Genomic DNA, 72,089 nt, shown 5'->3' on the forward strand with positions numbered 1-72,089 from the left:
CGACTGGTAGATCAGCTTTAGTTGCCCAGACAACAACTTTTCACTGGTGACTTTTATATCAGTTCAACTGCTACAAACAACATCCTGTACTAGCTGTTCCGGACAGCACAACCATTTTTCATCAGTTTTAGCTGTTACCGAACGCACAGCAACTTGCCATCAACAGCTCGTAGATCCGTTTTAGCAGTTGTAGACAATACCGCAACGTTTCATCAACAGCTCGTAGATCCGTTTTAGCAGTTGTAGACAATACCGCAACGTTTCATCAACAGCTCGTAGATCCGTTTTAGCCGTTGCTGACAATACCGCAACGTTTCATCAATAACGAGTAGATCCGTTAAGCTGTTATAGAAAATAACGCAACGTTTCATCAACAACAAATAGATCCTTTTAAAGCTTGTATAGACAGCACAGCACCTTACTGAGAAACTGGCGAGGTAACTTTCAGATGTCTTGGAAAGTTTTAAGGAATGGGATTGTGCACCTTTTAGCCACAGCAGCGATCATAGGAATTGTTCCAGCTAATCGACCGTGGACTGATGATACATGTATAGCAGAGTTTTGTTCTTCTATGCTACATGTTTCTACAATCATTGAAACGTTACGGTGGAGGAATGTTTTTATTTTCTATGATGTTGATGACGACATAGCGGTGACAGATATGGTAGGTACGTTAGGGACACATCATGGGGATTTACTTCTAACAGTTTATGACGTAACAGAGATGAACCAAACGTCAATTTACCAATTGTTTATACGTTTATATCCTATGGATAATACTGAATTTCACGCCATTGTAGTTTTACAAAACAAAACAACACAATTTTTAACAACCGTTGATAATGTGGACAGTGTTTCTAACAAGACCACGAACTACCAAACTAACTCGGAATGGATTTTATTAACTAAAGCTGACCCTAAAGATAACAAGATGAACTTGAAATTACAACTTAAACATGTTATTGTGTTGTATGATTATCAATCCATGGTTTATCCCTTTGTTTTAATCCATGGATTGCAGTCGGACATTAAATGTCTCGACCTGTATGGACAAGGGAATGTACCGCAATGCACAGAAACTCAACTTTATCCTAATCATCGTTTCAAATTGAATGGTAAACATCTTGTAATAAGCACAATTAAATCTGGGTATTTTGACCCTAAGTTAATGGAAGATCTTGCAAACGTCATTGCCAAAGCTCTTAATTTTACCTTCACGTTTGTTCAGCCTGACGACCTACTATATGACGGAATCTCGGAGGGTATAAGAAAGGGATTGGTGGGACAACTGGTTCGAGCGGAGGTAGATTTTGTTCTATCAGACTTGACAATTACTAAAGAAAGATTTGAAGTAATTGACTACATACTCCCGGCCTTCTTCAGTCAGAGTATTGGTGTGGTGTACCGAAAAGACGTAGAAATCGAAAGCAATTGGCTTAAAGTCTTCGGGCCCCTTCATCGGGATGTCTATATCAGCATCCTTGGGACATGTCTGTTTGTTGGGATATTGCTGTTCATGCTCCAGAAGCTGGAGACCCGATCAAATAGTTCAACCAGTCTCAGATTCGAGCTTTCGCAGTTTTCTAATATACTAATACTATTAATCAGCTTTGTGACCGTGCGGGGTAACGGTATTTGGCCAAATGCTGGATCAACAAGAATATTGGTAGCTTTCTTCTGGATGTTCTGTGTTGTGATAACTGGTGTTTACGTTGGAAATCTGACGGCAAAACTTTCAGAAACGAAGGTAAATAAACCATTTAATAGTCTCAAGGAACTTGTTGATCTGCCTGACTGGAAGTGGGGTTTGGTCGGTGAGCGGTTAGATCTAACATATTTTGAGGATTCAAATTCTGGGGTATTTAAAAATATTTGGAACGGAATAGTTGCATTTAACAAAACGGACCCGACTGTGTTAAACCCCAATCATGAATTTCACATTAACCGTCTGATGAACCCAGCTGAAAAGTATGCATTCATCACTGTGGAACCTAATTATTATGTATTCAATAGAAACGACTGTCTCTTAGAATCAGTAGATGGTGTTCTCTCGGCCTTACAGATAGCTATTGGGGTGCCCAAAAATTCATTTTTAAAGTCTGATTTGGAAAAGGTCATGTGGAAATTATCAGATAACGGGTTCTTGAATAGGTTAGAAGTTGCACTTAAAAAGGATAAGCGTCCTAGGTGTAAAACTGTTGATAATAAACGTCCGATGTCATTTGAAGACCTGAAGGGAGCCTTATTGATCGTGGGTTTTGGAACGTTTTTCACATTGATCGCCTTTATAATCGAATGTACGATTAAACATACATTATGCAAGAGCTAAATCTGCCTATTGCAGGTCTTTGTTTAGGCCATAATCAACTCTTGATGTCATCGCTAGCCTGCGATATTTACTGAATTTGAATCCGATCTGCTGCTCAACGCTCATTGATGACTAAATCCAAAAATTGATAATCGAGACTATTTTTTGTATCGCACCGAGCTCAACGCTCATTGATGATTAAAACGATTTTTATCGTAACGATTTAGTAATTATGATCGAGGCTAGGCCTACAATTCAAAAAGTAATATCTCGGTTCAGAGTGTATCAATTTGACTGAAATGTTCAGCGTATTCCCTTTACATTATCTAGTTTGTAACTATTATGGTGAGAACTGACAGCTGTTTATCTGATCTCCCATAATGCCCCTTTAGATGTCAACAAATGAAAGGGAAATCAATTCAACGTCATTATTAACTGGGATAATGAAGTCAGGCTATAGGAGAGAGAGAAATGGTGTTTAACGTCCACTCGACAGAAACTAGGTCATTTCGGGACTAACATGGTTCAATTTTATTTCAATAAATCGCTAGCGCCTAGGGGTCTTTAGCAGTGGGGGACCCGGAGAAAACCCACGGGGTTGATTAGGCAACCCTACTTCTTGTCACATACATCCGGGGATTCGAAACCACGCCAGTTGACTCAATGACAGGCCTTATGATAATACAACGAGCACAGTTAAATGACGTCAGCGACATTAATTGTGTTATATACGTGTATAGTAAGTAATCTACATTCAATCTGTTCATGTTCCGTGCAATACACCAACAGTCGTTTTCGCCTGCTTAGTCAATTTCAGGGTAAGCTGAGCGATAAGCAATGTGATAAACATTGTCTGCTTACGGTAAGCAGAAATAAGCAAACTAATTGGTTGATGCTTTGGGGCAAGAAAACTTTGGTTATAATTAAGTGAGTGTGATGAAACTATAGATTCATTATATCATTACCTTGACTAAGTTCGATGATGAGAATTTTCTGCTTAGGCTAAGGAGCAATAAGCAGTTTGATTGGTCAAGACTTTGGAACATAACAACTCTGCTTTTAATTGAGGTAGAATGTTTAGACTTGATGTAGATGTTCATTAGGTGAATTTCTTGACTGAGTTCAATGATTAACATTTCGAGCTAAAGCTAAGCAGACCTAGGAAATTTCATTGGTCGATGCTTTGGGACAAGATAACTTTGATTCTATCTGATAGAGAGTGATGAAACTTGTGTATAGTTGATAATCAGTTTGATTGCTTGAGACTTTTGAAAAAAATAAATGTGCGATTAATTAAATTGTGTCATCTATTTATTTTAGGATTTTGTCGGGGGGGGGGGGGGGGGGGTTGCATCAGCCTCACTGTTGGCTTGTTGTTATTGTTTGAAATACACGCGAGTGGAAAATTACTAATTAGCCGACATCATTCGGCACCTATAAGAGAGAGTGGGGCTAGAATAATTTTAGACATTATGTAGATTGTTTAGGGTAGACACCAGGCTGATTCTAAGAGAGGTTCAAGGGACATCTGGGTTGAGAGATAGAGAGAATGGATGTATTATAATCTATGTTTGTATTCTATGTATCGGAGCTTAATATACTATTTAAGATGCAGTATATTCAATTACAATGTGAAACTGTCATTAATGTGGAATGCCAGAGTGGCATTTAAAGATACGTCCTAACCAGTTAAAGAATTATAAATGTGACCGGAGACAATACTAGACAATCACGGGCTGTTCCAAAATATGTAGTACGAAAAGGTGCATGGGACATATGCCGGATGTGGCGACCGGTTTAGCACGACCGCTCTACACGTCTGACAGACGACCCATGGTCCTACATATTAGATTTGGTTTCCGTGACCAGAATCGACCTTCGGTGGAATCAAGATGAAAGCATATCTGATTTGGTGACCTTGCCAAGGATTCGACCTTCATGGGAATCTACATTCGGATTACATTTTGTTATGTTCCACATTTCCAAACGCCCCTAAAGCTTGTCATGTCTAAAATAAGAATTAACGGTGGTGACGAAGGACAGTGCTACCCAATCTTGTACCAATCCTGTACCACATGGTTGTGTTAAGATACCGAGATCACTCCATGAAAACCTTGACGTGTACGTAACAGACTGGAGGTCGGGTGTTCGATTGGCCGAGAAAGTTCATCCAGATTTTCCGGCGTGTTTCCCTCTTGTCAGTGATGCAGGACGGAGGGCCTGACAAGGACAGCTGTCTAGTCGTTCGGATGAGACGAAAAACCGAGGTCCCGTGTATACATTGGAATGCACGTAAAAGATCCCCTGGCAGTTGGAATTCGATATAAGAGTAGGCCGTAGCGCCGCTGCCCCGGGCAAAATTTCCCTCATAGCACACTGTATGGCGTATGCCCGTCTTCATTAGCCCAGGTTATGAGCAGAACAGTAGGACGTTAAACCCCATTTCATTTCATTTCATTACGTAACAGACAGTATACGCGGTGCCATGCGCGAACACCGTTGTAATCACAAATAGTTTTTAATAACAAGGATCGAGCCACAATGTGACGAAAGGCTTGAGAACTAGGTCAATTTTCATCCACAAGGAACTTAGCAGCGCTGTCACAAAATGCTTGAGAACCAGGTTCAAATTTCAACCACAAGGAAGCGAACCAACTCCAACAGAAGGCTTGAGAACCAAGTCTGTTTTTAACAAGGAGGCGGACCAACTCCAACAGAAGGCTTGAGAACCAAGTCTGTTTTTAACAAGGAGGCGGAGACCAACTCCAACAGAAGGCTTGAGATCCAGGCGACTATAAAACACAAGAAAAATAAAATGGATGAAAATATTTTATTACTGTGACTCAAAATGGGCGAGATGGAGATTATGCTTTAACTATACATGATGACATCACACATGATTATATTAATAACAATATATTACCAGTTAATATATACACTATATACATCATATTATACAACAACAGGTGCTCGTTATATTAGTTTTACACACTTGATATCGCCCTGTCGGACGATAAACAACAGGTGCCCGTTATATTAAACACTTGATATCGCCCAGTCGAACGATAAACAACAGGTGCCCGTTACATTAAACACTTGATATCGCCCAGTCGAACGATAAACAACAGATGCCCGTTATATTACACACTAATATCGCCAAGTCGGACGCTTAATAGAGAATCTCCTACGAGTCTTTTTTGGTATCAAAAAATATCAACACAACTCGATAAAGTAAAACAAAAACGAGACTCTGTCGATTTATTTTTTACTTTATCGACGAGTGTTGAAACCACACCAGTTGACTCAATGACAGACCTTATGATCTAGCGCGCGCACAGAAGTTAAATAACGTCAGCGACATTAATTGTGATTTTTATTCTTACACAATGTAGGGAAAAGGGCAATTAACTGACGGAGAACAAGTTATTTGTATCGCACGTGTAGTCCACAAGAATTTTATCATCGCACCTTGCCTTCACCATTGAACATATTTACAAAATCATTCCATCATTAAAATACAGATCTATATTTCGTTTCGTTTTCTTTTATACTTTCGATGTCCTACACTACATGAAGATCTGACTAGTTGTGGTTGGAGGTCGCGTCATTGGTGATACGAGCGGCATTTTACCCTATGACGTCAGACATTTCATTAACCAATCAGCGTTGATGTTTCTAGTAGGATACACAGAACTCGCTGCAACAGACCGTTTCATTGGCTAATCCCTCACATCAAGCAGAACGCGGGTTATATAACAACTCTTCTAGATCCTAGTGTAGTAAAGACAAGTAAAACGAAACGAAATAGGATCTGTGTTTTAATCTGATTGTTTCATATATTTTGATTCGAATCAAGAAATTAGCGTTTTAATTACAGAGCTAAAGCAATGATAATTCTATATTTTCTACAAACATTATAATACAAATATATATTACTATAAATACAGGGTTTACATGGCTCGTACAGTATTCACGTGTTTGTCACGTTCGATTAATTCCAAACAGGATCAACTGATGACAGGTTTTAATGGTTATATTGAATTGTGTAATAAAAAGAAATTCAATAACAACGTACATATTGTAATCGTTATAACGATATCAATTTACAGCAACTTTGATGGTGCTGTTTACTTTGTTTTTGGTGTAGTATTTCATGATGAAACTGACAATTAATAATAATTGAGTTACGATATTTATAGATGAAACCAGGAGTTAGTAAGCTCGTATAATACAAATACGTTACCATGGATACTAAAATACCATCAAATACAAAGTAAAATGGAGTAACCACGGGTAAGTAAGCTAGTAATATAAAATACAGTATTAACCATGAATACTATATACAATCACATTATAAATCCTTAATACAAACATGACAGATTAGTGTACAACTACCTGTTTATTACCAAGGGACGTAACTGTCACCTTCCGGATGCAAACTAGTAGCAGTATCTGCCTCGCACATGACACCCATCACGAAGCTATGTTATATAGAAACATTACGACGATTTATAAACATCGGGTGATTGACCACCCCTTAAACATGAATTCTTTAAAGAGCTAAATTTGTCTATTGAATGTCTTTTTCTCAGCTTCAAATGTTATATAAACTATAATTTAGACATTTATTCACATGACAAGCCCATAATCAGCTCTCTAGATCATAGGATGACCTTGATATTGAATGAATTAGACACCGTCGCCATTTTATACTTTAACGTTAACCATATCAAGGGTACGGGACAATCGGGACGTCAAAACTCAAATACTCATAACTTTGCTCGGAATAAAGTAAATTGACCGAAATGTTCAATACATACCATTATCTATGTTTGAATTATTATAAGGAGAATTACGGGCTCTTTATCTAAATCTTACTGTATTTATATCATTTCCTGTTCTCTATCTATTTTCGAACTATTAGAACTAGAATGGCCAATCTTTATCTAAATTTTATATAATGTATCATTAATTATATTAATTTAGAAATCTAAACAGTTTAATCCGCGGTATTCTTGAACAATGTGAATATTAGACCCCTATATAACACGAATGGTCAGCTCTTTATCTAAATTTTACAAAATATTTCATTAATTATATTAATTTAGAAATCTAAACTGTTTAATCCGGGGTACTTAATATAAATGTTATATAAATTATTAATTATACATTGGTTAACTTAAACATCAATGCACATATCTTCTCAATATCTTCGCTCAGAATAAAGTAGTTTGAATAAAATATTCAATTTTACACTACCTATTTTTGAACTGTTTTAGCAAGAATGGCGAACTCTTTATCTAAATGTTACATAGTTGATTTTGAGCTTTCTAGAAGGTTATTTCCCTGACTTAACGAAATACAGATATTTTTTAAGATGTAAATTGTTACGATGCTAGTGATGACATGAAAATAAACCCAGGATTAAAACTGTTAACATCAATGGCCATCCTGTCGACACATCTGAAAAAAAACACAACAAATAAAATTTTACACATTTTATAGAATTTCATAAATAACAATTCATGGTGTTACAACATTCAGTTGGAGAAATAAAACAGGTTGGGGGTCCTATCATTAAATTTAAACGTCAGAAAGTTAGATCGATGATGTTCCATTAAAGTCAGAAAGTCATCTCAGTGATTTTCCATTAAAGTCAGAAAGTCATCTCAGTGATGTTCGATTAAAGTCAGAAAGTCATCTCAGTGATGTTCGATTAAAGCCAGAAAGTCATTGATGTTACATGAAAGTGTAAAAGTGGGTTTAATTTAAAGTGACAATGTCAAATGGGTCTCGGTTATAGTCCAATCAATATATACAATTCATGATCTCAATGACAGACCTTATCAACTAATCGGGCCACTCGACCAACCAACCCCCATTGGGTAGAAGGGTGCTCAATATGATCACCCTTGAAATCACCCTTCTCCCCTAGAAGACATTGTCATCCAGTTGTCAATTATACCAGACAGAAACAAGCTGATTAAAATAAAACACAGATCCTATTTCGTTTCGTTTTTTATTGTTCAAAATTTCGTTTTATGTCTTTACTACAATAGGATCTGGAAGAGTTGTTATATTACCGGCGTTCTGGTTGAAATGAGGGATAGGCCAATGAAACAGTCTGTTACAGCGACTGTGGGTAAACCACTAGAAACGTCTACGCTGATTCATTAATCAATGTCTGACGTCATAGGATCATAAGCCGCTCGCACGACCCCTGACACGATCTTCGAGTACAAGTTGTCAGATCTTCATATAGTGTTGGCCATCGAAAGTATAAAAAACGAAACGAAATATAGATCTTTATTTTAATCAGATTGAGCGAGAAACAATAAAATGGGATGAAAAACCCCACCCAACTATAACGTACTTGTTCCACCTGCTTGTACTTGTTGTTTTCTACCTCGACGGTTTTGTCCAGAGAGGATACGTTCACATCTACCTTGCATCAGGTCCATGAAACCACGTCTATTGCTGGTAGCTTCGTCAAAATACTTCCTTAAAGATGGACATCTGTGATAACCTGCATGATCCAGACAGCGGAGACCCGTTTGATATTCCCTGAAAAGAGAGAGAAATGGGGTTTAACGTTCACTAGATACAAACTAGGCAATTTCGGGATTAACAAATGGTTCAATTTTATTTTAGCAATTCACTTGCACGTAGAGGTCTTTAGCAGTGCGAGGCAACCGGAGGACCCGGAGAAAACCCACGAGGTTGGACAGGCAACCCTACTCCTTGTCACGTACGACCGAGGAATCGAAACCAGGCCAGTTGACTCAATGACAGACCTTATGAAACAGCGCGCACGTGCTAACCATTCGGGGATCCAACCCCTCGATATTCCCTCGAATAGATTCACCCCACCCCGCCCCCTAAAAAAGATACACAGGGTTTAATATGTATATAAACATGATCGGTAATTAGACGAACCTAGTCTTAATCGGATCGATGTCACTTAAATAAATAAGCTGATTCATTTCATTATATTTGTTCAACTAATTTAACAAGCCAAAAATCGATGTTAATGTGTAACTTTAATTTATAATATTTTATTATGTCATATTGATCAAGCACGAATGGAAACTTCATTTAGGGCTGGTATAGTCGTTCGGAGGGGACACAAACGGAGGTGCCGTGAACACAATGACGTACACGTAAAAGAATCCTTTGCAGTTAAAAATTCGAAATAAAGAGTAGGCCGTTGGGCACTGCATTTGCAGGACAGTAGGGCGTTATGTCCCATTTTATTAGATTTGATACCGGGTTGTCTTTCTAGATTCCTTTCCGGCGTGGTTCCCCCTTGTCAGTGATGTAGGACGGAGGGCCTGGTGAGGACAGCTGTCTAGTCGTTCGGATGGAACGAAAAACCGAGGTCTCGTGTACACATTGGCGTGCACATAAAAAATCCCTTGACAGCTGGAATTCGATATAAGAGTAGACCGTAGTGCCGCTGTCTGGGCAAAATTTCCCTCATAGCACACTGTATGGCGTATGCCCGTCTTCATTAGCCCAGTTCGGAGCAGAATAGTAGGACGTTAAACCCCATTTCATTTCACTTTCTAGATCCTCTCAAAATATGAGTGTTCAACCAATGACATTAATTCCATGATTAAGTTTTAGACAATTCTTTATAAATTATTTCATACTATGCCAAAGATAAACTATAACACATACTTATGGAAAAACAGCTACTTATTTATTTGGGCGACGTTTCGAAGAGTATTTTCTCAACTTTATCAAGCTAATACTCTTCGAAAAGTCGCCCACATAAGTAAGTAGCTGTTTATAGTATATAGTTATTGCTCTATCCAGTTACTAAATGACAAAGTTATTATAAAACCAACATACTTGCATTGTTTGGTAGAAATAGGTGGATTATTTAAACTAGCTGGCCATGACAGGGCTAAAACACGAACACAGTGTTTGATTCTAGCTTCACCCATCTCACCACACTCCTCTCGACTTCCTGAAATATAAAAATAATTAACGTTCATGTATATAATAGCGGGTTTCACAATCCTGTTAAAATCATGCGATGTTTTCAAGTAACATTACTTTATGCAGATTGATCTATACGGAGTACTCTCCCTTGAAACATTTTCGTGTTACCTTTGTAAATACTGAACGCAAGTGCGAAATGCTAATTGCAGGCCGATTTGGGAGTATTTTGGGGAATATTAACCCTAACCCCTTTGAAAAGAATGAACTTGGATCCAATGTTACCCCTCTTAAACATGCATTATGCAAGAGCTAAATCTGCCTATTGAAATGTTTTCTAAAGTATTAATTAGACATTAATTAACTGATCCAGGACTTAACCAACTCTCGATGGCATCAGATTTCTCCGATATTAAATAGATTAGAATGGTTCAGCGATACTTTGATTTAATCAAATATGGAGGACCGAGACTTAGCTTCGATCAACCAGTACGGTGGTTGATATTATTGCACACGTCTGTCAAACCTTCAAAGGCTAATATCTTCGCTTGCAATAGAGTAATTTGAATGAAATTTTCAAATTATTCATTTTACATCATCTACTTTCGAACTATCATAGCAAGAATGGCTAGTTCCATATCTAAATCTTACATAATGTATCTTTAAATGGGTTTGGTAAAGGGTTAGTATTCCGCCAAAATACCTATTTATACAAAGCGGTCATTTTGGAGTCCGGAAATTCCCAAATCGCCCCAACCGGCCTACAATTAGCATTTTCCAACGGAATTGAACACTTTTTGGACTGCTATTCATGTGCCAGATTCGCCGTTTTTACCTTAAACATACATTACGCAAGAGTTAAATCTGCCTATTACAGGTCTTTCTTTAGGCCTGAAATGTTATATAAACTATTAATTAGACATTAGCCTGCGATATTTACTGGATTTTTGTTATCGTACCGACTTTAGTAATGAGGATCGAGGCTATACCTAAAATTCAAAAACAAATATCTCGGTTCATGGTGGATCAATTTGACTGAAATTTTCATCAAATTCCCTTTAGATTATCTAGTTTTTCACTATTATAGTGAGAATGGTCAGCTCTTTATCTAATCTCCAATAATGTATCTTTAAATGTACTATGCAAGCGATGTCTATATCTCTCGAATAACTTTCAAATATTTTAAAACACGGAAATAAAATGAGGGGAAACAACTCTTTTTTAAACCGCGTGCAGCTAACTTCGAATAAAGCTGTATTAACTGGCAGAATAGTAATTGTTTTAAAGGTGTATTGTCTGAAGGCGGGGGGGGGGGGTATTTATTAAAAGTAAAGTTAAAGTTGTATTACCTGGTGGAGGAGTAAATGTTTGATTACACTGTTGTTCATATAAACCAAATATATGTTGTGGGTATAAAACTTCCATTAAAGCCTCGAACATAGGACACGTGACAGGAGCACTAGAAGATCGTAGACATTCTTTAAATTTGTTGTATGCACTGAAAAAAACCAAAAACATTTATAAACATAAGAAGCTCACACTACGTTTTTATTTATCGGATTTTTCACTTTTTTATTTATGGTTACGACTGCACTAACCATGGTGATAAAGACGGGCATACGCTATGGAGTTTACTATGGGTGACATTTTGCACAGAGAGTAGCAAATGCCAACTGTCACAGTTATCTTGCATGCAAAGAAATGGGTTTTAACGTTCTGCTCCGACTGGGCTAATGAAGGCAGGAATAGCTTGCATGCACAACAGCGCGTAGCTGGGATCTCAGTTTTTAGTATAATCCGACAAGCTAGACGCGGTTCCTTGTCAGGCATCTCTTCCTACAACACTGACATGGAGAAACACGCGGGAAAACCCGGTATCGTAGCCAGATCCTGCTGGTTAGTGAACTAGTTTCTTAATCACAATGGCTCAGTGTTACTATTGATTTTTTTCATTCTAGGTCAGATGAATTGGAAACATAAAATCTTAGAGATGTTATCAGATCTATAGGTAATTTCGAAACTAACACATGGTTGAATTTCATTTCAATAATTAGGTTGCGTTTAAAACTTTAACAGCGGAAGGCAACTGAAGAAAAACACACGAGGTTCAGTAGGCGATCCTACACTTTGTAACGGACAACCCCGGTATCGAAACAACCCAAATTAATTATAATACGATGTGGTTCAGAATAGTAGGACGTTAAACCCCATTCCATTTCATAAAATGACGTGGCACAGACCGCTTGACCACCCGAACTCCTATATCTTACCTGCAAGCAGCATCTAGATCTTCTGGTAAATTCATGACATGTACCTTACAACTCTCTAACACACCCATAGCTTCATCAAAATTATTACAACCTAAAACATAGAAACATATACATGACTTCATTAGCCTTTCATTAGAAAAATTCGATGCTAAACCCCATTTCATTTCTCAAAAACGTATTTTGGATACAGTCATACTATGGATCAGGAATCGAGTATGACGTCATGGCAGCCATTTTGGAATTATGACTTCATACCAAATATAGAAGTCTGTAGCAATCGATGCGCAATTGTCCAAGAAACAAACCTTTGGCAACAAAATAAGTCGCGCTTTGGGCCCAGTTCTTGGACCAATTTTTACTGTGGATCCCTTGGTTTGTACTGGACGAAACCTCGTCATCCATGATGATTCCATGACGTATAATGAGGTTTTTTTTTTATTAAATACTAAGATGGACGTACCTGCTGTACAGATAGTATTAGCTGTTGAATCAACTCCCTGGGGTAGAAGATCATAAAATAACTTAGAAAACATCGGACATTCCTTTGTCACCGCATCAGCACATCGTAAACTGTCATTTAGTGATCTGGATTTGAATAATGAAAAAATAAATACAATCATCTAATGGGAAAAAAATAGATTTCATGCCCTAGGACTTCAAACGAGCATGGTGTCATGTCCTAGGACTTAAAACGCCCATGGTGCCATACGCCACAGGAATTCCAGCGACCATGATAAATATCAAACATTTGGTCCAAAATGCAATCCATTTAAAAACTAGAAGTTATTCTCTGACCGCTGTTATTCTGCTGGCCCCTATTATTATGTTGGCTTCTGTTATTATTTTGGCCCCTACTACTCTGTTGACCCCTGTTATTCTGTTGTCCCTTGTTACTCTTTCACCCCTTGTTATTCTCCTGTCCCGGTGTTATTATATTGTCCCCTGTTATTCTGTTGTCCACGTATTATTATATTGTCCCCTGTTATTATGATGTCCCTTTGTTATTCTGTTGTCCCCTGTTATTCTGTTGTCCCCGTATTATTCTGTTGTCCCCTTGTTATTCTGTTGTCCCCGTATTATTCTGTTGTCCCCTTGTTATTCTGTTTTCCCCTGTTATTCTGTTGTCCCCATGTTATTCTGGTGTCCCCGTGTTATTATATTGTCCCCTGTTATTATGATGTCCCCTTGTTATTCTGTTGTCCCTGTTATTCTGTTTTCCCCTTATATTCTGTTGTCTCCTTGTTATTCTTTTGTCCCCTTGTTATTATGTTGTCCCCGTGTTATTATATTGTCCCCTGTTATTATGATGTCCCCTTGTTATTCTGATGTCCCTTTGTCCCTTTTATTCTGTTGTCCCCTGTTATTCATTTGACCTCTTGCTATTCATTTGACATCTTGTTATTCTAACGTCCCCGATTTTTCGGTTGTCCCTTGTTATTCTGGTGCCCCCTTGTTATTCTGCTTGTTGAAGACGTGTTCAAGAAAAGCGCGTTAATATATCATTGAAGCTAAATGTCTGGATTAAAAATACACTTTCAAATTCTGTCTGTATCATGGTTTGTAATTGGTAGCCTGGTATGGAGTCGACCAATCACAATCTGTAAATTACAGACTAAGTTACAGTGGAGAGAACAACGAACAAATACAGCGGAATAAACTGTTGATAAAATGTTATTCTGTCCCTTATTATTCTGGTGTCCCCTGTTATGCTATCGTCCCCTTATTGTTCTGGTGTCCCCTTGCTATTCTTCTGTCCGCTTGTTATTATTTCGTCCCTTTGTTATGCTATCGTCCCCTTATTATTCTGGTGTCACCTGTTATTCTGGTGTCACCTGTTATTCTAGTGTCCCCTTGTTATTTTGGTGTCCCTTGTTATTCTATTGTCATCTGTTATTCTGATGTGCCGGTTTAAGGCCAGTCACAATCTGTAAATGACAGACTAGGTTACAGTGGAGAGAACAACGAACAAATACAGCGGAATAAGCTGTTGATAAAATTCCCCGCTAAAGTGTCCAAAAGCTAAAATGAAAAATTGTGAAAGCCGGCGTTATAAGATAAATATCACCGTGTCACCCCAACCTTTATCATCGATTTTATTGTAACCCCTCGTGCTTGCCTTCTGATGAAGGGAAACCTTCGAGAAATAGAATTGTTTGTCAAGTCGATTGATTTCATAAACATTGTATGATATAAGATTGATCGGGGTTATCCAGTTGGTTTTGCAACCCAACCAAAGTAAGCAATATAGAACAAATTCTCAACACGTTTTAAAATGTATTTTTTATTTGTATCGTTGGATCCCATTGGGCTAGGCTCTATAAGTTTTGACCAATCAGCGTGGTGTTTAAAAACGCGAAATAGTCATGCCTAGCTTCACGACAGAATATTCGGTTGCGCGTGTCTGCATTTGGCAAATGGATTAAAGCCAACTGTCGTACTGAGACACTGGCTACCTGAAAAGTTTGATTCGTGTTTTTCTTTTTGAAAAACGATAATATTTATGTTTTGTCAAGATAAATATTTTTATATCTTTAGAGTGAACCTTCAGTTAACCTATTTATCTTTTTATGAGAAATGAAATACAGACAGGACATCCTCACAGTGGGTAGCAACCCTTTGCGATTGTCTACGTCACTTCCTGATTTGATTTAAACAACGCATTAAATTTTGAAAATAATTATTATAAAAAATGTTCGGTTGTGTGTGATTTTATAACAAAAATAATTTGGCTTAGTGAACTTTTATTTTAAACATACATTATGCAAGAGCTAAATCTGATTATTGCAAGTCTTTATTTAGGCTTCAGATGTCATAGAAATTATAAATTAGATCTTTATTTACACAACAAGCACAAAATCAACTCTTAGACCCACGGATGGCTTGGATTCAGCTTGGATTTAAGCAGGATTTCGTTGACTGATTTAAATTTAAATGGCGTCGTGAGCGGAGATTAACCGTTATGTTGACGTCATACTCCCGGATCGAGGCTAAATGATAGAGTGTACGAACCGGGGCCGCTGTTGAGCGATGCCTTAACAAATGACATCTAAACTATTTAAAGTGCAATAAACTAAACACAGATAATGACAAATTATACAATTCCCGGAGACCGTGTGATGACTAATACAGACGGGCAGGTCTTCTGTCTTAATAAAATCAATAAAAAAAATTATTTCCCCAATAGGCACGACGCCACTGGTGTATACCTATAGATTTATCATAATTGTATTATAATATTATGTCCTATATTCATTTGATTTAATGCATGCCCAAAATACAAGAAAGAATGAAAATTTACCCGCTCACTCATTTTGTCCAATTGTTATAAAAATCCAAAAAGGTAAAACACAAATTCGGATATGATGACAGCAGACAAAAGACAGCAGAGATTATGTAGGCGGAGTTAACGCCTGTCAATCAAACGATCGGCCATACTAAGAATCGGTGAAGATGGAATTCAATCCCATTTCTAGTCAAAAATTACACTGGTGATAACTATATTCAGAATTAAGTAATTTGACTGAAATTTTCAATATATTCTTCTTTCATCATCTATTTTTGAACTGTTATAGCAAGAATGGCTAACTCCTTATAAAAATCTCCCATAATGTGTCTTTAAGTCAACGGAATAACCTGACAATCCCTTGAGATGTTTCTACAGGTTAATTATTAACTCTAAAATATGTATACCTTTTTTCTAAAAAAAAAAACTTTCATACGTACCCACAAAATATGTTGAATTCATTTTCATACAAGGAATCAAACCTAATCATACTGGTACACTGGGTAATATTTATAGTTCGTTCTAAAAACTGGGGACAGGCTGAAAATAAATATATCTTATAGTTCATTATTGATTTTTTAATCGTTATCGATTGATCGATCGTTCGTTCGTCCACCAAAACCGGGGGTGATAACTAGGAAATTTGCCAGACAAGCCAGTCATGTATATATTACCTATCACAGTGCACAACAATGGCGTATTGATGGGATCCCACTTAACAGTGCGCACTGTATCATAAGGTCTGTCATTGAGTCAGTTGGTGTGGTTTCGATTCCCTGACTGTACGTGGCAAGGAGTAGGGTCGCCTGTCCTCCGGTTTCCTCCCAATGCTAAAATGCCCTACGCGCAAGTGCATTATTGAAATGAAATTGAAATGACGTGGTTTGTGTCAAGAGGAACGTTAAACTCTCTCTCTCTCTCGCTCTCGCTCTCTCTCTCTCTCTCTCTCTCACCCTCTCAGTATAACACATCCCCTGATTATTCTGTTTCTTGTAAATTGGATTTTTTGTTGGTTGGAGGACTCCCATAGCGCCCCCTGTGGTTGTGGTTGGAGAGAAGTACATTTAATGGTGGTCTGCTTCCGTATAACCTGCGTGTTAAGACTGGGAAATGATGTGACTATAAAAATGAAATGAATGGGGTTTAACATCCTACTGTTTGCTCCGACTGGGCTAATGAAGACAGGCATACACCATACAGTGTACTATGAGGGAAATTTTGTCCGAAAGTGCACTTATTCCCAATTCCAACTGTCAGGGGATCTTTTACGTGCACGCCAATGTGTACACGGGACCTTGGTTTTTCGTCCCATCCGAACGGCGAGACTGACAACGTGGACCCAAACGTGAAATCCGGATGAACTACTAGGTCGACACTGGGATCGAGCATGGGCCCTGCAGGTTAGCGAGCTAACATCTTACTCACTGACCCACCGTGACTCCCCGCCCCGGGACAAGAATTGACTTTAAGACTTGGGCGACTGATATTTATTTATATCCAATCTGATTAAAATACAGATCTATATTTCGTTCCGTTTTTTTATACTTTCAATGGCCTAAACTACATAAAGATCTGACAAGTTGTAGTGGGAGGTCACGTAAAGGGTCATACGAGCGGCGTGTGACCCTATGACGTCAGACATTTGATTAACATATCAGCGTTGATGTTTCTACAGGAATACCCACAGTTCCGTGCATCACACGCCAAGAACTCGCTGCAACAGACCGTTTCCTTGGCTTATGCCTCACACCATTAAGAACACGTCAATGATAACAACTCTTCCAGATCCAAGTGTAGTGAAGACAAGTAAAACGAAATTTGGAACTATAAAAAACGAAACGAAATGCGATCTGTGTTTTAATGGGATTGATTTATATATAACTTACATCCATCACATAATTTATAAATATCCTGCATGACTTGTTCCCATTTCTTCATAGTATCTGTTGGTTGTTGATCCACACTAACTTGACATCCTACTGTAGCATCAATATAACACTGGGTTAAATTATTACCCTTGATGGTATTCCTGCAAACAAATATACAATATTTATATTAATACACAGGCTTTGTACTTTATACTTTCCATACTGGGTTCAGCTACGCTCGTCCGTTTCTACTGGCTTTATACTTTCCATACTTGGTTTAGCTAACTTGATATTCTTTGTTTAGCTACTTCTATACTTTCCATACTTGGTTTAGCTACTTCTATACTTTCCATACTTGGTTTAGCTACTTCTATACTTTCCATACTTGGTTTAGCTAACTTAATACTCTTGGTTTAGCTACTTCTATACTTTCCATACTTGTTTTAGCTACTTCTATACTTTCCATACTTGGTTTAGCTAACTTGATACTCTTGGTTTAGCTACTTCTATACTTTCCATACTTGGTTTAGCTACTTCTATACTTTCCATACTTGGTTTAGCTACTTCTATACTTTCCATACTTGGTTTAGCTACTTTCATACTTGGTTTAGCTACTTTCATACTTGGTTTATACTTTCCATACTTGTTTTAGCTACTTTCATACTTGGTTTATACTTTCCATATTTGTTTTAGCTACTTTCATACTTGGTTTATACTTTCCATATTTGTTTTAGCTACTTTTATACTTGGTTTATACATGTACTTGTTTTATACTATTTTTATACTTGATTTATACTTCCCATGCTTGTTCAAGCTTCTTTTATACTTGATTTAGCTACTCTTATATTTGTTTAGCTACTATTACACTTGATTTTTTCTTGGTTTAGCTACTTCAGTCTTTGTGCGCGTTAAACCACTCAACAACGCCTTCCTCAACCTTTTTAATGTGCTTTATGTAAGATTTAGATAAAGAGCTGGCAGTTCTCGCTATATTAGGTTAAAAACTAGAAATTAAAACGGAATATTTGAGAATTTCAGTCAAATTATTTCAATCTGAGCGAACGACGTTCGGGCTGTTTGGAGAATAGCGCAGTCTCGATTGCCATTGCAACCGTTGTTACGATAGTAAACAAAGTCTCGATTATCCATATTTTAATAACATCATTAACCGCCAATTGTGTTTAAATCCGTTATAAAACTAGAGCATCCGATGGAATCGATAGTTATCTATTAGCTTATCGTGTAAATATATGTTGAATTTATATTATAAGGTTTGAAGCCGGGGGGGGGGGGCGAATGGTTAGCACGTGTGCGCTGTATCATAAGGTCTGTATCATAAGGTTGTGGTTTCGATTCTCCGGTTGTACTTCACAAGGAGTAGGGTCGCCTGTCCAACCCCGTACTTTTTCCCCGGGTCCTCCGGTTTCCTCCCACTACTAAAGAACCCTACGTGCAAGCGAATTATTGAAATAAAATTGAACCATATGTTAGTCCCGAAATAACCTAGTTTGTGTCGAGTGGACGCTAACCCAATTCTCTCTCTCTATCTCTCTCTCTCTCTCTCTCTCTCTCTCTCTCCTCCCACTGCTAAGACCCCTACGTGCAAGCGAATTATTGAAATAAAATTGAACCATATGTTAGCCCCGAAATAACCTAGTTTGTGTCGAGTGGACGCTAACCCAATTCTCTCTCTCTATCTCTCTCTCTCTCTCTCTCTCTCTCTCCTCCCACTGCTAAGACCCCTACGTGCAAGCGAATTATTGAAATAAAATTGAACCATATGTTAGTCCCGAAATAACCTAGTTTGTGTCGAGTGGACGTTAACCCTCTCTCTCTCTCTCTCTCTCTCTCTCTCTGTCTCTCTCTCTTTCTCTCTCTCTCTTTCTCTCTCTCTCCCTCTCTCCCTCACTCTCTCTCTCTCCCCCAGCTCTCTCTCTCTCTCTCTCTCTCTCTCTCTCTCTCTCGCTTAAAGCCACAAAAAAGACCAGCAATAAGAAGATTTAAATCTTAAATAATGCATCTTCAAATTGTATTATCTAATTAAGAAAAACAAGTTCGTGACAGTTGGTGATTTTTTTTTCTGTTTGTTTGCTTGAGAATATAACTTTGAAATATAAATAACAATATTTTATTTTCTACACAAGAAAGATATTCAAGCTACTTGGTATCTCTTTCATTATGAATTATAACATTTTTCTTTACTTGTGCATATAAAACTAACTCCGATAACGTGTTGGGATAACATCCAAGCGATTTAAATTTACTTGCAACTGCTTATCACTTGCAAAATTTAGAAATTAAGTTGCCTTGAAGTATATTTTGGTAAAAATAAAAGTTTTAAAGAGCTTTGTTAAAAGCTTAACATGTTTTGGTGGATTAATATGGTGTGTGTCCTTTCGTCAAAAAGCCAATGACTCAAAGCATACAAGAACGATAGAGAAATGGGGTTTCGCGTCCAATCGACACAAACTATGTGTTTTTGGGACTAACATCCAATCAAATTGTACAAATGTTTTAAAGATAATTCTGATAATGTTAAATAAATTGAGATATTAGCCAATGAATTCTAGGCTAGTCTCGGTCGTCATTACTAACGTTTGTATGATAACAAACAAAGTCTCGATTATCCATTTGTACGTTAAATTATCCATCACAAAATGTATTCAAATCCACTAAAATCCTACCCATCAGATGGCATCGAGAGTTGATTATGGTCCTGTCGTGTTAATAAATGTCTAATTAATAGTTTATGTAACATTTAAGGCCTAAAGAAAGACCTGCAATAGGCAGATTTGGCTCTTGTATAATGCATGCTTAAAGGGACAATCTCGATTATATTTTGGACAATAAAACTGCTTTATTTTGTGTTAAAAGCCCTACCTTAGGGCCGAGCAAATGACTCAATATAGTGATATGTTTTCAAACAACTTAAACCCGTCAGTCTTCATCTGGAAATGGAGACTGGTGTCCCAACTCTGTTATGCGGTGTCTGAATAAAAACAGACTTTTACTTTATAAAAATTAAGTGGTGAAATTTACCTTTCGTGATCAAGTACAGCACGTGGACCATGCAATGTATAGACCTCTAAAGGGACGGCAATAGATTATTACATCACCCAACGAAAAAATTGACCCGAAATCTTAAAAAGGGTTACGTGTCCGGATAAGCAGTTTTTAAATACGGGTTGTTCCGTTTAATAGAAACAGGGAACCATTGACCCATTCCTAATCCTTCGATCGGACGATAAACCGAGATCCAGTCGTGTAATCATTCTCGCAATCTGATTAAAATATAGAAATCTATATTCCGTTTCGTTTTTTGTTGGGTTTTTTTTTTGGGGGGGGGGGTAAAACGGTTTATTAAACATTAAATGATTTACTTACAAACATAGATCTTCCATTGAACCTTGACCTTCTCCTCCTGTAGTAGTTCCAACAACACGATTTAACACTAATTCCATTTGACCAACACACCAATCAGCATGCGTCATATTACACGCCTGGGATGTCACTAAATGTACTGCAAGAAATAAGAAAATGCGTATCCATAAACTAGCCATATTGTCTACCGACTGTTCAAATTGATATGCGACCTCTTCCCCAGTCTTGGTAAACTAGAATAGAACTTGGAAGTCGCATTAGCCGAGAATAACCAACGCGATCACTCCGCTATCTCATGGACGCTACCTTCATGTATACCTACGTGAGTGTATGCCGAGTTCTTTCGAAATAGGATTATGTATTTTTACCCTGTTAAACAATGGCAGTTTGAAACATTAGTCACATGACTGGAATATGTGGAGCTTTTTAACATAGCCACAGTTTCGGCTTATCTTAAGCTAACGCTAATTTACATAGGGTTTAAGTAATTTGTTTTAAATTCCCTTACAAGTACATCAGGTATAAACTGGGTCTATAACTTCAAAATGTGATATTGATGCTGTTAAGTCCAGATTATCATGTGGTGGTTACATCAGGTTTTGTTTTTGTTGCGAAAGGCGGTGTAAGGTTTAACAATAAGTACATTGTCACTATGGGGTTAAATTTGTTTAAAAATAGGATTTAAAACATGAAACGATTGATCATATTATGTTTATATTTTATTCTCTCTCAGCTCACGTAAACTTCAAACCATTGGAAGAAAACCAGACAAGGGAAGTTATTGCGTCGGGTTATTTTGTTTGTCTGGCGAAGTCCACGCGTCGATTAGTCGATTAACTATTCAATATACGTCTAAAAGTACAATTACTAATTTATTTGGGGGATGTTTGTGCACGAGGGGGCGGGGTAATCTCCCACAAGTATGTGTTATAGTTTATTGCTCTAAAACATTACTGATTAATATTTCTAGGATTATGGAACTTGAACTTGACTGCACTGCTGTATGGCTCCTATAATTTATTTAGGTCTGTTTAGTGGTCTTTCTTCCAGTAGGCTTCGGATTCTGAAATCCGGCTAAACATTTCTCCAGCTTGCTATACGTAGAAGCGGGTTCCCTAGACGAGACAGAGAATGTATTCTTTCTAGAACATCCCATACCAGTTCTCCCTAGAGGAGTTCACATAGTATGTTTAATCTTTCTAGAACACCTCATACCACTCAATTGATGAGTTCACATAGTATGTTTACTCTTTCTAGAACACCTCATACCATTTCTCCCTAGATGAGTTCACATAGTATGTTTACTCTTTCTAGAACACCTCATACCATTTCTCCCTAGATGAGTTCACATAGTATGTTTACTCTTTCTAGAACACCTGATACCATTTCTCTCTAGAGGAGTGCACATAGTATGTTTACTCTTTCTAGAAGACCTGATATCATTTCTACCTAGAAGAGCTCACACTCCTTTTCATTTGTGAAAGAGAGAGAGAGAGAGAGAGAGAGAGAGATATTAGTTTCCGTGAAGAGACAGGAAGAGATATATCTCCTCGCTTTTTGTTTTTGTAAAGATACAGGCGGATCAACTCAAGAAAAAACCCAATCTAACCAACAGTTCATGTCAACACGAAGGTGTGAATTCAATCTGAAAATGTCAACTTTACGACTTTGATTTTAGTCAGAGAATGTTACACTAGTCATTTCACTGCAATTGGTTTTGTTTAAGTTATTTACTTGATGTCAAGTAACACGACCATACAAATTAACTAAATATACAGAAAACAGATAACCTTATTACGTCACTCACATCTTTCTCTAACTTTGGTGTTTTGTCAGCTTAAATATACTATGACTCGGTTGTGATAAAAAAAAACAACAACATTAAATCAATCCACGCGGAAGCTGACAAGATTGATTTTTGATCCCAAATCAAACTTTACTTTATTATGTCTTATAGTTAATTATAGATTTTTTAATCCCTATCGTTCGTTCATCCATAACATCCATTTACACCGCGAGTGATAACTAGGAAATTTGCCAGACAAGCCAGTCATTTATATATAACGGCGTATTGATGGGATCCCACTTAATAACAGGGGGGGGGGGGGGGGTAATGGCCGAATGGTTAGCAAGTGCCCGCTGTATCACAAGGTCTATCATTCAGTCAACTAGCTTGGTTTCAATTCTCCAGTTGTACGTGACAAGGATTAAGGTCGCCTGTCCAACCTCGTGGGTTTTCTCCGGGTCCTCCGATTTCATCCCACTGCTAAAGACCCATACGCGCAAGCGAAAAAATGAAATAAAATTAAACCATATAGTCCCGATACTCTCTCTCTCCCTCCCCCTCTCTCTCTCTCTCTCTCTCTCCCTCTCTCTCTCTCTCTCTCTCCCTCTCCCTCCCCCTCTCTCTTGTTTACGTAAGAAAACCCGATGTAAACTTAAATTACGTGCTTTGGATTTTTACACGCCGGAAATGACGTTTTCAATGGAATGTTATATGTTGTGAATTATTAAACAATGAACGGTACCTTATCTCCGACATTTCTCAATTAAAACAAGAGAATCTGTTGTGTTATATAATATTTGTTTTCTATTCTCTCGTGTCGTTATGACCTTTAGAACATGTTTTATTGACCTGGCGTATTTACCTGGGGATTATTGTAGTGCTGTGTTTAAAGGACGCAGGTATTCTCAGGTATTTGTACGAGATTACCTGCAATTAAAGTCCAGGTTGGACAACATAGATGAACTAAATCTTCCGCACCCGACACATCTTTGATTTCTCCTGTCTTCCAGAATAAAGACATTTTATTTGGTCCATTGAACCAGAAAAAAGCGAACGAATAAAAAAAATCCAGGATTTTTAGAAACAAAACCGTGGTTTTGTTTGATCTCAGACCAGTAAAGAATATTTGAAATCGCACGACTTGAATCGTCAAAATTACAACCGACAAATGTTACATGAAAATATTTGAATGATGCTTTTAGATGTCGGGGTCGGATGATATGGCTGAGTCTAGAACAATAGCAAATAGTACCCTGAACATTTCACCCTAGCTGGCGTTTCTTATTTCTACACTTAACAAACGAAATGATAAGAACTGGGGGTTTTAGCGCCCTATTTTTAAGAATTCTCCAGCTAAGACTCAAGTCAAACTTAATTCAAATGAGCGCGATTGGATGGTCGTGAAACTTAGGATGCTAAGGTCCGCCATTGTCAGTGGCGTGGTTTCAATCCCCAACTTGTTGGGGTTTTCTCCAGGTCCTCCCACTGCTAAAGTCCCTGAAATAAAATTTCGCTTCGTGTATTATTTTTCTGAAGTTGAAAATGTAATGAAATGAAAAGAAATGAAATGAAATGGTGTTTAACGTCCCACTGTTCTGCTCCTATACTATGGCACTCCTATACGAAATCACAAAGAACAAATCATGTGAACGTGTCCTGGAGGGCTAGCTGTCATGTTTTAAAGTCGTACATTGTAAGTTTTATTGATTATTTTAAAGAAGTAAGTTTTATTGATTATTTTAAAGTTTGACGAAGGATTGGGTTGTTGATTTAGTTTCTATATCATAGTTATGTTTAACCAGTGTTGTTATAGTCGTGTTTAACCAGTGTTGTTGATCTTGTTTCTATATTATAGTCGTGTTTGACCAGTATTGTTATAGTCGTGGTAAACCAGTGAATATTTATTTGAGTTGTGTCTTAGTGTTGATATACCAGTAACCTATCAATAATATTCCATAGCGACCACCAGAAGCATTACATAACGACCACCAATAACATTTCATAGCGACCACAAATAACATTTCATAACGATCAATGTCATTTCATAGCGACCACCAATTTAATAACGACCACCAAAAACATTTAATAACGACCACCAAAAACATTTAATAGCGTCAAAAACATTTCATAACTACCAATACCATTTCATAACGACTAATACTATTTCATATAAACCAATATCAATTCATAACATTACATAACGACCACCAACATTTTATAACGACCACCAACATTTCATAACGACTACCAATATTTCATTACGACCACCAACAATTCATAACGACCAATATCATTTCATAACGACCAATAACATTTCATATAAACCCATAACATTTCATAACGACCAATAACAATTTATTACGACCAATAACATTTCATATAAACCAATAACAATTCATTACGACCAATAACAATCCATAACGACCAATAACAATTCATATAAACCAATAACAATTCATTACGACCTATAACAATCCATAACGACCACCAATAACATTTCATATAAACCAATAACAATTCATCACGACCAATAACAATCCATAACGACCACCAATAACAGTTCATAACGACCAATAACAATTTATATAAACCAATAACAATTCATTACGACCTATAACAATCCATAACGACCACCAATAACAGTTCATAACGACCAATAACAATTTATATAAACCAATAACAATTCATTACGACCTATAACAATCCATAACGACCACCAATAACAATTCATAACGACCAATAACAATTCATAACGACCACCAATATCAATTCAGAACGACCAATTTGGCCGTACTAGCTCCCAATCCCAGAATGAAACGTCACAAGATGTGTAACATGATGTGTCACATGACTATAGATTGTTATGATACTTATTGGTCTGTTTAGATTGAGATATATGACGCTATAATCCATTGTTCAAAAACACCCCGCCCAATTTATAAATACGATTATCTTCCCCTATAACAGTAATTAATTCAGATTCACAAACGAGCAAATAGACGGCGGTGGTGAGAATGTGAATATGTTTGGTATATAAACACTGTCATTATTTGGTTTCATGTCACGATGAAAAAAATATTGTTTATTTACTAAATAAAGCAGTTTCCGGTATTAACACATTGTTTACCTAATCTTATTTTTCAGTTTAATAAATTAACGGGGAACCTGGAAACCAACGAATAGTATGTATATTCTCTATATACAAAGGTAAACAGAAAGATAAGACCAATTAAAAAAATCACCACCTTCTTCATCCTGATGTACATCCAATCATAAACTGTCGTCCAACCTCGTGGGTTTTCTCCGGGTCCTCCGGTTTCCTCCCACTGCTAAAGACACCTACGTGAATTATGAAAATAAAATCAAACCATATGTTAGTCCCGAAATGACATAGTTTGTGTCGAGTGGACGTTAAACCCCATTTCTCTCTCTCTCTTAAACTGTCTGCTCTTGAGAGAGAGAGAGAGAGAGAGAGGGGGGGGGCAGAGAGGGGGGAGAGAGAATTTAAAGTCTACTCGATACAAACTATGTTATTTCGGGACTAACATATGATAGAGTTCTTTAGTAGTGGGATGAGTGCAATTTTGCCCAAGCAATGTGTACACGGGACCTATACGTTGTCCCTTGCCAGACTTTCAGTCCTGGGCCACTGACAAGGTATCTTTTACGTACACACGGAACCTCGGTTTTTCGTCCCATTTGAACGACTACAGGCCCTCTGTCCTGCTAAAAGGGATATTTTACCCGGACAGTGATTGTTTGAAGTAGAATGATAGGTCATTGATGCAGTAAGAGACTGTGGCGATGTCTCGTTGTTGATATACAAGTACACAGATTCTAACACGAGGCGTTTAAAGTCGTCATCTGCATCATAGTTAACATGTCATAAATACCACACAGACGTCACGTGTTGACAACATGGCCGCCATCTTGACTCCTAACTGACTACAGGGTCTAAAGCTCAACTGACACGTTCCCTTACAAGAACATAGTACGTGATGGCTTACAATTATAGTACTCAAATCAACACAGAAATACCAAAACAGGTTGAAACATTTACTAACTATTCTTAAGAATGTATGGCCCCATTTTACTCCAACTTAGATCTCTGTCTTTCTGCCTGTCGTGGCATGTCCTGCGTACCATAATGGCTTTACATTGGTATAATGACTTTATACTGGCCCACTGACTTTATACTGCCATAATGTATATATATCAGCTAATTAATAATTTAGATAACATTTCAGGCCTAAAGAAAGACCTGCAATAGGCAAATTTAACTCTTGCATAATGTATGTTTAAATGCGCGAACAAGTAACAAATAACAGCAGGGCTGCAATCACACCGTAAAAGATGTACAAATTATCAATGCCACTAAACTACGATATAGTAAGCCGGTGAAATCTTTGTAAACTATTTGAGTCCGAATGATTCTCATATCAGAAGTTCATTCTACACACAGAGGACTATCTACTTCGAGAATAGATATCTGCCCTGAATGGCCGCCATATCCACAAATTAATATACTGTTCTGTAATAGTACGGTTCTACTCCGTGTCACATCTGTTATACACACAAAAAATAAACTTTGTTCAATTTTATTAAATGGAATCAGAATAAATAAGTAACTCGAAGTATACCTAAAATCGCCGATTTAGGACTAAAAATGTCGGTCAACTAGCTTAGTGTCTGTTCTCAAGCGGAGCTATGTAGACAGACAGCCTAAGTTTAGTATGATCAAAAGTTGTCACTGAGTTGTATCGGTACATTTGTATTTATATCACGGGGCTGTGGTCTGTCTCTGTTAGTGACCTCTGACCTCGAGGTTTTCTTCTGATAAATATTGTTGGCTTCAGAAAATCACGTTCAAGCGCTAAAAATCCCTAGGGAATTTCTCACCTGGGATCGAAATGAAATGAATTGAAATGAAATGGGGTTTAACGTCCTACTGTTCTGTTCCGACTGGGCTAATGGAGACGGGTATACGCCATACAATGTGCTATGAGGGGATTTTGCCCGGGCACTACGGCCTACTCCTGAATCAAATTCCAACTGCCAAGGGATCGTTTACATGGATCCTCGGTTTTTCGTCCCATCCGAACGACTAGACAACGGTCCTTGTTAGGCCCTCCGCCCTACACCACTGACAATCCCAATGGATTTTCTCGGCGAACGCAGGGATCGAAGTGAGAACCTCCAGGTTAGCAAGATTGAACCACGGTAACCATGGTAACTCGTGACTTACATACTTATTGTTTTAACGGAGTACCCAGAGAAATAACATCAGATCGGACAAGAGACAATATTTCTTGTCACATACAAAACCCCGGGATCACACACATGACTTGCATAGAGAACAGGCCTTATGATCTACAGCGCAACCATTAGACCACTCGGACAACCCATAGCTTTGAATTAAAACGGATAACATCAGAACTATCTACTCTACTTTGAGAACAGATCTCAGCCCTAAATAACCGCCATATCTAAGAATTATTATACTGTCAGCTTACATACTGCATCTTTAGAACTCAATGTCGTCTCAAAGGCCACGATAGAATCTTTAATCAAGGGAGAGAGAGGGGGGGTGGGGAAGAGAGGCGGGGGGAGGGGGAATTTAAGACGGTTTTCTCCGGTTTCCTCCCACTGCTAAAGACCCCTACGAGCAAGCGAATTATTGAAATAAAATTAAACCATATGTTAGTCCCGAAATGACCTAGTCTGTGTCGAGTAGACGTTAAACCCCATTTCTCCCTCTCTCTCCCTCGATCGAGAATAGATCCCTGTCCTACGTGGCCGCCATATCCAACAATTAGTATACTAATGCAGTCCTACTCCGGATCCTATCTGTTATACTAGTCCCGAAATGACCTAGTTTGTGTCGAGTGGACGTTAAACCCCATTTCTCTCTCTCTCTTCCTCTCTCTCTCTCTCTCTCTCTCTCTCATACACACCTGTCATACACACCTGTCATACACACCTGTCATACACACAAAGACTAATTAAACTTGTTCAATTTTCTTAAATAAAAGCAGAATAAATACTTCTCCCAATTCTCGAAATATACTAAGTCTTTTCGACTAAATTCGTGGATTTAATAGGACTTAAAATTTCGGTCAAGTAGCTTAGTGTCTGTTCACAAGCTAATTGTTGACAGCGTAAGTTTAGTATCATCGAACCTGGGGATCACCAATCGATAATTTACCTGGATCAAAAATCAATAGGAACATTCACGATGCACAATGTCGTTAATTTGTGTACTTGGTGTCAATCGACCCATTTACCAAAACAAATTTGTATAATTCCCAGGATTTCATGACCTTAAAAGGTAAACAACTAGTTTCATTAAACAACACGTGCAGCTAATCACTAGACACAAAGGTATATGCACCTGTAATTACAGTTGTAATATACACCTTGAATTGTATACAAAGGTATACACCTTCATTTATAGTTTTAATATGTACCTTGAATTACAATTTAAACTTATTTACAAATAACGCATCGCTGTTTTAAATGATGTATTTTGGAACCTGAAGATGAAAATGAAATGAAATGGTTGCGACGTCCAACTCTTCTGCACCGACTGGGCCACTCAGGGAAATTTTGTCACGACAGTGGCAGTACGGCCTACGCTTATTTCAAATTCCTGGTTAAATAGGCAGCGTCTGACTCACTGAGCTACCGCGGCTCCCGGAGTTGGACTAAACAATGTAGATTTTTACTAATTGTACCCAGATTCACTGTGGTCTCCGTGGGCTGTTGTTGATTTTCTTGTGTTGGTAAATGTCCAGTCTACAGTCATGGCAAAAATCACCTTTCAACCACATGTCCGTCAACACTCCCTGGCAATTCCGTGTTGCTGCGTCATGGCCTCTCAGTATATTCTAACATAACTTAACTTAGTTTCACCATATCAGCGGTGTGGAATGGCGGACCTGGCAAGCACAATTTGAAGTTGGAATCTACGAACAGTGAACGACAACGGCACTGCCTGGGCACAATTTTCCCCAAAAGCACACTGAATGACTTGAGCTTGTCTTTATTATATAACACTGGGCGCAGACACCCGATTAGATTTTATTACATACTTCGAGAAGGTATTTGTTGAGTAATAAAACCTTCTAGTAGTTTATCGAGGTTCGGATAACTAACCCAATCCCTTTTTCAAAGACTGAACTTGGGTCTAATTTAGTTTTTACTTCTCTTAAAAGGGTTAAGGTTAGGGTTCGGGTTAGTATTCCCCTAAATACTAATTTGTATAAAGCGGCCATTTTGGTATGAGTTCTGGCTTGTTCTGGAATTTGTTGCTTCTAGTGGTGATAATATTTGTACCGTGCGGTAAGGAAGGCCAGCCCTCGATAAACTACTAGAAGGTTTTATTACTCAACAAATAACTTCTCGAAGTATGTAATAAAATCTAATCGGGTGGCACAGAAACCTAGAACGTTAAACCCCATTTAGTTCGGTGGGTTTTTCCCAAAAAAAAACTATTTATTCATCGAAACTGGATTGGAGAACAGGCAGAAGCCTATAAAGCCCATCTCCAGAAAAATAATACATAAATGAAATGTAATGGGTTTAACGTCCTACTGTTCTGCTCCTAACCTGGGCTAATGAAGACGGGCATATGCCATACAGTGTGTTATGAGGGAAATTTTGCCCGGGCAGCTGCGCTACGGCCTACTCTTATATCGAATTCCAACTGCCAAGGGATCTTTTACGTGCATGCCAATGTGTACACGGGACCTCGGTTTTTCGTCCCATCCAAACGACTAGACAGCTGTCCTTGTCAGGCCCTCCATCCTGCATGGACAGCTGTCTAGTCGCCATTAATATATATTGAAAAAATATAAAAGAAGTAAACCATATTGGTTTTAAATATAATCAAATTAGTTCTTTCATTTAAACCTATGACTATTGCAGGTCTTTCTGTAGGCCTTAAATCTTATATAAATTATTAATTGAACATTTATTAACATGAAAAGACAATAATCAACCCTCGATGGCATCGGATACACGAGATTTTAACTAGATTAGAACGATTCGCCATTTAAAAATTTAATTTAAAAATGGGAAAGCGAGGCTAAGTCTCGAATATACCAGTGTCCTGGTTACCACAATGTACATATCTTGTCAAAAATACAAACAGTGATTACTTGGCTCAGAATCAAGTAATTTTAATGAAATTTTAAATATTTTCATTTTGCATTATCTATTTTTGAGCTATTATAGCAAAAATGGTCAACCCTTTATCTAAATTTCAGATAATGTATCTTTAAATTAAACCGCAAATTTTACATTATATTGGTCTATTTTGTCCCAATCTACCAGCATGCGTCACTTGTGTTGTCGCCGATAACCATATATGGTCATTGAATAATGTTAAAATATTTAAATATACGACACCCACTGTTAAACATTATTCCCGAACTGCGTACACTTATACCTTTAAACATGTTTGAAAATATACGTCAGGAATTAGTGTGTCTCTGATGTTTGATGCGATGTATATCCCCTTTAATACGAAAACAAACAACAACTAAATGTTATATTGACTCAAGTCGTTTACGAAGGGTTAACGTCAAATGTAATTAAACGTATTGGTCAACCGATAAAATTCTACTTGATTTTAACTTTAAACATCCTCGTCCGTTAATCCTCTTGAAGATCCCCCCTGATTAACAAACTTTAGACGTTCCCTCGTTTCGATCGCTAGCGGAATAAACGATTTTACTTATCAAATGAAAGGAAATGGGTTTTAACGTTTTACTTCCCTGCGTCGGTTGAGATACCGAGGGGAAATTTTACCCACGACCAACTCTTAATTCTGTCCGGCCAGCGGTGCTACGACCAACTCTTAATTCTGTCCGGACAACGGCGCTACGGCCTACACTTAATTCAAATTCTAACCGTCAAGGGTTTTTGTACATGCATGCAAAGGTGTATACATACGGGACTTGGGTTTATTGTACGGTCTGAACCACTAGACTCTGTCCTTACGAGTTCTTCTTCCTGGAGATCTGACAAAGGGGAATCACACCGAAACTTGCCGAGGAACTGTCTCGCTCAATATCCGCAGCGAACACGAGATCCTAGGACTAACAAGCCTCCTGCACACTGAGACAAGGATTTAAGTTTTGTTTTTGAATTCGCAGTTGATCAATAACACAAACAGTTGGTACCAATGTGAATTATTTAAATGAAAAGTGGTGTCAGGTCTTCTAGAAAGAGCAGTTTGTTCCATGTTCACCATAAATCTGTAGTCCAATAGATGAAACTGTGTTTCTAATTCTCAAAAAATATTTCAGTGCATAACATTGACATAGTCGACGAAACATAGACAAGACAGACAACCATAACACAGCCAGATACATACTCGAAACGTATGGTTAGCAACATCGACAACCATAACACATACTCGAAATGTATAGATGCCCGTTTTGATTAGCCCAGTCGTCCGGCAGAACAGTAGGACGTTTACCCACATTTAGTTGCCGACTAAGCGGGTAGGACGCTGGTTCGCTTGTCTGGAGGTCGCGTGTTTGTTCCCTGCATTTGCCGAGAAATTACATCGGGATTTTCTAACGTGATTTCCCCTTGTCAGTGGTGCAGAACGGAGGGCCTGACAAGAACAACTGTCTAGTCGTTCGGATGGGGCGAAAAACCGAGGAACCGTGTATACTTTGACGTACACGTAAAAGATCAGTTGGAATTCGATATTAGAGTAGGCCATAGTACCACTGCCTGGGCAAAATTCCCTCACAGCACACTGCATGGCATATGCCGCAGTAGGAATAGAACAGTAGGACGTTAAACCCCATGTCATTTCATTTTGAAAGCAATAAGGAGAAATATTTACAACATGAAACCCTTTTTATGTCAGGGTTTTAGAAATAACAATATTTAATCCTGTCTAGTCCTTCGGATGAGACGAAAACCCGAGGTCCCGTGTAAACATTGGAATGCACGTAAAAGATCCCTTCGTAGTTGGAATTCGATATAAGAGTAGGCGATAGTGCCGCTGCCCGGGCAAAATTTCCCTCATAGCACACTGTATGGCGTATGCCCGTCTTCATTAGCCCAGTATAGGAGCAGAACAGTAGGACGTTAAACCCCATTTCATTTCATTTCATTTATCTAAATCTTACATAATATATCATTAATTATATTAATTTAGAAATCTAAACTGTTTAATCCGCGGTACATGTAATATTCTTGAATAATGCTCCTTGTTTACGGAACTCTCTATAACATCAATTACTGTCAACAAACATTATATTTTAGATGGCCGGGATGGGATGAAAAACCGAGGTCCCATGTACACATTGGCGTGCACGTAAAAGATTCCTTGTTCGATATAAGAGTAGGGCATAGTGCTGACCCCCCTCCCCCCGCACCCGGGCCAAATTTCCCTCATAGCACACTGTATGGTGTATGCCCGTCTTCATTAGCCCAGTCGGAGCAGAACAGTAAGACGTTAAACTTCATTTCATTTGGAAAGAAAGAAGGAGAAATATTTACAACACGAAACCCCTTGTATGTCAAGGTTTTAAAAATAACAATATTTAATCCTAGTTGTAACAAGGTACATAAACAAATAATTAGATCTGTCAAATATCCTTACAATCTAACAGCTGTATGTTATATCACCTAGAGATCGTTTCATAAGCTGTATTACTTTAAAATTTAAATATACACAAACAGGTTTAGGGTTGGGATAGTTGACTGTTACTGTCTCATGTAAGGTTCTCAAATAATTTGTCACGTAAACAACCAACAGTTTCTATAGGATGTTATGAAACATAAAAATACTATCTCTAATCCAAAGCTGTAGAATGAGTTAAACTACAAACAGTTTCAGTCGATCTGATGATGAAACATAAAAATACAATCTATCATCTGGTTGAAACAAACATGTCCGTGACCTGCTGTATATTCTATGAAGTTTCTCACAATTATTTCTTTTTCGTGAAATTTGACATTTTAACTTCTAAAGCTTTAAATCTGGTTTAAGCTGGCAATGTGGTCCAACACTTTCACAGTTGATGAGAAAGTATATTTTACCTCGGAATGATGTTCCCGGTGATAACTAGTACACAAAGTAAATACAACTTTTTCCAATCGATAGTCAAGAAAAGAGAGAGAGAGAGAGAGAAATGGGGTGTAACGTCCACTCGACAAAAACTAGGTCATTTCGGGACTAACATATGGTTTAATTTTATTTCCATAATTCGCTTGCACGTAGGTGTCTTTAGCAGTTGGAGGAAACCGGAGGACCCGGAGAAAACCCACGAGGTTGGACAGGCGACCCTACTCCTTGTCACGTACAACCGGGGATTCGAAACCATGCCAGTTGACTCAATGACAGTTTTTATGATACAACGCGCACGCACTAAACATTCGGCCATTACCCCCCTTGGAACCTCCAAAGAGCTAGAAATTGGTTTAGGTTGATCTTAAGTTGATGTGAATGAAGCCCTTCAGGATTAAGGAAGAAGCGAGAATATTTCCCACAGCACAATGTTGGTTGGTACAGGTACAATTGATTGATACAGGTACAATTGATTGATACAGGTACAACTGATTGATACAGGCTCAGTGAGTAAGACGTTGCCTCGCTAACCTGGAGGTCCCACGTTCGACCCCTGCATTAGCAAAAACATTTTATCAAGATTTTCAGGCGTGGGTCTCCCTTGTCCTGGCATGGGACAACGTCTAGTCGTTCGAATGGGGCGAAAAAACGAGGTACCATGTACATATTGACGTGCAAGTAAAAGAGCCCTGGACAGTTGGAATTCGATATAAGAGTAGGCCGTAGTGCCACCACCCGGGCAAAATGTCCTCATAGCACACTGTATGGCGTTTGCCCGTCTTCTTGAGTAAATTGGGAGCAGAACACTAGGACTTTAAACCCATTTCAATTCATTTCATTTCTTATAGACAAGACAGCGATAGACAACAATCTCATACCCCAAACTGATCACGTATCCATGGAAATAAAACTACCACGTTTTGTCCCGAATGACTCCAGTATACACTGTATTTTATATAAAAAAAAATCTAAAGTACAGGCAAGTAAAATAACAGGAGTTTACTTTTTATTCGTGTTTTAAGAAGCCAGCGGTTATTGCGACAATATTTTTTAATCAAATCATCGTACACACACCCATCCGAAAATAAAAACTAAGTGCTATTGTTCACCTTTGACAACAGGCTAAAATAATAATAATGTTGTGCTTAATCATCCATCATTATTTTACACTGTTAAAGTTGATATCGTTCTCTTATGAACAAATACATTTTACAAATAAAAATATATGGACAAATAGATCGAAGTCGTCATTTTATATATACATAGTCAGTTAAACATACATTATGAACGAGCAAAATCTGCCTATTTCAGGTCTTTCTTTAGGCCTGAAATGTTATCTAAATTATTAATTAGACATTAATTAACTTCCCCAGACCATAATCAACTCTCGATGGCATCGCTAGCCTGCGAAGTCTATTGGATTAGGTTCCGATTTCCTGGATAATCGAGACTATGTTTTTTTATCGTACCGACTTTAGTAATGATGATCGAGGCTAGGCCGAAAATTCAATCGTTAAAATCTCGGTTCAGAGATGATCAATTTGACTAAATTGCCTTTACATTATCTAGTTTTTAACTATTATAGTGACAACTGCAAACTCTTTATCTAATCTCCCATAATGTATCTTTAAAATTGTTAATAATTAAGCAGTAGTCATTAAGTAGGTGTTATTTCATTCAGGTGTTAAAACGGTGACTATTGAATGATATATATGACTAATGGTTGGGTTTGTGTATTCAATGATGTTACATCTAGTTGACACACCTGTTAATTTATGACTACCCGGTACCTGTACAATGTCTAACAAGGTTCTATACATATTCCATCTTCATTAGCCCAGTCGGAACAGAACAGACGTTAAACCCAGTCGGAGCAGAACAGACGTTAAACCCAGTCGGAACAGAACAGACATTAAACCCAGTCGGAGCAGAACAGACATTAAACCCAGTCGGAGCAGAACAGACATTAAACCCAGTCGGAGCAGAACAGACATTAAACCCAGTCGGGGCAGAACAGACATTAAACCCAGTCGGAGCAGAACAGACATTAAACCCAGTCGGAGCAGAACAGACGTTAAACCCAGTCGGAGCAGAACAGACGTTAAACCCAGTCGGAGCAGAACAGTAGGACGTTAAACCCCATTTCATTTCTATACACAGCACACTGTATGGCGATAGTTCGTCTTCATTAGCCCAGTAAAAGCGGGACAGTAGGACGTTAAACCCCATTTCATTTCATAACACACTGTATAGCGATAGCCCGTCTTCATTATCCCAGTCGGAACAAAACAGTAGGACGTTAAACCCCATTTCATTTCCCTCATAGTACACTGTATGGCGACAGCCCGTCTTCATTAGCCCAGTCTGAGCAGAACAGTAGGACGTTATATCCCATTTCATTTCATTACATACTAAATATTAATTTAGTGTAATGATCATTTTTATGACTTATTGGCAAAAATGTTGATTATTAAAAGGCCTAGATTCATAAGTCAGTGGTATTAGCCAGGGTTCACATTTATAACCCCACTTGTTAAACAAATTATCAAATAACTTTACTATGTTTAGACACTGGTGATATCAATAGTTTTTGTTGTTGTTTTTTTAAAAAAAACAAGTGAAGTAAAGCATTTATTAACAACTAAGAAATAAAATGGGGTTGATCATCTTATTTTTCTGAGTCACCTCTGATAAAACGCCATGATAATAATACTAATAATAATTTATTTATAGAGCGTTTATAATCCAACATTGTGTTGCTCTATGGCGCTATGTGATATAGGTAACCGCTTTTGCGTACACGGTAACATATAAACGGAAACTAGGCGCTGATCAGTTTCCTCCACACACAACTAGGTGAAACCACAGAACGTCCTCGACCTGCACCTTGGAAATTTCCTCGGATTTTCCGGCGTGGCTTCCTCTAGTCAGAGGTACATTTCCCCAGTCGCCGCGGAAAAGTATTACATTAAAACTCAATTCATTTCACTGATTATTTCTCTTTTTTTTCTTTTTTTTTTATTTAAATTAGAGAGAGAGAGAGAGAGAGAGATGGGTTTAACGTCCACTCGACACAAACTAGGTCATTTCGGGACTAACACATGGTTCAACTTTATTTCAACAATTCGCTTGCGTGTAGGGGTCTTTACAATGAGAGAAAACCGGAGGACTTGGAGAAAACCCAAAAACGATTGACAGTCGACCCTACTCCTTGTCACGTACAACCGGGGAATCGACACCACGCCAGTTGATTCAATAACAGACCTTATGATACTACGCGCACGCTAACGATAAGATGATACTTGTCGAAACGTTGTGCTTTTAGAATAAAACCAGTGATTGTTTCCCATAAAAACTGTGTTATGTTAATGTGTTTCCCAATCGCTAAATGTCACTTAACGATTTTAGGGTTTATATATTTATCGCCATTAAATAAAATCCAAAAAGTAAATTATTCGGCGTAAAAATCTAAACATTTAATATCGGCAAATAGAAAATGAATATACGATTTAAATATTTAATATCGGAGAGATATTGTTTTAAAAACAAATCGTTGAACATGCAATTATTGTTACAGAAAATATGAACTCACCCGTAGAAATAACTGTAACAACATATATAACAAATTTTCCAGTCATCTTGTTCATGTTCACGTCTGACTTTCTCCGTCTCTAAATAAAGTAAAAACTAACAGAAAAAGAAACGTCCGGCTAATTTAAGTCTTTTAATCCCCGTCTGTATGTTTAGTCGTAAATAGGTCTATTTTACGACAATCACGTTAACACCTTAACGCCACCACTCGCTGACAGTACTGACTACCCGACGACACTACTTGCACGTATTTCTATGACAACGCCCCATAACTCGAATGGCGACAAACTTGACGGCGTGAGACCAGGACGTGATTGAGAGAGGTTTGATTTCTGGGAGACGAACGCGAATGGAACAATCTGTCCTCGTCATTGGCTAAACTCTGTAAACAATTTTTGTGTATGTTTGTGGTATGAAAGTCGCACAGAAACATCCTAAACAAATATGGCCACTGTCCACAGTGTTCTTGCGATATTGATCTTCCTGTGGTCGATATTTTGTAACTTTTTAAATAAAGCCGATTTTACTAAGATACAGTACATAGATATAGCTGTAGGTTTTATGTTACTGTAACCAATTTTTCTAATTAAAGATACATTATTCAAGAGTTAAAGAGAGAGACAGAGACAGAGAGAAATGGGGTTTAACGTCCCCACGACACAAACTAGGTCATTTCGGGACTTACATTTGGTTTAATTTTATTTCTATGATTCCCATACGCGTAGGGGTCTTTAGCAGTGGGAGGAAACCGGATGACCCGGAGAAAATCCACGAGGTTGTACAGGTGACTACCCTCACGTACAGCCGGGGATTCGAAACCACGCCAGTTGACTCAATGACAGACCTTATGATACAGCGCGCACGTGCTAACTATTCGGCCATCCAACCCCCCTATTCCAGAGTTAAATCTGCCTATTGAGGATTTTTTGTTTGGCCTCAAATGTTATATAAACTATTAATGAGAAAAATACATTTATTGACATGCCAGGCCCATAATAAACTTTGTAGAACTTCGGATTGTATGGATTTTAAACAGATTTAAATACGATTGGCAGGTAGTGACTTAATTTAAAAGTGGATAATCGAGACTTTGTTTATCAAGGGTAACAATGACAATCGAGACTACGATGTTCTGCAAACGACGATAACTCTGCTCGGAATGTAGTAATTTGACGGAAATTTTCAACATATTCCACTTTCATTATCTATTTGAAAGAGAGAGAACGAGAGATGGGGTTTAACATCTACTCGACACAAACTATGTCATTTTCAAACTTACATATGGTTCAATTTTATTTCAATAATTAGCTTGCGTGTAGGGGTCTTTGGCAATGGGGGTAAATCGGAGGATACCTGGAGAAAACCCAAGGTCTAGAAAAAGCGACCCTACTCTTTGCCATGTACAATTGGGGAATCGAAACCACGCCACATGACTCACTGACAGATCTTATCATTCCACGCATGCGTTAAAATGGCAATCGAGGGTTCGCTATTCCAAAATAGCCCTATCGTCGCTCAGAAAAAAGTAATTTGACTGAAATTTTAAAGATTTTTCCTTTTGATTGTCTATTTTTAAAATATTTTAGTGAGAACTGTCAGCTCTTTAATCTACATCTTACCTAATGCATATTTTTATATTTTGAATTCCTCTGAGTCTCGGGATCACGTGGCTAAATGGGTAAGACGCTGGCTCGCTAGCCTGGAGGTCGGGTATTTGATCCCTGCATTGGCCGAGAAAATCCATCCAGATTTTCCGGCGTGGTTCCCCCTTTTCAGTGATGCAGGACGGAGGGCCTGACAAGGACAGCTGTCTAGTCCTTCGGATGATACGAAAAACCGAGGTCCCGTGTATAAATTGGAATGCACGTAAAAGATCCCTTGGCAGTTGGAATTCGATATAAGACTAGGCGATAGTGCCGCTGCCCGGGCAAAATTTCCCTCATAGCACACTGTATGGCGTATACCCGTCTTCATTAGACAAGTTAAGGAGCAGAACAGTAGGACGTTAAACCCCATTTCATTTCATTTCATTTCATTTTCCCTGAGTCTCGGTCTATTCTCATCAGTCATCAGATCCACTCTAAAGTTTGCTGAAATTCAAACATTTTCTTGCTCTCGAACCACCCCGGTCTCAGTGCCCCAGATTCCCTTGTGATAATAGGCTTAGACCCAATGACTGGTCCCCAATGGCTCCTCATCTTCCTGTTGTTTTTAGGCAGCCACGGTGGTTAAGTGAGTAAGATGCTTGCTCGCTAGCCTGGAGATCGCGTGTTCGATCCCGGTATTGGCCGAGAAAGTGCATCGGGATTTTCCGGCGTGGTTGCCCCTTGTCAGTGGTGCAGGACGGAGGGCCTGACAAGGAAAGCTGTCTAGTCGTTAGGATGGTACGAACAACCGAGGTCCTGTACTGTGTATACATTGGCATGCACTTAAAAGATCCCTTGGTAGTTGGAATTCGATATAAGAGTAGGACGTGGCGCCGCTTTCGGGTTAAAACTTCGCTCATATCACACTTCATTAGCCCAGTCGGAGCAGAATAGTAGGACGTTAACCCTCATTTCATTTCTGTTGTTTTTGGTAGGCGAGGCCCCTCGCAGATAAACAAATCCTAAGACTTCAACAATTTAAGTACGATCTACATTAAACTGTGCATGCGTGCATCGATTGACTAACTTGGATATTAAATATGGCGTCACAATTCCAAGATGGCGGCGATGAGGTTAACTTAAGGGCGTTTAATGCTTCTTGCAAAAAGTCCACCTTTTTTTATTGGGTTGACTTTATTTCTTCTACTATTTGGTTAGAAATAAATATCAGGCGAGACGAAAACGCGTCACGATCGAGCTTTAATCTCAGTTGTAGATTCTTGTTCGGGATGAAATGAATGCCTAACATATCGGAAGTTCATCCGAAGAACATTCACAAACAAATAACGGAATTCTGTAGAAAATATCCGCTTCTTTTCAAATTCTGTTTCTTTATAATACAAGCAATCATTTAACCGTTTCACTACAAATCATCCTGCGTGGTCTACATTCGCCAGGGGTTGGGGGATGTATTCGCGTTGTATCATAAGGTCTGACATTGAGTCAACTGGCGTGGTTTCGATTCCCCGATTGTACGTAACAACGATTAGGGTCGCCGGTCCAACCTCGTGGGTTTTCTCAGGGTTCTCCGGTTTCCACCCACTGCTAAAGACCCCTACGCGCATGCGAATAATTGAAATAAAATTAACCCATAAGTTAGTCCCGAAATGACCTGGTTTGTGTCGAGTGGACGTTAGCCTGCTCTCTCTCTCTCTCTCGCCAGAATATCTTTCACTCTGCGTGGTCTACATTCACTAGATTATCTTTCTGTGTGTCTATATTTCTTTATTTGTCTCTGACAACCTCAAATAAAGCTTCCCATATCTGTTCATGTGCACTTTAGGTCACATGTGTCGGTCTTGTTTGGACTATTCCGACTTTCGTAGCCTACGGTTAGTTACGTGAATCTACGAAAAGATATTTTACAACATTATGTTCAGATTGAAATGTTTTTAAAACTCGATGTCCAGGAATTAGGTTGGAACGCCCGTTTCTATTTTAATGATTTTTACTTTGTTATAATTGTTTGTTATATTAATTGTACATATGTTAAAGTTAATATATTTTAAAGTATTTGTTGTGGTGGGTTTTGGGGCTACAACCCCACTAAACGTGTTTGGATATTATTAAACGTTCTTACGAATTTGGGTGGGAGGTTCGATGGCCGAATGGTTAGCACGTGCGCGTTGTATCATCGTAAGGTCTGTCATTGAGTCAACAGGCGTGGTTTCGATTCTCCGGTTGTAGTTGTTCGTGTCAAGGAGTAGGATCGACTGTCCCACCTCATGTGTTTGCTGCCACTGCTAAAGACCTCTACACGCAAGCGAATTATTGAAATGAAATCGAACCATATATTAGTCCCGAAATGACCAAGTTTGTGTCAAGTGGACGTTAAACCCTGTTTCCCTCTCAAGATATATAATATATTTATATATATGTAATTGGGAAGAAGACGGCATATCATTTACCCGGCTACAATTTTGACAACACAGAACCCTATATGTTTGTGGTGTGATGGGGTGGTGGTGGTGGGGGGGGGGGGGTAAATTTTGTGACCGAGTTGCTAAATGAAAGCTGACAGAAAATAGTGTAATTGTCGATAACTGACATAAAATGTGTTACGCTTGTCATAAAATATCTCTTCAGGCCCGCGGAGGGGGGGGGGGGGCTGTGTGGTTTATTGTAAATATGTTTTATCGTGGTCTACTAGACTGTGTTAAGTCAGGGAAGGGGCTGTATGATTTATAGTAAATATGTTTTATCGTGGTCTACTAGACTGTGTTAAGTCAGGGGGGTGGCTGTATGATTTATAGTAAAAATGTTTTATCGTGGTCTACTAGACTGTGTTAAGTCAGGGAAGGGGCTGTATGATTTATAGTAAATGTTTTATCGTGGTCTACCAGACTGTGTTAAGTCAGTTTAATTATAGTTTGGATGTTGCTGTTTTGTTAGGTGGATACATTGTGTTGTTTTATTTTTTTAAAAAATAATAATTTGGGTTTGGTTTTTTGGGGGGGTTATTTTATTTTATTTTTTATTTTTTTTATTTTATTTTCTTTTTTTTTTTTTTTGGCGTTTCATATTTTTCTATAAAAAGCTCTCCAAAAAGTGGCGACTCATAACATTAAAATAGTCACCCTTAAAAAAAAATCACCAAAAACAAATACCGTTGTCGATCATTTACTATATATTTTATTATCATTATCATTAGTATTATTTTTATTATTATTATTATTTTTATTATTATTATTATTTTTATTATTATTTTTATTATTATTATTATTATTTTATTAATATTATTATTATTATTATTATTATTATTTTTATTATTATTATTATTTTTATTATTATTATTATTATTATTATTATTATTATTATTTTTATTATTATTTTTATTATTATTATTATTATTAATTTCCTCGATTTCTTTACCGGTTGTGCTGTATGTTACTGACACCTGATCTGACATCAGTCTTCTATCGGTCTGGAGGGATGTTCTCGAGATCAATCGGATTAAAACACAGATCCTATTTCGTTTAATTTTTATAGTTCAAAATTTCGTTTTACTTGTCTTTACTACACGAGGATCTGGAAGAGTTGTTATCATTGACGTGTTCTGGATAATATGAGGGATTAGCCAATGAAACGGTCTGTTACGGCGAGTTCTTGGCCTTTTTATGCACGGAACTCCCACTATAACTTGCCAGATCTTCATGTAGTGTAGACCAGTATAAAGTATAAAAAACGAAACGAAATATAAATATGTATTTTTATCAGACTGTCCTTGAGATTTTCCTATGTACGTTTCCCTTGTCGGTGGTCCTGAACGTATTCCTGGCACGAGTCGCTGTCCGTACGAAGCTTCTTCATGACAGCACACTCTATGGTATATCCCCGTCTTCAATATCCCGGTTTAACTCCGTTGTACTCGTCTCAACTAAAGGCGCTAATGATGTCTCACAGACATTGTTCCTTGGGCTATGATGGAAACTGGGGGAAGTTGGACAGACATTGTGCCTTGGGCTATGATGGAAACTGGGTGAAGTTGGACAGACATTGTGTATTGGGCTCTTGTGGAACCTGGGTCGAACTTGATAGTGTTCTTTTACATAGCTCCAATGGAACGACTAGAGGGTGCTTCTTGCATCCAGGGACTATCCCTTGGGTCGAACATCCTGGTCAGTGCGAACTCCGCAGTTAGACAAACAATGTCGGGATCGACATCACAGCCCTTGATACAATTATAGCCCCTATTATTCACCAGAACAAATATTCTGTCCAGTCGGCGATGGATCCTGGTCGACCCAAACTATGTACATGTACACGTAATTCAATATATACATGTGACTTGATGAAGGTAGCCTGATTGTACTAGTTGCTGAATGGCTTTCACATTTACTAAGTTCCATGGTATTGGTTTGAAATTCTGGGCCCTGTTTCACGAAATTTTAACTAAGATAAAATCCAAATTTTAGCATTTTGATTGGATAATATTAGATTGATTTTAGTGCTTAGCCAATCAAAATTGAAGTATAAACTAAAATTTGGATTTTATCTTTAGTTAAGATTTCGAAGAAAACATTATCGTTTAAGTTGTATTTAAGAAATGAAATGAAATGAAATGAAATGGGGTTTAACGTCCTACTCTTCTGCACCTAACCTGGGCTAATTGAAGACGGGCATACGCCATACAGTGTGCTATGAGGGAAATTTTGCCCGGGCAGCGGCGCTACGGCCTTCTCTTATATCGAATTCCAACTGCCAAGGGATCTTTTACGTGGACGCCAATGTGTACACGGGACCTCATCCGAACGACTAGGCAGCTGTCCGTGTCAGGCGCTCCGTTTTGCATCACCGACAAGGGGAAACCACGCCGGAAAATCGAGATGAACTTTCTCGGCCAATGCAGGGATCGAACACCCGACCTCCAGGCTAGCGAGCCAGCGCCTTACCCACTAAGCCATCGTGATCCCCAAGTTGTATATAAGAGGAACACGTATGTGTAGGCTACTGGCTAATGTTTGGTTTGCTTTTTTGTCGAGTTATCAAATCTTGCGTGGCCTCCGAGAAGCGGGATTAGGAGGCAGGTTGGATATCCGAAAAGCGGAAGAAAGGGCACAACCTGGACGTCCTACAGCCGACGAGGAAAAGGGGCGAGACAGAATTGACATCTGAATACGGAGGAGGTTGGGGGGGGGGGTAATGGGACATGCAGGAAATCGGCGAGGAAAGTGTGTGGTTTCCTGCTGGACATCTGAGAATCGGGGGCGCTGAGACGGGTGCTTTATCTGAAAGGCGGAAGAGGAGGGGGACATCCGAGAGTAAATGGACAGACCGATGGAAGGGGATAGGCGCGATAACGGAGAGGTAGAAGTACAGGACAGATGGGCATCCGAGAAACGAGGGTTGGAGAATGACGGGATATCCAAGAGGTGCAAGTAAGCGATATCCAAGAGACCGGAATAAAGGGACATGTCGGTCATTAGAGAAGTGATGGAAAGGGGACATGCCGGACGTTAGGGTAAGCAGACGTGTCGGTCGTTCAAGAAGCGAGCGAGAAGACAAGCAGGTCATTCGAGGAGCGAGGGTAAGGGAACATACCGGAGATTCGAGGAGCGAGGATAAAGGGAAATGCTGGATATTCAAGAAGTAAGGTTATGGGGAAATGCTGGACATTCAAGAAGCGAGGGTAAGGGGAAATGCCGGGTACGGGACCTCGAATTTTCGCCCCATCCGAACAATTATACACTTTGGGTAAAAAAAAATATAATTAATACGTACATTTCAGGTCAATGAACATGAATGATAAACGTGAATAATGATCAAATAAAATGAAATGAAATGGGGTTTAACTTCTTACCGTTCTGCTCCTACTGGGCTAATAATGACGGACATACGCCATGCAATGTGTTATGGGGGGAATTGTGCTAGGACAGCGGCGCTACGGCCTGCTCTTAAATCGAATTCCAACTGCCAAGTGATCTTTTACGAACGACTAGACAGCTATCCTTGTCAGATCCTCCTCTGTGCACGCACCACTGACAAGGTGAAACCACGACGGAAAACCCCGATGAACTTTCTCGGCCAACACCGGAAGCGAACCCGTCATTGCCATAGGAGTTTTCCAATAAGCACACTTCGACGCATTCTGATTAAAATACACATCTATATTTCGTTTCGTTTTTTTACACTTTCGACGGCCTCTACTACATGAAGATCTGACCGGTTGTAGTGGAAGGTTGCGTCAGAGGTCATACGAGCGGCTTCAGATATTTGATTAACCAATCAGCGTTGATGTTTCTAGTGGTTTACCCACAGTTCCGTGCACCCCATTCGATAATAACCAGAACGCGGGTTATATAACAACTCTTCCAGATCCTAGTGTAGAAAAGACAAGTAAAACGAAATTTTGAACTATAAAAACGAAACGAAATAGGATCTTTGTTTTAATCAGATTGTTGAAAGTCAGTTAAATATAATAATATTACAAAATACCAAATGTTGGTCAGTATTTTATTATAATTTATTATCAGCAACACCATCTAGTTCCGATCTACAAGTTTGTAGTTCCTCACCATTTTCGCTTTAATTGAATAATCTCCATTCCATGCTCTGAAATTATGTTAAAGATGCATTATACAAGAGCTAAATCTGCCTATTGCAGGTCTTTCTTTAGGCCTGTAATGTTATATAAATTATTAATTAGACATTAATTAACATGAAAAGACCATAATCAGTTCTCAATGCCATCTTATCTGTTCGATTGTCTTTGGATTTGAATCCGAGCTGCTGTTCAGCGTCCATCGATGATTAATCGCAAAAGTGGATAATCGAGACTTTGTTTTTTTTTATCGTACCGATTTTAGTAATGATGATCGAGGTTAGCCTAAAATTCAAAAGCTAGCATCTCGGTTTAGAGTGGAGCAATTTGACTGAAATTTTCAACATTTTCTGTTTACGTTATCTATTGTTTAACTATTATAGCGAGAACAGTCAACTCTTTATCTAATCTCCCATAATTCCCCTTTAAGTATATGGATAATATTCACTAGGGCGACGTGGTTTCCAGTTGTCAGAGGTGCAGAACGGAGGGCCTAACAAGGACAGCTGTCTAGTCCTTCGGATGAGACGAAAAACCGAGGTCCCGTGTATATATTGGAATGCACGTAAAAGATCCCCTGGCAGTTGGAATTCGATATAAGAGTAGGCGATAGTGCCGCTGTCCGGGCAAAATTCCCCTCATAGCCCACTGTATGGCGTATGCCCGTCTTCATTAGCCCAGTATAGGAGTAGAACAGTAGGACGTTAAACCCCATTTCATTTCATTTCATTACTAAAGGGGTATTATTTAAGACTAGATACAAAATCTGACAGTTCTCACTGTAATAGTTAAAAAATAAGATAATGACAAGGGAATATGTAGAAAATTTCAGTCAAATTACTCCCCACCAGAACATAGACTAGCCATCCTCTTCACATTAAAGCCATGCTATTTCTTGGCCATTCTTTCATTCCACAATCTGATTACAACAGATCCTATTTCGTTTCGTTTTTTTTATAGTTCAAAATTTCGTTTTACTTGTCTGTACTACACCAGGATCAGGAAGAGTTGTTATATAACAGGCGGGCGTTCTGGATGGCATGAGGGATTAGCCCATAAAACCATCTGTTACGGCGACGTCTTGGCGTGCGATGCATGGAACTGTGGGTAAACCATTAGAAACGTCAGCGTTGATTGATTAACGAATATCTGACGTCATAGGGTCAAAAACTGCTCGTACGATCCCTGACGTAACCTATCGCTACAACTGGTCAGATCTTCATGTAGTGTAGGCCATCGAAAGTATAAAAAAAACTAAACGAAATATAGATCTGTATTTAAATCAGATTGTTCATTCCAATGATATTAATCTTTATGACCACAAATATCCCAACATGTTCCAATCGCCAGATGAAAATATTGCAGGGGGTTGACCTAGACCTGGTTCAAAGGAATCTATAGGCTACCATCATTTTATTAGGCGATCACCCTAATTAAGATTACTTCCTAATTCTTCTGCCTCAAAATCATGAATATTCACCACAACCGGGAATAAAATGTAATTTCAAAAACACCCTTCTTCAGTTATAGATCAAAATAGGAGAAAAATATGACACGCAAAAGTGGGAGATGAATTGCTCTCACAAAATGGACAAAATTCTTGATTAGAAGTTGATCCTAGTTTTTGTCTTGGAATAGAGTTAGACTGTTAACAAAGGGGTTAGTTTACAAGCGCACCTGTAGTCTGGATATGTTTGACCTTACCTCCGTTTGCAGGCGCACCTTTAGTCTGGATAAGATATACCTTAGGCCTACCTCCGTTTGCAGGCGCACCTGTAGTCTGGATATGTTGGACCTTACCTTAATCTGCATACGCCCTCAAAATCCGGAAGATCAAACGGTATTTCCTTTAGTCCAAAGCCACGATTGTTAACACAGGTTAATTTACTATCACATCTGCAAAATATTTAGATTCACATAATTATTGATTACACAGGCTTCCCGCCGAACAGGCTAATCTATCCTGCTGCCCGTCCCCTTAATTCCAATGACCAAATGGTTCTTATGTACAAGCCATCCAAACAACTATAGCTAAATGCTGTTCATTATCAGGTTTTTCGTACTTCGTGGGGTTGGGGGATCTAGTGGTCTTTGATCATAAGGTGTGTCATTCAGTCAAGTGGCGGGGTTTCGATTCCCCGCTTGTACGTGACAAGGAGTTGGGTCGCCAGTCCAACCCCGTGGGTTTTCTCCGAGTCCTCCGGTTTTTGTTTTTGTTTTTTTCGGGAAATTGAAAATCGGTAACAAATTGTCTAATGCTAGGTTCCCACTGTCATGCGATGCGTTACCATGTCCCTATTGGGTCCCCGATCTGGTACGTGCAGATACATTCTGATACGTTTCGATACGATCAACGGGATTGCTAAGATTGACCTTAATATATATAATAAGACCTAATAGGATCACCACGATTATTCCACGATTAAAACCACGATTTCTATCGTAGTGCGAATCGCGATAGCGGAAACCGAGCAGAAAAGAACTCACGGAACTGTTTTGTAACTGCATTTAGCCCTTCTTTTAAGGGCACATTCATCACAACAGCCACAAGGACGACGTTTTAGTTCACAGCGTCTCTTGGTCGGTTTGGGACAGACGATATTCTCTGGACACGGCTTACATCCGCCCGGATCCTCATCACTGATAGTCTCTTGTAACAAGTAAAGACAGAAAAGCACGAGGCTTAAAACAAGTCCCTTTCCTAGCCTCATTTTTGTCGTAGTCTGTACTACAGCTTGATAAAGTCTTTAAATGAATTTTCAATCAATTCAGTTATTCAAAATTCATATAACTAGCGGGTCACACCTGTTGTTTTTGCCGACTGTCCTATAAAAATATATTTTTATCTTTTACGTGACGTCAGGTAGTATTGATCTGTGAGTAGGTTGGGTTGTTCTCGGGGCAGTTCTAGGAACACGTACGAATATTAAAGTACATCAATACTACTAAGCGACGTTAAAAATGGATTGATACATTTCTGCACCACCCGGACTAATGATTGCGGGCATGTGGTGTCATACAGTGTGCTAAGGAGATAATGATGGCGGGCATGTAGTGTCATGCAGTGTGCTAAAGCGATAATGATGGCGAGCATGTAGTGTCATGCAGTTTGCCATGGAGGTAATGAAGATAGGCATGTGTCATGCAGTGTGCCAAGCAGGTAATAAAGGCAGGCATGTGTCATGCAGTGTGCTAAGGAGATAATGATGGCGGGCATGTAGTGTCATGCAGTGTGCTAAATAAGTAATGATGGCGGTCATGCAGTGTGCTAAGTAGATAATGATTGCGGGCATGCAGTGTCATGCAGTGTGCTAAGGAGATAATTATGGCGGGATGTAGTGTCATGCAGTGTGCTAAGGAGGTAATGATTGCGGGCATGCCACACGCAGTGTACTACGGGGGTAATGTTGACTACTCTTCGTCAAATTCTAACGGTCTTTTCTACAATGATATCTCGATGTTCCTTGTCAGTCCTTCTGCCATAACCACGCCAACAGTATCTCAGTGGTCTTTGCCTGACCTTCCGTCATAACCACGTCAACAGTATCTCAGTGGTCCTTGCCAGACATTCAGTCATAACCACGCCAACAGCATCTCAGTGGTCCTTGCCAGACCTTCCGCCATGTATCACTGACATGGGGGACCACACTGACGTTTCTCGGTCAACACCCAGACCAACCCCGAGTCTGGATAGTGTACCAGCTCGCTACCCAGCAATTCACAACGGGTCATATATCAGATATCACCCCCTCCATGTTTTTATTATAGATAAGATGATAGTCTATCTTTATTTCCTGGTGACTTGTATAATATTTTAACCGGTGTAAACGTAGAAGAATTTATGTTACAAATATTTCAGTATATCATTTTAAGGTTCGGACCGTGTTATTTGTGTGGACCAGGGGCTTTGTTCGGTTTTGGCATCGGGCTAATGAACACGGGCATACGTCCTATCTGAACGGCTATACACTGTTTCTTGCCAGATCTCACCCTCCCATTCCTGTACAGAAGACATAGGGAAACCACGCCGGAAATCCAGAGGAACTTTCGCGGCCAACACCAGGAGCAATCACAATCTGATTAAAACACAGATCCTATTTCGTATCGTTTTTATAGTTCAAAATTTCATTTTATTTGTCTTTACTACACTAGGATCTGGAAGAGTTGTTATCATTAACGTGTTCTGGATAATGTGAGGGATTAGCCAATGAAACGGTCTGTTACGGGGAGTTCTTGGCCTTTTTACGCGGAACTGTGGGTAAACCAGTGGACACGTCAACGCTGATTGATTAATTAATGTTTGATGTCATAGGGTCAAAAGCCGCTCTTTGACCCCTGACGTGAACTTCCACTATAACTTGTCAGATCTCCATGTAGTGTAGGCCATTGAAAGTATAAAAAAACGAAACGAAATACATCTGTATTAAAATCCGATTTGAGCAATCCCAGCTTTCCAACACAGAACTATTTCTTGAGCCATTAGTCTCTTTAAAATCTCTTTTGTCGCTATTGATCCAATTGTTTACGAATTAAAATGTAATTAGGTCATTTTGGGACTAACATGATACAGTGTTATTTCAGTATCATTGCAAGCTAACTGTTCGTTCATTCCTGGAGTTTTACGTCCATTTCCACCAAGGGTGATACAATCTGTTTCACAGAGATCTTCTAATATCTCTGTAACAGATGACTGTTTCGACACGTGAAGTCACATCACTCGGCGTCAATCATTGGCTCTATACCGCGTGCATTGTTTACATAAGACGTTACTGATTTGGGCTAAATGGTGAATTTTACTTATTTTAATACCCATTTACACTAAATAGGAAAGGATTTTTACCTACAAATAATTTAAGCGTCTTTATTTATTTTTCTAACAAATGAAAAAAAAATTTTAGAATTTAATTTGACGGAAGACAAAAGTTAATATTTGGGACTCATTAGGTCGCATCGATGTCATCCATATCAGTGATTGTAGCGGCCTAGCGAAAATTCACTGCTGATCAGTGTGACGATGATATCGTAGACAAGGCGGGCGCGGCATATAGATCATAACTTTTATATGAATCAGTCCTCAGGGGATCGGCACCAGGGTGGCAATGTGGGTCGGACTGTACCTGTAGGCCATCTTCCCTGTGGTCATGCATTAGGCTATGAAATCTGGGTTAACGTCCTACTGTTCTGCTCCCACTGGGCTAATGGAGCCGGGAAATGAAATAGGGTTTAACGTCCTACTGCTCTGCTCTCACTGGGCTAATGGAGCCGGGAAATGAAATCGGGGTTAAAGTTACAATTTCATATTTTCTAAGAAAGTCAAAACATAATTATTTTTATGTCTTTTGCTCAATAGGTTGTCAACTCACTATTATACGATCTTTCTCACACTTAAAAATCTTCACACCGGAAATAATAACACAATTACTTCCGAATTACCTCCCTTGTTTTCTATTCCCCACCATGGAATAGCTATCTTCAACCGTTTGAATTTGAAGTTGAAAATGATATTTTTGCCAATTTCTCAACTGGCAATAGTGAATTATAGGATTAATAGGTAGGATTATTCTTTAACAAGGTAGGGCTGTTTATACATACCATCTATTTTAGGCCTTTATTTTAATACATTTTAAAAATATGAAATTGTAACTTTCACGTCCTACTGTTCTGTTCTCACTTGGCTAATGGAGCCGGGAAATGAAATAGGGTTTAACGTCCTATTGTTCTGCCCCCACTTGGCTAATGGAGCCGGGTTTAAGGTCCTACTGTTCTGCTTAAAGATGCACCGCCCCAAACCCCCACCTCTCCCTAAAACCCATACACGGAGTTATAACCGTTATGTAACAGACGCCCTATTTAATAGAGCTAATTTAAATAAGAATAACAATCTATCATAAGGTGTCATATATTGATATTAATATCATAAATCATATTTTATATCATACATTATCTACATGTATCGATTAAAATCGATCTATCTGTCAATACATTTCACCAGTTTAACCTATAAATACGTCATGATAAGTTATTACGGCCCAGAATAGAAACAGTTTTAACACATGGGTTAGCTTTCCACGCGGCAACAGGGGGCCAAGGTGGCTAAGTGGGTAAGACGCTGGTTCGCTAGCCTGGAGGTTGTGTGTTCGATCCCTGCATTGTTCATCGTGATTTTCCAACGTGGTTTCCCTCCCCTTGTTGGTGGTACAGTGCGGAGAGCCTGACAAGGACAGCTGTCTAGTCGTTCGGAGGGGACGAAAAACCGAGGTCGTGTGTATACATAGGCATGCACGCAAAGATCCCTTGGCAGTTGGAATTTCCCTCATTGCCCGTCTTCATTAGTCCAGTCGGAGCAGAACATTAGGACGTTAAACACCATTTCATTTTATTTTATTTTTCCTCATAACGTGGGCTAAACACAGAGATCTTGAACAGATAGATATATTGATATTCAGTGGGGTCAATGGTCACTATAACGCGATCAAACTTAAAGGGCATGTGGCTATATTCTCTGAAATCTTAAAATAGACAAAAATGGTTCTAAAAGCACATATTAATGTAATATGAAAGTATGTAAAGTGATTTATGTTTAATTTTTTTTTTTTTTTTTTTAAATATTGTAATGTCTAATTAATTATGTTCGGCGTAATACAGCGCACACGTGCTAACCATTCGGCCATCCCCCCCCCCCCCGAATATTGATAAGTTCGTCCTCTAATGGCCAATGCTTCACACTAAATTTTATTTTCCACTTTTATGGAACAAATTACCACAGCATCCGTATTGATAAACTAATATAAGCGCATGTACACAGTTTTATAAATGAGTTTTAACGTTTTACTGTTCTTAATTAACCGGAATAATTAATTTCACGGGCAGTTCGAGCTATATGGTAAGGGCATTAACTCACCTGAAGAAATGGGATACAGACCACTATAGATTTTTCCATTAACAGCACTGCTAATTTTCACCACAGCTCTAATCTAATTTAATCTAAATCCAGACCACTACAGATTTTTCCATTAACAGCACTGCTAATTTTCACCACAGCTCTAATCTAATATAATCTAAATCCAGACCACTACAGATGTTCCCGCTGACAATAACGTTAATCCTCCTCACGACTGTAACGTAATGGTGGGGGTTCGAATGATGTAACGAGTGCAATTAAGATCGTAAGGTTTGTCACTGATACAAGGTCCAATCTCTACAATTGAAAGGCCAATGACCCAATATAACGAGATATCGACACGTTGCTATGGGCCTATTCGACTAGAACAAGACTTTGGCTTCCAGAAAACTTTGTCAAGTTTTCGTGACTCACGGACTATACATACATAACCTCTTATTGATCTGCTCCGATCGGGCTAATGTAAAAAAATGGGTTTAGCAGCCTCCTGTTCTGCTCTGGGCTAAAAAAGACGGGCATATATCTTATACTCTTATTCAGGGGAGTGGTGACTCACGATCTGGCGGGTTAATTAGCTCATAATATTAACATTTTATCTTCTGGAAATTAAATTCTAGAACATTTTCTTGAAGTAATAGAAACATAAATAAAGGTGTTGGAAATTTATCTCGATAACAAAAAAATATTTCCTATTTAGGGTAAATGGGTATGTAAAATGGGTAAAAGGCACCATTCTGTCCAGACCAGTAACGTCTTATCTAAACAAAGCGCGTGCCATTAAGCCAATGGTTGATGTCGCGTGATGTGACATGATAAAGCAGTCATCTTTTAGAGAGCTAATCAATCTGGTTAAAACACAGATCCTATTTCGTTTCGTATTTTATAGTTTAAAATTTCGTTTTGCTTGTTCTGGATGGTGTTAGGTATTAGCTAATGAAACGGTCTGTTACGGCGAGCTTTAGGCGTGTTTTGCACGGAATTGTGGGTAATCCATTAGAAACATCAATGCTGATTGGTTAATCAAATGTCTGACATCATAGGATCAAAAGCCGCTCGTATGACCGCTGAAGCGACCTATCCCTATAACTTGTCAGATCTTCATATAGTGTAGGCCATCGAAAGTATACAAAACGAAACGAAATGTAGATTTTTATTTTATGATCAGTAGTGGAATACCGCGTTTTATCAGTGAAATAAAAGTGTTATTCCACTGGCTAGTTGTTTTTACCTAAAGTGATTGTAAAATCATAAAATAAATAGAACATTTGTCGTTTTGTCGTGAATAACATATTTTATTTCATCTACGCATTCGTGAAAATATAAGTTTTCTTGCTTCTCGATGAAATAAAATATGTTATTCACGACAAAACGACAAATATCCTCTTTGTATTGTAATCAGATTGGAGAGCTATTAGTCTTGACAATAACTCTGTTAAACAAAGTGAAACCACCTGGTTAAAATAAAAGAAGTATAGGATACAGTTAAATTATTTTCAAATTGTTTATTCCAATCATTCAACTCATCTCTCATTCCATAATAACAATACAATATCATTTAACATAATCTAATATACAGACCTATACAGTAATCATTTAATATATTATAATATATATTTGAGCTACAGGCACAATATTATCAAATTTTTCTTATTCTTAACAAGTAGGATTGTACTATGGTCCAGGAACCGAAGGTGACGCCATCCCAGCCATGTTGGATTTGTGACGTCATATTAAAAATCTACATCCGACAATCGAGGAACACGCATGCCAAGTTTCATGCTGATCGTACTTAAATTGGCGAATCTTTGGGGTTTTGTTTGAAGAGCGAACCTCACTCCTCCACCCCAGACCACTTGACCACCCCAGTCACAGAGCTAGTATTCCTAAACCTCGGACAACACGTGGTGCTAGAAGATGCGGTAGTTTTGGGGGCTCGTAATGTTAACGGGTAAACCTGTAGTATCCCTTTTAGCAATCAATATCAAAATTTTATAATACTGAAACTGAAAGTAAACTCTGACACTAAAGGGTTAAGATTGTTAATTAATGAAGTTTGATAACCGATGTCCTAACAATAACATATATACAAATATTATAATTTATAAACATATTTCTTTTACTTAAACTACAACAAATAAAAAAAAACATATAACTATAATTACAGTGTATATACTTCAAGAGTCTAAAATATTTCCTAGTTTGGAGAAGTTTCTCTTAGTTTTACTTCATAAGAGATTCATTACTATTAAAGTTCTATGCTTCTGATTGACAAGAAGGTATGAGGAATTTCTCCGAGCAGGAATATTTTAGACTGGTATATTGTGAGGCTTTTGAGAGCAATGAGAAGGTTAAAGAATCTCTTCAAGGCCGAATATTCCATAATAAATGTTTCTGTATCAATCAACTGTACCTGTATCAACCAGTTATACCTGCATCAATCAGTTGTACCTGTATCAATCAATTGTACTTGTATCAACCAGTTATACCTGTATCAATCAATTGTACCTGTATTAATCAATTGTATCAACCAACAGTGTGCTGTGGGGAATATTCTCGCTTCTTCCTTAATCCTGAAGGGCTTCATTCACGTCAACTTGAGATCAACCCAAACCAATTTCTAGTTCTTTGAAGGTACGGGGGGAAATGGCCGATTGGTTAGTGCGTGCGCTTTGTATCATAAAGTCTGTCATTGAGTCCACTGACTTGGTTTCGATTCCCCAGTTGTGTGTGTGACAAGGAGTAGGTTCGTCTGTCCAACCCTCATGGGTTTTCTCCAGTTTCCTCCCACTGCTAACGACCCCTACGTGCAAGCCGAAATGTTAGTCCCGAAATGACCTGGTTAGTGTCGAGTAGACGTTAAACCCCTCCCTCTCTCTCGCCTTTATGAATAGACAGCCACCTGATTCTCAGGAACAATAAATAATAAAACTAAATCCAGATCGGATTCCGCAAGAACAAATATACAAGTAAAATACAGGTAGTTTAAAGATACAAACACTTCATTGGCCAAGAGCAAAATATACTCCAATGAAAAATCTTGATACTTGAAACATTTCAAAAGAGATTTATTTAAATTAGATCCATCAGTACCCTAAAGCCTCTATCATTAACAAATCAATAATAATAATAATAATAACTTAATTAAATGAAAATTCCAATATATCTCCTTTAATATCTTTAGTATGCGGATTAATGGGGTGAATATATACAATTAACAGAAGGGCAGACTACGCTAAAACTAGTAGAGTTGTGTTACTAGAAATTAACGGGGCGTATTATATACAATATATTGAAGCGCAGACTGACGACATGTAAATCCTTCCTTAAAGTTTAACCTCGTATCAATCTGATTAGAATACAGATCTATATTACCTTTCGGTTTTTTATACCGTCGATGGCCTCTACTACATGAAGATCTGACTAATTGTAGACATTTCTAGTGGGTTACGCAAAGAAGTTGCCGTAACAGACCATTTCATTGGCTAATCCCTCACCTCATCTACACCGCCTGTTATATAACAATTTTTCTAGATTCTAGTGTACTGAAGACAAATAAAACCAAACGGAATATGGATCTGTGTTTTATCAGTTTAACCAGTTCTATCACAAATGTGATAATAACTGACACCAATATTGTCCTTTAAGCAAGAATCCTTGAGATTCTGCTCTATATAACCATTCCTGTAATTATTGCACAGCTAAATTCAGTATGACATTCTATATACATATATATTTACACAAACCTAAATTACAATATTTGACACAGTCTTTAAAGGAAAGGTCTGAATGCTTAAAATATTTTAAAGGGTGTAGGTCCAACTTCAACGACCACCGTGTAACAGTGAAGACTGAAGTTCACTATTGGAACGGTGACAATTGAAGTTCACCACTGGCCACACTTTCACATACATGTATATAAAGATGAATTATCATGTTACCACCCAGGCCCAGAACTGTGTTACCACCCAGGCCCAGAATTGTGTTAACACCCAGACCCAGAATCGTGTTAACAACCAGACCCAGAATTAAACTTAATAATATAACATACATACATGTACAAAGCATCATACATACAATAATCGTCTTAACACTCTGGCCCAGAATCGTGTTAACACTCAGAATTAATCTTAATAATATAACATACACACAAAGCATCATATATACAATAATCGTGTTAACACCCTGGCCCAGAATCGTGTTAACACCTAGGCCCAGAATTAATCTTGATAATATACACACAAAGCATCATACATACAGTAATCATGTTACCACCCAGGCCCAGAATTGTGTTAACTCCTACAAACAGAATCGTGTTAACACCCAGGCCCAGAATTAAACTTAATAATATAACAAACACAAATCATCATACATACAATATATTATTAGATTTATGGGTTATATACACTTTAGGTAAGTTTTCTCCAGGTTCTCTCGTTTCATCCCACTGCTACAGAACTTTACGTACAAGCAAATCATTGAAATGAAACTAAACCACATGTTAGTCCCAAAATGAAGGATTGACATTAAACCACACTTGTCTCCCTCTACAGTAAAACATCTACCTTTCCTATATTTTTTAACCATTTTGATTTCATATATATATAAATAATAATTACTGGAAAACTGCATCACAGATAAACAAACAGTAAGCCAAAGACGAACCCCAGACAATGTAAGCAATATAAAATAGAAGCACTATCATATCAAGTGAATAGATACAGGGATACAGGCTACAGATGTTAGTGGCCACTGCACTGAAAACCAACTCACAACAAGGGAGACAATCCACAAAAACAAGAATGACAGCACCTTTGTTATTTTCAAGCTTTTTTAGTTCTGTAATCTGGCTTCAAACCCCAGCTCCTGTTAGCTGTAACTAGTGAACAGATCATGTTTAGATGTAGACAAGTTACTAAATATAGAACTGACCTTTAGTCTTACAGAGATTTACAGCAATATAGATATAACATGGAGTCAGACCGATATATACAGTAATATAGGACAGGACAGTAAATAATGGCAACATAGGGTTCTCAGTTCACTTATACTGACCTGTCAGATCAAATCAAATCAAAATTTCAAAGAATTTAACAGTAATACACAATTAAATTCATAGTTTTTGTAAAACACAGCTAAATTTATAGTCTTCATGCGTAAAACACAGTTATATATATATTTGGGATAATGCTAATAATTGTCATATTCTTTGAAAAAAATAATATATCTTACAAATTCAAGAAAACACAATACATGATAAATTACTGACCAATTTCTGAAGTGAGAGCCCTGATGTAGAATGATTAATGACAACGGGCCTGGAAATAGAGGCTTCAATTGTAGGCTAGCTGTCGAAATGTCATACACCATTGAACTTTCGTACCAGGCATGTATATCAATAAAAGTGGGACTGAGCAAAACGACAGGTACTACCAGAGTGATTACCTCGGATAAAACCAGAATTTGTGTCTGATAATTTTCTGTGACATGTGCCTTATTTACAGGCTTAGTTACTTTACAACTTTTCATTCTTAGCCCCAACAGGGGGGGGGGAGAGAGAGAGAGAGAGAAATGGGGTTTAACCTCCACTCGACACAAACTAGGTCATTTGGGGACTATCATACAGTTCAATTTTAGTTCAATAATTTGCTTGCGTGTAGGGGTCTTTAGCAGTGGGAGGAAAATCACGAGGTTGGACAGCCGACCCTATTCCTTGTCAAGTTTAGCCAGGGAATCAAAACCCCACCAGTTGACTCAATGACAGGTCTTATGATACAGCGAGAACATGCTAACCATTCGGCCACCCCTCCCGCGCTAACAGAGAATAAATAATGTTAACAACATATGACAAGAGTTTGACGTATGTTTACGCTATCAACAACCAAAAGAGAAACAAGATGGCCACCCAGAGAAAGATTCGAGATAAAAACTGTTCTTCTGTATGTTGAGGTGAGCCAGCTTGAGCTGTAATATAAAACAACAATACAATTTTAACATTCAGTTTAATTACAATCTTTAGATTCAAACAAAGGAATAAACATCCTACTACTCCATATCACACAAACTAGGTCTTTTCGAGACTAACACATGGTTCACAAACCAATAGCGCAGTGGACGCTTACGGCTAGCCCCCGGATCCTTTCACTATTTTGAATTGTCTGTATGTTTGTGTTTTCCTGAGTATGATGTCCTGTCCGTGTATTTGTTTTTGTGTAAATTTTGTGTGGTGCAGTCCCCCTTCACTTACTATACTAGTATTCGACATTAACTGGGATAATGAGAAAGAGAGAGAGAGAGAGAGGGAGAGAGAGAGAGGTCTACTAATGCATGGTTCACAAAACAATAGAAGTCCTACTATTCCACATCTACTGGGCTAACGAGAGAGAGAGAGGTCTACTTGACATAAACTAGGTGATTTCGGGACTAACATATGGTTCAATTTTATTTCAATAATTTGCTTGCGCGTAGGGGTCTTTAGCAGTGGGAGGAAACCGGAGGACATGGAGAAAACTCATGAGGTTGGACAGGCAACCCTACTAATTACGTACGCTAACGTGTATACGGTGCTAACCATTCGGCCACGAAACCCCCGAATGAGCAAAAGAAATTAAATGAAATGGGGTTTAACGTCCTACTGTTTTGCTCCGAACTGGGCCAATGAAGACGGGCATACGCCATAAAGTGTGCTATGAGGGAAATTTTGCCTGGACAACGGCACTACGGCCTACTCTTATATCAAATTGCAACTGCCAAGGGATCTTTTAAGTACACGCCAATGTATACATGGGACCTCTGGTTTTCATGTCATCCGAATGACTAGACAGCTGTCCTTGTCAGACCCTCCGTCTTGCATCACTGACAAGGGGGAACCACGCCGGAAAATCTGGGTAAAAATTAGCAAAAGACACCAACCACTACTACAATAGGTTGCTGTGTGTACAAAGTGTCATAAAGGTATCTTGCTGGACATCAAGGATATTATCTAATACATTAAGAGATGTTTTGGTACTACACAATGTTATAAACTATTGTCCAACAGATGGAGTGAAATTTGTTATATTATTTGCTTGAAAACGTCACTTTAGTTAAAATAGTAATTGTGTTCCATATTATGTTTTTGTGTTCATTAAGTATGTCAATTGCTAAATGACGTTGCTAAATGATGTTTCGAAGTATTTATTCGTAGCTAACTCTTACATATCAACCATTTGGGAAAGGTATATATACACATACTTGAAGTGATATTTGAATACTGTTGTCTGAACATTAAGAAAAATTTAGTCCACCTGTTTTACCAAACATAAAAACCGTCTGTCGGCTACAACTCAAGGATCGAACATTTCAAGTACTGTAATATTTTATCAGGCTTCGAAATAAGCAAACGCAAAAGCGTGCTAAAATATGACTATAGCAGGCTAGATTTAAACTATAACGCAAAGTTTTGTGTCTACGGTAATTTTGGTTTAAAAGCAGATTTTAAAACTTTTTCTATAGCCCAAATCTCTGAAAGGTTGAAAGCATTTACGACATAATCTCATGAAAGACTCACTTCCCTTGAACAAACACCGGACAAATAATATATGCAAAACTCAAATCATGTGATATTATTGACCAATCGTGTTATCCATTGGGTTTTTGTTGTTAATTAGCGAAGTATCTTTTTATGCAGTGCGAACCAGTTTGTTGTATTTTCTAATTAAACTGGAAAATTATCAATATTGATTGAAAAAAGAAGCGTGACCCCTGGCTTTAGGAAAAATAACAAGTAGTAAAACTTACGAGGTCCAGGGCGATTATCTGACATATTAAACGAAGACGTAAATATTCCAAAGGGAAAGGCACCAATTCCAAAGGAAAACTGAAATCCACCATCGCCAAAGCCAAATGCTGGGAATCCCTGAAAGAAGAATTGTCTCGTAGTTTACAGTCATGAAAAATCTCTTCCAAACATGACTATCACAATCTTTCACGTTCATGAAATGGTGCTGCAGCCATTAAAAAAACCTGCCGCCAATTAAATAATTGAGAAAAAAGCTCCTGTATAAAGATCCCTCTTCGTTATCATATTACAAGAGTAATTCTACATTTTCTTAAATTAAGGAGTGACAAATTGTATTATGCTTTAGTTTTGTCTCATTTTCTCTTTTGACCTCTTTGTCGGCATGCTTAGTGCACAATTTGCACTAAAGACCAAACCAATTTTACAAACTCATTTTTGCCCCCCTTTGTGGCTATTTGACCTTAGAAATTCCAATTTAAAAATGTTGCATATTTGAGAGTTTTGACCATCTCCAGACATATTGATAGCGATAAAACGCATGACAAGCAGTACATGAAAACATTTAAACAACGTAATGTTATTATTAGACATGTCGTTCTATCATTCCCACGGATATTCTCCATCAGCATCCGGTGACATATTAGACTGCAAGTAATATTGTATTCTATTGGCTGGTTTTAGACTGCCATCCAATTAAAATAAGCCTTACATTAGCATTCAATATGTTTGGTGAATAATTATGGCAGCCCTAGTTTTACCATGGAAACACCCATAGCATAAAGAATGAGGTCACTATACTCAAACATACATGTATGCAGTTTTAAAAATAAACAAAAACTGAAAGTACAGTAGTTTATGAATCTCAATATTTAGGAGAGTGATTTAGTTAATTAGCGAGCATATTAAATGACTCCCCTAATATAAGTTGAGGCGTGTCAGGATGCGCATGAGGGAAACACGCTTTAAATATGAAGGAATGTTATCCCGGAAAAGAAATAAAATAGGGAGAGCCAGAATGGAAATGAAATGGTGTTTAGCATCCTACTTTTCTGCTACGAGGGACGTTTGGACCAGACAGAAGGGCTTCAGCTTACTCTTATATCAAATCCCAAATGCCAATATGTACACGGGGCCCAAATTTGGTTCCATCTAAACGACTAGACATTGACCCTTGCCATAGAGTATCATGGAAATGTAAGGAATGAAATGGGGTTTAACGTTTTACTGTTCTGCTCCGAACTGGGCTAATGAAGACGGACATACGCCATACAGTGTGCTATGACTACTATGAGGGAAATTTTGCCCGGACAGCGGCACAATGGTCAGGGGATCTTTTACGGGCAAGTCAATGTGTACACGGGACCTCGGTTTTACGTCCCATTTAAACGACTAGACAGCTGTCCCTGTCAGACCCTCCGTCCTGCCTCACTGACATGGGACGGAAGCACGCCGGAAAATCTGGATGAACTTTCTCGGCAAATGCAGGGATTGAACACCCAATCTCCAGACTCGCGAGCCAGCGTCATACCCACTTAGCTACTGTGACCCCCCCCCCCCCCCAGAGTATCATGGACTCAACAAATAAATGAATGGCAGCTATTAGCATCAAATACGTACCCCGGTGTTTTCAGGTTCCGGTCTCTGTCCTGATGGGCGTGGTGGTAATTTCTCTCTAGAGAAAATAAAAACAACAATTCCGTTAAGAGGATACTCTATACATGTAGTTTAAAAGATCTACTGAGTTGCAGACAATAATGAGAGATAGAGAGAGAGAGAGAGAGAGAGAGAGCTACATGTAACATTAATTAGCAGCTTGAGGAAACCAGGGGACATGCAGACGACTCACAAGGTTGAGAAGGTGACAATTTCTAAACAAACAATACAAAATTCTTAATCGGTTTGATATATTCTGAAATCATCAAATTTCGTTCAAAGATAGATATGTACATAGAAATGAATAGTCAGCAATCCCATGGCCTAGTGATCAGTACCACGGTCAACAATATCATGCCCCTAAAAAGAGAGAAATGGGGTTAAATGGCCACTCGACACAGACATACGGTTCAATTTTATTTCAATAATTCACTCGTACGTAGGAGTCTTTAGCAGTGTGGAGAAACTGGAGGACCAGGAGAAAACCCATGAGATTGGTCTGGTGACCCTACTCCGCGTCACATACATGCCCCTAAATCTTACAGTCAGTGGTCCCAACACTAATATATCATAAAACTTTAGGGTTATTTAGCAGTTGGAAGAAACCAAGTGACAACTTCCAAACAAACAATACAACATTCTGAATGAGTCTGATCTGAAATCATCAAGATTTGTATTTAATATGCCCAAGTGACTACAACACTAAAGTATACATTAATAATTACCTAGGATCCTGTGGATTTGGATTTCCTCTTCCGTATATGGGTATAACTTTATCTTTACCTATTCCAGCTTTACAAACCGGACAGAGTTGTCTCTGGGGACGAGTTTCTAACCACTGGTGTAAACATGGCCAGCTGAAGAATACAATAAATAAATAATTTATATATGTCCACTCGACACAAACTAGGTCATTTCGGAATGAACACATGGTTCAATTTTATTTCAATAATTTGCTTGTGCGTAGGGGTCTTTAGCAGTGGAAGGAAACCGGACTGCAGGACCCGGAGAAAACCCACGAGGTTGGACAGGCGACCCTACTCCTTGTCACGTACAACCAGGGATTTGAAACCACGCCAGTTGACTCAATGACAGGTCGTATGATACAGCACACACATGCTAACCATTCGGCCACCCAACCCCCCCCCCCCCCAGTAAGTAAGTAAGACTTTGGCTAATTAATAGAGCTGTGTCAATACAGTTCATTTTCGATACGATACGGCAAACCGGTACGCGATACGTATCGCGATATGATGACATCATGAATTATGCCCAAAATAATCTCAAACTACATTCTGTTTCAAGATGTTTGAGATGGGTAAGTATCAGGGTTCTTAATCCATTTGAAACGAACCGGCCAGAATTGGGTCAATTGAGGTCCCGTAGAATATGGGTTAATTATTATATCCATTCCCTTTAATATAACTAGACTTCAACAAAAATAATTCTTGGCAATTTGTTGTGGAGAATGTCATATTTTAAGGTATGTGATTACCACAAAAATAACGACAGGTACACCTTTTGAAAAATGTTCATATTTAATTCATGTACCATCTTTAAGTTTACGTCCAGAATAAATTAATTACTGTCTCCTTTTATTCGATGAAACATTCACGTTTCATAAGTCGATGATCTAAAATATTAGCATTATTCAACTATTGCCAGTATCAGAAAATGCTGTAGCCAAAATAAACTGTCTTCATAACACAATTTGTAGTCTTTGTCTATCAGGTACCAAGTCACGTAACTTGGTAAAAGTTTTTATTCATTCGTCAATTGATAGACACATGGCACAGTTGTCACGTGACAACCATACTTGAAATTGCTTTAAAATAAAAATTCCATACGATTATGATATAGCCTTCAATAAAAACAATATTTTTAAAATTAAGCCTTTGTCAGAATGTGTATAAAATAAACAAAATCATAATGGTAAGCGCTGTTTAGAAATGGTTTTATTGACCTAATTCCAAGCGATATGTCACGTGTCATTGGAATTCTATCAGGAAAATATATTATTAAATGACTGTTTCTCGGTGTATTCGGTGTTCTATCAGGGGATTATATTCAATGAAGATTTAAATATACCTAACAACTGGTCAGTGAATTCATCCAGTTATTATTTTAATGTCTACCAGTACATGGAAATCATACGGAGCGTGCAAGACACTCAATTGGTAAACCATGCAGAGATCGTCTTCTTTCACCACGTGGGTTTCATGGTCTTTCTTAACCGAAGAATTTTTTCAATGATACGGCTATATTACGTATCGATATAAATATCGCTGGAACGCATCGATATATCGACACAGCCCTACTAATTGACCTGGAATTCCTGTTGTTGATCGAAAAAAGGGGTTACCCTTGTCATTAGTGCAGAATGGAAGGCCTGGCAAGGAACAAGTATAGTCGTTCAGATGGGACAAAAAAACCGAGGTTCTGTGTACACATAAAAAAAACCTTGACTTTTGGAATTCAAAATAATAGTAGGCCGTAGCGTTACTGGCAAATAGCCAAGATGAAAAGCACCCTAGCTGCTAGCCAGCCTAGAGTCTTGACGTACTCTGTTAGTCTGCATTCATACCGGTACTTCAACTAAACTTTACTTTAAAGATATTGTCTTTTTTAGTTCTAATATCACTCAACATATATATATACATGGCTCGAAATGTTCGCCTGTCTACTTGTCGCCGACAGGCGATTTTTTCGTCTGACAGGTAGCAAGTAAAACTACCTGTCGCTTGCGAAATTTGGACTAGATATTACATGATGTTCAGTAAATTGACTTAAGACCACAATACTCACGTCCACGTCACGTACATTTAATTATTCGTTTCTAAATGCAAGAATTAAGCACGGAAATATCGTGAAAAGCCGCCATTTGCACTGTTTACATTTCGCTCTGTCGTAGGCAGCAGTTACTCACACAATTTGGAAGTAGACAATTTTTTAACAATGGATTTCACATCATCTACGCTTGTTTCCTTCTGCTTGACGTTACTTTATAGCATATGAAGTATTATACATGTACCGGTATCTAAATAAATTAAAACGCACCCTCAGGTCATCTAAAATAGTTCTATCGTAACGCCACCACAGTAAATATAGTGGTAGCTGGAATGGAAATGCACACAGCTCATTGCCTGGTGTGTTTAATCATTTAAAAAGTTTAAAACAATTTCCATAAATAAAGGCTATGAATAATTTATAAGACAATTTGACAAAATCAAAAAATCAGGTCGGAAAAATATTTCATATATAAATATAATTTGTAGCGTAAATATAGCCCGGATATGTGAGAAGGGAATTCCAGGTGGCGTTTTATCTGTCCTTCGCACACGGTACATGTAAATACGGTGCCATGCACAGGTGTGATTTGTGTTTTGATATTCAATTTATTACGGATATTTTAAAATCTGAATTCTACAACTCAACTGTGAAGTATTCGATTTAGTACCGAAGTGTGGTACCATGATACTTTGCGGAATTCACGTGGATACGGATGATAGAATTGTACGAATCTTCGAGTCGCTGAGCCAAAGCAGATTCGCCGACTTTCAAGAACTTTTAGGCAATCCGATGTCGAAGAAATAAAAAGGTTTCATATTTATATAGAGCAATGTACGTCAAAGACCTAACCACGTGTGTGTGTACCTACATGTATGGATATGTGTCATGTGTGATGTGATTAGTTTTTGGGTTTGATAATTGAGAGTGACAGGTTATTTACTGAAGCGACAGGTATGAAGAAAAGCTACCTGTCGCTTGTGACAGGTAGCTTTTTTTAAACATTTCGAGGCCTGTAGACAACAGTGATTGATGCTGATTGATATTACAATTCCTCAAGGTGTGCATGTATTATATAATAATACCAGCTGTGACATTGTTATAACATTGACACAAGCTCGTGAGTGACCGGTGACATGTCATTTCATCTACCCAGTCCCGTGCTTATACTTTCTACAATCAACAATATCGCCAACAAGTACGTCAACAGTATTAGTTTTCCAATTATTGAATTAAACTAAAAATAAATAATCTTACCAGAACAGATGACCACACATACTAACAACGGCATCATGCGCCGTATCTAAACAAATATTACATTCATAAACTGCTGCCTTTTCGTCTTCGCCATTATTTTCACTTGGTCCAGGATTACTTGAAGCAGCACCGGCTGAGGCTTCCGCCGGTTTCGAAGAATTGTCGGTGCTCATGTTACGCCTCTAAACGTTCAATGTGTACTTTTCTAAAATTACTGCGACTAAATTTAATGAAATAAACGGCCTTCACACAGGAATCAAGTTTACATCATACAACAAGATTTCGCAGAATTGTAGGCGGAAGTATACGAATCATTGCGCTTGCGCACTACAAATGTCATTTCCACTGAAGATAACTCTTTTCAATTTTTTCTTGCGGATGCAGACCACCACTAATTCATCTGCCCAAGAAGAAAAATGAAATGAAATGGGGTTTATAACGTCCTACTGTTCTGTCCCTACTGGGCTAATGACGATAGGTATACGCCATGCAGCGTGCTATGCGGGAATTTTCGCGCTACGGCCTACACTTATTTCGAATTACAAGGGTTCTTTTACGTGCATGCCTACACGTTCTCCCTTACCTGTGTGAACTGGTAGTGTAAATGAACCATTGGCAGTTGGTGTAATATTTATGTCGGACATATTATACAATATAAAGGCATAAATAATTAGGATACAAAACAACACAAGTATATTAATTTGCTTCCTGGTTGCATAAGGTGTATAATAGACGGAGAAATGGGGTTTAACGTCCACTCGACACAAACTAGTTCATTTCGGGACTTACATATGGTTTAATTTTATTTCAATAATTCACTTGTGCATAGGGGTCTTTAGCAGTGGGAGGAAACCAGAGGACCCGACGAAAACCCACGAAGTTGGACAGACGACCTTACTCCTTGTCACGTACAACTGGGGAATCGAAACCACGCCATTTGACTCAATGACAGAGCTTATGATACAACCATTCGGCCATCCACCCCCACCCCACCCAGCCTCCCTGGCGCATCAATTAAACTGCAAACTACATTGGTTGCCTTTCTCCTTTGGAATCATTCTGATTAAAACACAGATCATATTTCGTTTCGTTTTTTTTTAGTTCAAAATCTCGTTTTACTTGTCTTTACTATACTAGGATCTGGAAGTGTTGTTATATAACAAGCGTTCTAGTTGACGTCGAGAATTAGTCAATGAAACGGTCTGTTACGGCGTGTTTTTGGCGTGTTCTGGGCGGAACTGTGGGTAAACCTATAGAAACGTCAACGCTGATTTATTAATCAATTTCTGATGTCATAGGGTCAAAAACCGCTCGTATGACCCCTAATACGACCTCTAAGTACAACTGATCACATCACCATGTAGTGTAGGCCATCGAAAGTATAAAAAAAAACGAAACGAAATATAGATCTGTATTTTAATCATATTGATTTGTTTGTGGTATATCTTTAATTAACGTAGGGTGTGTGTGTGTGGGGGGGGGGGGGGTACACCATCCATCAGACATCGTGCTGCCGTGGTGTCTCAGTGAGTAAGATGTCGCTAACCTGATGTTCACCCGGGTGCACGGCGTCAGTGGTTCTACCTTGGCCACACCATCGACCATACATCGTAGAGCCGTGGGGGCTCAGTGAGTAAGGAAGCCACGGTGGCTAAGTGAATATGTTACTAGTTTCTCTGATTATATCGTGTCTCTTGGCAGCTACTATGATGAGAATAACGATGACGAGGATGACGATGATGAGGATGATAAGGATGACGATGATGACGATGATGATGATGATGATGATGACGATGGCGATGATGACAATGACAATGATAAGGACGATGATAAAATGACGATGATGAGGATGACGATGATGAGGAATGACGATGCAGAAAATGAGGATGATGACGAGGGTGAGGATGACGAGGATGAGGATGACGATGGTGACGATGATGACGATGACGACGATGATGAGGTTGACGATGACGATGATGAGGTTGACGATGATGAGGAGCCGATGCAGAAAATGATGTCACAGTGACCGTGAAGATGACACGATATTTTACTAATCCTTATTTCACTATTCTTATATAAATTATTATACGTTTTAAACAATCTAAACATGCCATTATTATTTGTGTATTATCATTTAGAGGCGGATTAATATAAGTAAGCTTTATATTTTGTTTCCTTATCCTTATAATTTATTATCTATTGTATATGTTAAATAAATACTGTTTAAACTAATCGATTTTAACAAAAATCAATATATACATGTACAGTCGGTTATATTGTTCAAGTCTACCTCTTGTGTGTTTTCTTGTGGGTGACTAAATGGAAACAAGAATCTTAATTGATGATTAATATTTCTAAATTCTTTTTATTAAACATGCATTATGCAAGAGCTAAATCTGTCTATTGCAGGTCTTTCTTTAGGCCTGAAATGTTATTTGAATTATTAATTAGATATTTATTAACCTATCCAGACCATAATCAACTCTAGATGGCATCTCTAGCCTGCGATCTTAAGTGGACCGTGGGCCAATTTATTGCATAACTTTCCTTCTAGATTTAACGATTAAATGGATAATCGAGACTATGCTGCTTATCGTACTGACTTTAGTAATGATGACCGAGGCTAGGCAGAAATTTCATTCGCTTAGTTCTCGGTTCATAGTGGATCAATTTGAATGAAATTTTCAGCAAATTGCCTTTACGTTATCTAGATTTTAACTAGTATAGTGAGAACTGCCAACTCGTTATCGAATCTCCCATAATGTATCTTTAAACAAATAATCAACATCATTAACAGCAGACAATTAATATTGGTATAACCGCTTAATGGAAAAAAATCTCCAATATGGATATGGGATTGACATAAACGTACACGTGTCTCCAAGTATCCAAATACAGGTATAACTGAAGTTTGTCCTTAGGGATGTGATCTGAAGTTGATCTCCTAATGACAAGTTTCCATGACGGTTTTTCTCTTAACTGACTCATTTCGGTCTATATATTCCCCATGTATTTACCTAGGACATTAATCCTATAAATCTATTGTCTATACAAACAATATACCCTGGTAACTAAAACGTTATAGCCCGTAGACGTTAATTAAAATTTATAAGGCCAATTTAAAGTGTAAAAGAACGAATACAAGAGACGGGTGATTAAAGAAATATTTAAGACAATATAAAGTAGATATAAATGGGGGGTAATTAACGTGGATTATAAACCTGTTTCGGTAAATCTCTTTTATCTCTGGGGTATATTCTATGCCCAGAATAACTTGCGGCTTTCGATATATACAGGGAAATTTGGGGTTATTCTTCTGAAAGTTTTTCTTTAAACCTGTAACAGGTTATTCTTCCAGGGTAGGGTTTTTTCCATAAGAAAACATGATCTAAGGTTTTTCTTATGGGAATTCTGGGATATTCTCATCTTGCGTACATGTAAACATAGACGGTTTATAAGCAAGATAAAGTCCTCGACTTCGGTTATGCTGGGGAAGAAAGACTTCAGAAAAAAAACGGGTTATTTTCTTCAGTCTTTCTTCCCCTAGCATAACCGAAGTCGAGGACTTTATCCTACACTTAAAATCCGTTAAAATATAATTTACTGAATTGAGTAATACTGTGCGGATTAGCACGACTTATTAAACATTTTCCAGCCTCGTGGGTTTTCTCCGGGTCCTCCGGTTTCCTCCCACTGCCAGTGCTAAAGACCCCTACGCTCAAGCGAATTATTGAAATAAAATTAAACCATATGTTAGTCCCAAAATGACCTAGTTTGTGTCGAGTGGACGTTAAACCCCATTTCTCTCTCTCTCTCTCTATTAAACAAATTTGCTATTGGGTCGCAATTCACTCTCCAATCGTATATCCATGTATGATCGGTATTATATCGTATATCGCCTTGAGTCGAAAATAAGTCTAGGTAATATTTAACAATTATTACAGGCTTTATTTAAGTATATACGAAAAGAATTACGCAATATGGCAGAAAACATGTTGACGGTTTCACGATTTCGCTTATTTAATTCTTCATATTTCTTTATACGTCACATTAATTCTGTTATTCACGGGTAAAAGAATTTTTCTCAGATATACGAAAGAACGGAAATAAATCATTATAACTAGATTACTGCGTTTGCGTTTTCAATTCACGTAGATGACTGTTTTGTTTGAGATTTTACAATCAATCATCAACGATAATCGATATCTACACCAAGCAAGCCCAGCGAACGTCTTGGGTCACCGTTCATTATTATCATTAGTTAGATTTGACGACGTAGGTGTTGAACACGGTACGTAGGGTTGTCTTATAGTTAATGATATCCTTAATTATACCTGATATTATGTTTGTTGTATCAGGTATATATATTCGTACAGGTGTTAATATAGAAGAATACATCCGGAATATAATCAACTGGATTCCAGGTAAGCTTATATATATATATATATATATCTTTATATCGACCGGTTTGTCTTGTCCCAATTAATTTATATATGAATGATATTGACCTTTGTCCGTCTTAACAACTAGAAATGGAGAAGTTCTTAACCGAATTTTACTTCCATGTTTTTTTTAAAATTTAAATGGACTTATGGCCAGCCATTGCAAGGCATCCCCCCTCCCCACATCACGTATTTAAATGCATTTTGTGTTTATGTATAAATAATCGGTTGAGTGGAGCGATTATTAAAATAATAATTATATTTTAATCCTGTTATTGATCGTGCGCTTATATATCAGATATCTCAAGATTAAATCCACACTAATATGAACTCAGGTTGACTATTTAAAGGGGCCACAGCGGCTAAGTGGGTAAGACGATGGTTCGCTAGCCCGGAGGTTGGGTGTTCGATTTCTTCATTGACAGAGAAAGTTCAGCGGGATTTTCTGACGTGGTTTCCTCATGGCAGTGGTGCAGAATGGAGGGCCTGACAATGATAGCTGTCTAGTCGTTCGGATGGGACGGAAAACCGACGACCTGTTTATACATTGGCGTGCGCGTAAAAGATCCCTTATTGGCAGTTGGAATTCGATCTAAGAGTAGGCCATACTGTCGCTACCCGGGAAAAATGTCCCTCATAGCACACTGTATGCCGTATGCCCGTCTTCGTTAGCCCAGTCGGAGCAGATCAGTGGGACCTGACGTGACCTTCCACTACAACTGGTCAGATCTTCATGTAGTGTAAAAAAGTATTTAAAAAAAAAAACGAAACGAAATGTAGATCTGTATTTGAATTAGATTGGTTTTCTATAATCTGTTTTTGAACTATTTATCACGACGGGTCATCTCTTTATCTAAATCGTACATAATGCATATTTAAATGAAATGAAATGAAATGGGGTTTAACGTCCTACTGTTCTGCTCCTAAACTGGGCTAATGAAGACGGGCATACGCCATATAGTGTGCTATCGAATTCCATCTGCCAAGGGATCTTTTACGTGCACGCCAATATGTACACGGGACTTCGGTTTTTCGTCCCATCCAAACGACTAGGCAGCTGTCCTTGTCAGGCCCTCTGTCCTGCATCACTGACAAGGGGAAACCACGCCGGAAAATCTGGATTAACTTTCTCGGCCAATGCAGGGATCGAACACCTGATCTCCAGGCTAGAGAGCCAGCGTCTTACCCACTTAGCCACTGTGACCCCCTTTAAAATAAAACAAATTGATCATAATATCAACAACTTGGATTCAATTGGCTTTGAAACAGATCTATCATTAACCTTTCTTGTACAACATGGAGCCACGGTGGCTAAGTGAGTAAGACGCTGGCTTGCTAGCCTGGAGGTCGCTGGTTCGATCCCGGTGTTGGCCGAGAAAGTTCGTCGGGGTTATCCGTTGTGGGTTTCCCCTTGATGCAGGATGGAGCGGGGGCCTGACAAGGACAGCTGTCTAGTCGTTCGGATAGGACGAAAACCCGATTTCACGTGTATTTTAGTCAAAACACTAAGTATACTTGGCGAATTGGGAGAAGTATTTTTTCTACTTCCATTTAATCAA

The 72,089-nt window shown here is 38.4% G+C and overlaps 3 protein-coding genes and 1 long non-coding RNA gene across 4 annotated transcripts in view; 1 reads left to right on the plus strand and 3 right to left on the minus strand.

Moving 5' to 3' along the window:
• Positions 1-6,934: 6,934 nt before the first annotated feature.
• Positions 6,935-37,811, minus strand: LOC126823242 (uncharacterized). Its single transcript, XM_050551947.2, has 10 exons — positions 37,528-37,811; positions 21,058-21,193; positions 17,692-17,834; positions 16,246-16,345; positions 12,983-13,107; positions 12,523-12,613; positions 11,602-11,750; positions 10,163-10,280; positions 8,682-8,872; positions 6,935-7,771 (listed from the first exon to the last, which is right to left on the minus strand). Exons 1-10 carry the CDS (start codon positions 37,580-37,582, stop codon positions 7,704-7,706), a joined length of 1,176 nt encoding a protein of 391 aa, XP_050407904.1. The 5' UTR covers positions 37,583-37,811; the 3' UTR covers positions 6,935-7,703.
• A 7,800-nt stretch (positions 37,812-45,611) lies between these two features.
• Positions 45,612-48,478, minus strand: LOC126823247 (uncharacterized). The gene is made up of 3 exons (XR_007681100.2): positions 48,201-48,478; positions 47,514-47,609; positions 45,612-45,724 (listed from the first exon to the last, which is right to left on the minus strand). It is a non-coding gene; the product is annotated as an uncharacterized LOC126823247 (long non-coding RNA).
• A 5,623-nt stretch (positions 48,479-54,101) lies between these two features.
• Positions 54,102-66,403, minus strand: LOC126823245 (E3 ubiquitin-protein ligase RNF185). Its single transcript, XM_050551953.2, has 5 exons — positions 66,089-66,403; positions 62,770-62,901; positions 62,009-62,063; positions 60,391-60,508; positions 54,102-58,575 (listed from the first exon to the last, which is right to left on the minus strand). The coding sequence occupies exons 1-5, from the start codon at positions 66,259-66,261 to the stop codon at positions 58,478-58,480; spliced, it is 576 nt and encodes a 191-aa protein (XP_050407910.1). The 5' UTR covers positions 66,262-66,403; the 3' UTR covers positions 54,102-58,477.
• Positions 66,404-70,383: 3,980 nt separating this feature from the next.
• Positions 70,384-72,089, plus strand: part of LOC126823234 (potassium voltage-gated channel protein Shaw) — a 55,418-nt gene continuing 53,712 nt past the window's right edge. The window contains exon 1 of the mRNA XM_050551936.2: positions 70,384-70,512. The gene's annotated coding sequence lies outside the window, so the exon portion shown is untranslated. The remainder of the gene's footprint in view (positions 70,513-72,089) is intronic.

This window comes from Patella vulgata, chromosome 6, assembly GCF_932274485.2.
Source record: "Patella vulgata chromosome 6, xgPatVulg1.2, whole genome shotgun sequence".
In the NCBI taxonomy this organism is placed as follows: domain Eukaryota; kingdom Metazoa; phylum Mollusca; class Gastropoda; family Patellidae; genus Patella; species Patella vulgata.

Excerpts from the sequence above, each read along its gene's own strand:
- LOC126823242 (XM_050551947.2), bottom strand. The coding sequence starts at position 37,582 with ATGAACAAGATGACTGGAAAATTTGTTATATATGTTGTTACAGTTATT. Across the intron at positions 16,346-17,691 it reads TTATAAATTATGTGATGGAT|CCTGTCCCCAGTTTTTAGAA; the intron begins GTAAGTTATATA and ends ATTTATTTTCAG. Across the intron at positions 8,873-10,162 it reads ATTTCTACCAAACAATGCAA|GGAATATCAAACGGGTCTCC; the intron begins GTATGTTGGTTT and ends CTCTCTTTTCAG.
- LOC126823245 (XM_050551953.2), bottom strand. The coding sequence starts at position 66,261 with ATGAGCACCGACAATTCTTCGAAACCGGCGGAAGCCTCAGCCGGTGCT. Across the intron at positions 60,509-62,008 it reads CGGAACCTGAAAACACCGGG|GGATTCCCAGCATTTGGCTT; the intron begins GTACGTATTTGA and ends TTCTTCTTTCAG. Across the intron at positions 58,576-60,390 it reads AGATAATCGCCCTGGACCTC|CTCAAGCTGGCTCACCTCAA; the intron begins GTAAGTTTTACT and ends TTTATATTACAG.